The sequence below is a fragment of the Diadema antillarum genome, unplaced genomic scaffold, assembly GCF_040938485.1.
Source record: "Diadema antillarum isolate AM-2024a unplaced genomic scaffold, OU_Dant_1.0 scf00000049, whole genome shotgun sequence".
Classification (NCBI taxonomy): domain Eukaryota; kingdom Metazoa; phylum Echinodermata; class Echinoidea; order Diadematoida; family Diadematidae; genus Diadema; species Diadema antillarum.
The window spans coordinates 1,347,569-1,419,657 of NW_027270938.1; the positions used below are offsets into that span (position 1 = coordinate 1,347,569).

At 37.3% G+C, this 72,089-nt stretch overlaps 2 long non-coding RNA genes across 8 annotated transcripts; both read right to left on the reverse strand.

Moving 5' to 3' along the window:
- Nucleotides 1-1,545: 1,545 nt before the first annotated feature.
- LOC139715519 (uncharacterized) lies at nucleotides 1,546-18,065 on the reverse strand. Of its 3 annotated transcripts, none has more exons than XR_011709831.1 (5): nucleotides 17,840-18,065; nucleotides 17,056-17,186; nucleotides 15,957-16,021; nucleotides 6,455-6,510; nucleotides 1,546-5,731 (listed from the first exon to the last, which is right to left on the reverse strand). It is a non-coding gene; the product is annotated as an uncharacterized lncRNA (long non-coding RNA). The 3 variants fall into 3 exon arrangements; XR_011709830.1 differs by having other exon boundaries at nucleotides 17,834-18,065; XR_011709832.1 differs by having other exon boundaries at nucleotides 15,949-16,021; nucleotides 17,834-18,065.
- A 28-nt stretch (nucleotides 18,066-18,093) lies between these two features.
- Nucleotides 18,094-28,700, reverse strand: LOC139715520 (uncharacterized). 5 transcript variants are annotated; one of them, XR_011709837.1, is made up of 4 exons: nucleotides 28,248-28,700; nucleotides 25,848-25,937; nucleotides 24,294-24,372; nucleotides 18,094-20,491 (listed from the first exon to the last, which is right to left on the reverse strand). It is a non-coding gene; the product is annotated as an uncharacterized lncRNA (long non-coding RNA). The 5 variants fall into 5 exon arrangements; XR_011709836.1 differs by having other exon boundaries at nucleotides 25,861-25,937; nucleotides 28,248-28,697; XR_011709834.1 differs by having other exon boundaries at nucleotides 24,307-24,372; nucleotides 28,248-28,694.
- Between the last annotated feature and the right edge of the window lie 43,389 nt (nucleotides 28,701-72,089).

Consider the following 72,089-nt stretch of genomic DNA (forward strand, 5'->3'; position numbering starts at 1 on the left):
CGCTATCGATGTTGTTCCCCTTGTTTTTTCATACGATGTGTGGATCACGTTAAAAAAAACTTGGTTGAAATTAAAGCTTATCTTCGATGTATTGCGATATTTCTTTCTTTGTGCAACTTTCTTTGCAATAACTTAAGAAAAACAGCTCCTATCACCCCCATATTTTTCAGATGTTAAGTTCATGTCACGTACATTATTTCATAAAATAATACTTGATCGGACACCATCTTGTTATGTAAATTTGGGTCAGAGGTCATAAATGTTTTATTTTGTATCTTGGTGAATACCTGTCCTATCTTTCCCATATTTTGCACACGTATAGACGATGTTGCAAGAATCATTTAACAAGATAACCACTTTTTCCTCAGATGTCATCTTGGGAGTGTAAATGTGGGTCAAAGGTCATATGTACTTCTTTCTTTATCTTCGTTATAGTGTATATGGAAATTGGTACCAAAGATGGCAGATATGACTCCCTTTTCTAAATGATAATCCAAACAACACATAGCTAAAGTCTCTAAACACAGATGAAACCTGGATGGTCATGCCTATCGCGATCAGGACCCGAATGAATTTTTACATTCATGTCTAAGGGACTTTCAATCAGTGAACCCTTTAAAGGGATCATATAGTTTTGGTTGAGACCTAATTTCAAGTTTCTAACATTTTTTGGTGAGATAATGAAAAACCTCTTATAAAATATGAAAGAGCATGCAATTCTATGAGGAATTCAACGTTTATTTGATGAAAATTGGTTTTGAAATGGCTGAGATATCCAAAAAAGAGCGATTCTAATAAAGTGTGGGACCCACACTTTATTACCACCGCTTTGTTTTCCTTTGGTTTTGGATGTTTCAGTCATTCCAAACTCAATTTTCATCAAATAAACTTTGAATTCCTCTTAAAATGGTATGCTCTGTACTATATCATGTGTTCTCTTGGTATCTCGCAAAAAGTTTAAAGCCCAATTCTCATCTCCACCAATACTGTACTACATGTATCCCTTTAACATCAGTAACAACTTAATTCGTAGATTTTTTTCCCCCAGTATATTTCATTCTGAGCAAGTTCACTTTTGTAATTCGGTCTTATTCAAAATAACGTTTAGCTGTGGATGGTTCATGGAACACACACACACACACAGACACACACACACACACAAACTGTTTGAAAAACATAATATTATGCTTTATCCACAAGTATAAAATCCTTCATACTGGTGTTTTGTGTTTTTTTCATTGTTCTTCGTCTCATGTGTTGACATTGGTAAAGTAAGAGCTGACGTGTGCAGCATATCAATGTCAGAATGCATTCTATTCACTGCACACAGAACCTCAATTATGATAAGAGACTGCTTCTTACTCCTACTCATTTGGTGTGAACAAACAAAGCAAAGAGGCTGTACATGTATAGCAATGTGTTCCATTTGCCTGTCTTTTGAGTATATTTTGTAATAAAGGTTCACCTCTTTGTGTAGCCATCATGTGATAATCATTAGGTATTGTACATGTACTTGCTGTCACAAAAATGAGGCAAAAGCAGTCATTTGTTTCAGGTCACTGGTTACACAGAATTTATTCCTCTTTCTTTAGATACATACAAATTTGAAGACCTCTGGTCTTAGGGTGCACACTAACAGCAGGGGCGGATCCAGGAATTCCATAAAAGGGGGGCCTGTTTCGAAAATTAAATGGGGAATGTTCAATTTTTTTTTTTTTTTTTATCAACAAGAAATAACCTTCCCTTGAGACTTGATATAACACAGACAACTAAACATCTGTAATGAAAAGTAAAAACAAAGCATATCTGCAAAGTATGACACAAAAATTGCACGTCATGTTGCTTATGTGGTTCTGCGATGGCAGCCTCTAAGCGTTATACTACATTTAGAGTATTGTATAAACCATATAAAGTCATATTCAACAGAAATATGGGCACTTAACTCATCTGGTTGCTGTGAATACCCCCATGGTACAAAGTTTTCTTCTACGGAGGTAACGTCATGACCATACAACAGAAATTACGTGAAAGACTATAACAAATTATCACACACAAAAAAATCTGTACAAACTGCATACTGCCAAGGCATATACATAATAGCAATACATTCTGAATACCTATGACATTTATATAGTACACACATTAACTAACTTGTCGTTGTGTTGAAATCTACTTCAAAGCCTTGACATTGTCAAGAGTAATAGCCGACGCCTTGTAACGCTAATAATGAAATTATGTTTTCTTAAATAACGATACCACATAATGTGCCGGAAATCTGAAGGGTTGCCCCAATCTCGTTGGTTGGACCGCTGGATCCAACTTCGCAGCGGGCGGAGTCGCTATTTCAAACTAACGGGGTATGTGCTCCTACACACTCCCCCGTACGCCTCCCCCCCTTCTGGACCTGCCACTGAACAGGTGTCTGACACAATCTATGGTATTTGCACAAGCACACATGTCATTTTTTTTAAACAATATAAGTCACTGTTAAAACAATACCCCTGCATTTTTTTTTTCATCAAAGCACAAAGAATTACAGCTCAAGGCCTCACTTGTCACACTGAACCAAGTGTCTTAACTATCTCTGAGGTTCAATGAGGGCAGTCAATATCTACCATACTCTTGGTATCCTTCATACATTTTACATGATATTGTTAAGTTAATGTAACTCCTTTAATATTTTATATAAAACATGATATACACATGTGTGTATCTCTTATGGCTATTCAAACCTTTCTTTGCTTGATTCAGTTCACAGTATACACAGCACCTCTATTATAAATATATCAAACTACAGATGAGTACAACTCTTATGAGCAAACTAACCCTTTCCTGTTATTCAACTCACTCTGATAAAACCAGCAAACTACCATGTATTATGCTCTTTTATGTATGCCTTTATAATCATCAAATATTTCTTAGAACTGTGCATACACTTAGTGCCCATTCTCAGATTTTCCATATATCCAAAAAGGTATGTCATGTTCAGGCAAAACAAGACAAAAAAAAACAAAAAAAAAAAAACAACAACAAAAAAACAAACAATACAGACTCCATACACATGATAATCTTACTGCATGTTGCATGTAAACCTAGCAAATATTTGTCTGCATATACATGTGATAGTATGTGTAATTTAGCAATATGAGAATTTTCACTAAAATCCTCCATATAGACAAACCATTTTACTTTCTACACATCTACTAATGTCACAAACAGTTCATCATTCATTACCCTTTAGAAACATAATTCTTCGTTCTGCAATACTTCTCAGATCACAACATGGCTGTTGGTAGTAACATCTACATCACCAGTCCTTGTACCAGAATTCAGTTTAGCAGTCCAAGTTGTGATTAATAAGCTACATACCAAATATCCAGGTCAAGACTATTGTTTTCAGGGAAACATCATGTTTTTGTTGTTAACCATTTCAAGTTTGACAATGGAATATCATTGAGTGAGTGTTATGTGTTTACGACATTCTAGTACAATGTATTGATGATGATTACGAGCTTAAAAGCATGGCATAGTTTTGATTGAGGTAGTGATTCAGGTTGTAACTTTTTTGCAAGATAATTAAAATAAAAACTGATGTAAAACACTAAAGAGCATGGAATTATAGGATGAATTAAAAATCTATTAGATGAAAATCGGTTTTCATGGCTGAGATATCCAAAAATAAAGAGGTCTTAATAAAAGGTGTGACCCATCTTCCATTAGATCCATTGTTTTGCCTTGTTTATGAATTATCTGAGTAATTTCACAACTGGTTCAGTCAAATAAACTTTTAGTTCCTATTAAATTGTATTATCTTCAACATTTCATTTCTGTGGTTTCTAACTATCTCACAAAAACATGAAATCTTTATCTTAATCCAAAGTATACCATCCTTTTATAGTAACCTACACTGTACCACAACTATATTCAGCATAATATAGTTATTGACCTTCTACATAGCACTTCACATTTCAAAAACATAGATGTAGCAGAGTTATGTTTTCCACTGTAAAGAACAATACAGCTGCATCAATGATGAAGCATATTATCATATAGAAACACAACATGAATCTATAATGATTATTATACTGACAGGGCTGCACAGTAACCTATTTTTCCACTGAGCCGACCTTTCTATCGGAACAGTATTACCACAAATTTAAGAACATGCATGTGAAAACATCACCATGCACCAGGGCAATAGTGCACTCCCTATAGTATCAATATCAATTCATGAAAACATTATCTAGCCGAAATGTCTGTGATCTTCTAATTTGAGAATATCTATACAAGAAAACATGGCCTATTGATTACATGAAAATATTAGCTTATTTCTAAGGTATTAGACGGATAGGCAAATTTCACCTGTAATAAAAATTGCCACAATTGCTTATTTGCAAGTTGTTGACGCAAAGTTGACATAAATTCTAGGGATGCAAATATTTTCCTGTAGTACATGAATTCTAAATCATACTATCAGTAATGTTAATGTTCACTAAACATCTCAAATTTGACTGTGACAAACATGACCATCTTTTCCAATATAGCCATCAGTATTTTTGAAAATCATGTTAATCCAGCCACATTTCACAGAAAAAAAATCTGAAACTCTGTACTCAGTTTAACTAATCTATAGTTGTTCAAATGTAAAAGTCTGAAAATCATCCGGAGGTCCCCTTTAATACCCTGCTCCAAAACCTCAGACTCCTATGAAAAAAAAAACAAAAACACGTAAAGATTTTCATACACACCCAATCTGACCTTAATAGCTTAAAGGGATGGTACAGTATTGGTGGAGATGAGAATTGGGCTTTTAACCTTTTGCGAGATACCAAAAACACATTTATGAAATAGCACAGGGTATACCATTTTTAAAGAGGAATTAAAAGTTTATTTGATGAAAATCGGGTTTGGAATGACTGAAACATCCAAAAACAAAGTAAAACAAACGATTGAAATAAAAGGTGGGTTGCACACTTTATCAGAATCGCTCTGTTTTTTATATCACAGCCATATCAAAAAACCAATTTTTATCAAATAAACATTGAATTCCTCGTGGAATTACATGCTCTTTCATATTTCATTAAAGGTTTCTCGTTATCCCACCAAAAAATGTCAGAAACCTGAAATTAGGTCTCAACCAAAACTATACAATCCCTTTAAATGTTTCAGTTTGATAGGAAAAAAAAAATGTGTGTTACCATGGCAATGCTCTTACCTGATAGTAACACAAGGATGTCTTGTCTATTCGTATAGATCGTACATACGTGTACTAAATTTGACCTTAACTGCTTGAATGCTGTGGAGGTAATACGATTCACAAGGTTTTGACAAAACTATACTGTATGTTTATCATGGCAACACTTCGTCTCCTGGACACAAAAACCAGGTCTCATATCTATACTTTAATGCAATATCAGCTGAAGCGCAGACAAGGGCGAAGGCGGTGGAGCAAAGAGTGGTAAAATCGGCTCCCCAGTTATGGCCGCATAGTCTGCGTACAAGGCACACTCTAGCAGATGCTTTCCCAGCTACATTCAGGGCATGGTGACGGAAGGCGAGTGAGAGTGTCTTGCATGCTATGCACTTTGATGTAGGGTTATCTACACAGTAGAGATAAATGTGATCCACAGATGGTCTGATTCATTTGGGCCTTCAATTAGTAGACTCCTAGTCCCTGTATCACATCGAGAGAATACTGCAAAGCTGGCATGTCCTGTCTATTGAGCAAGGCCTGGCAGAAAAAAAAAAAAAACATGAAAGACTTACTGTTACCAATGCTGAAAATTCCTCCTTCATTATCGTTCAAATATTAGCATAAATATGATATTTGGTGTGTACTGCGAGAAAAGTAAACATATATCACTGTGATAACTGTTAATGATATGAACTTTTAACTTCAAAAGGCTTTCTTGTGTATATTTCAGACACATTGGCCCAAATTCACGAAGGTGGTGCAATTAACATCATGCTTTAAACCATGGACAATTTGTATGGAGCGCCAAGTGCCACATGGTCTACCGTTATGCGAAAAAAGAGGAATGTTCTTATGCATATTAATTTCACGAATTTTAGTTTTTATTTACAGTGTATGAATTGAATGCCACTGGCAATTAGCGAAAATTTCATTCCCAAAAAAATGCCATCAGCCCCAATTCGTGAAAATTTTGCACCGCGAATATGTCATGTTTTACAGTATTTTGTTACAAATTAGGCTATGTGACACTTGATGCTCCATATAAATTGTTTATGGTTTAAAGCATGGTTTCAGCCAAGTTTGGTGAAAATTAGACATGGTATTTTCAGAAAGATGAAAATGTAAAAACTTTATGCATGACGCACAATGGACAATGAACGACAAATGTCAGATGAAGAGTGATCGCAATAGCTCACTTGAGCCTTTGTTTGCCTCGAGTGTGATGAAAAGCAGAGGACTTGGGAACAGAAAAAAACTTACCTCAATACTTGGATGAAAGGATGGAGATGTCACGCACAAACACAGGCCAGTTCAACCTTCAACAGGCAAAAGAAAAGCCATTGGATATTGATCATATGGATATAATCCATGACTGATGTGTTATTTCGCCAGTTCTTTGCTTGCACAATGTCTGCCAAACACTAATAAATGATAGCAATCAATCAATACGAACTGTTGAGGAAACAGAGGTTTGAGCACGAGTTAAACTGATTTGTGTGAAAGGATTCAAAACTTGTGGTATATACCACATACATGACTGAGTCGAATCTTGTGTTAAAAACATGATGAGTCACAGTCGTCACTCTGTGTTTTATTCTGAAGTATTCATGTTATTATGAAGTATTCATTGATATGAATTACAACACATGAATGTACATTAGAATCTTGCATACACATACAACTCTTACTTTGTTCAGGGTCATTTAAACATTTTCATTACCTGCTTTCCCTTGATTTTCTTCTTCTGATCAGAGGCAGACCAGAAATTACAAATAGGGGGCACGAGCCTTGTGCCCCCCTGTCTGGCTTTGCTACTGCTCTTGACACTTATCACATGATCAAAAAACTTCTCCTTAGCATTCAACTTTCTGCATTAATATACAGTACATTTCCTCAAATCATCAATTTGCAAAATCTAGTTCCTATAGTAAACACAATAATCTTCTAGGCTATGTTATATTGCTGTTCTATGTCTGTCTCATGTCTGTTCTTTGTTTCACTTCAATTCTATATCTATTCTCTTTCATTTTAATTCTGTTCTACATTGTATTGACTGTATACTGCAATGATCACATTTCTGAGCTTTAAAGAAACTGCCATTAGCAATTACTTTGAAACAAAACTGGTAAATCTCATCTCGTATCTACATCAACTGCCACTTAATATCTTATTAATAGCACTGTAGCCAAAATACACTTACAGCCGGGATTAGTTTCTCACTAATTAATTTCTGAATGATACAATACTCATCTTTTCGTTTCGCAATGTCATGCATCACAATATTTCTTTCAACAAACTGTCAAAGATCATTACTTTTGTCATATGTTTTTGTCTATTCCGATGTCTTAATATTACAGACGTCTTGTCACTTTTTGTCTTGGAATGTCAGTTTTTTCTGTAGTAATCTTACTTTTATTGAAATCTTGTTTCATATTCATAAGCATGATCTTTTCAGTGGATCCCTCCATGCTTTGTATGTTTTGCTCATTGCATTTTTTTTTTTACTTCAATCACTTCGGTATTAACTATAATGTATCACTACTACTAAGCATCTTTTTTTATTGTCGTATACTCTCTCCTACATTTGTAATGACACAATTCTGTTTACCTAATTCTGTATTATAAAAGGAAATATGACAAATGAAAATAAATGTTAATTGATTTGAGAATATAGCACATTACTTTGCATAAACTAATAATGGCACTCATCAAAACTGTATTCTAATAGCTTCATGATAACTGTAATAAAGGGGAATAACTTCAGCATGAAGTGTATCGATACCTGCGCTATATACATGATCAATCAATGTATCACCTTCTGTTGTAGCATCAAGTACATGTTGCTGATATCCATAAGAACACATCAATTTATGCACACATGAATCACTTGAATGTTGTCTGAGATTTTCATTGAAGTCACCAATAACTATGCATTTTGTACTTCTTTGCTGCAATTCTATAAGTAACCTCTTAAGTTTCGTACAAAATTGTTTCTTGTCATATCTAGGAGGTCTATATATCACTGAAATGAGACATGAAGGACAAGTTACTGCAAATGTAATATATTCTAGATTATTGACATGTAAATCCAGCCTACTAATAGATTTGATTTTACTATACACTGCAACTCCACCATGTGCTTGATTTTTCAGTACAGAAAATAAGGGACTTTCATCAGAATAAGACTTTGACCGAGGCTGATTGTACATTTTGAACTGATCTAAATTCACATCAAAAATGTCATCATTAAGCCAAGTTTCAGTTAAACAAATAATATCAGATTTTTTTAATAGGAAATTTGATTGGATATCTTTGAAATGTGCTTTAAGACCTTGAATGTTATGTAACATGATATTCATAGTTGCAATGGAGACATCATTGTCAATGTGCATTTCATCAACAAATGTTGGCATGTTCTCTAAACTTTCTTTAACAGCTGGATTGCAATACACAACTTTTGGATCAAAATCTTCAATTGTTAGTCCACATAATGATGTAACACGGCTCAGAGCCACATATGCTTGCCCAGGCAAAAATATATTTTTCAGAGAAACAACAGCTTTTTCCACTGTCATGCCTTGTACTTTATGTATTGTGCATGCATATGCTAATTTCAAGGGAAATTGTTTCCTAGTATATTTTTTTCCAATTGATTCCTGTTGCATTTCTATTGACCGAGTTCCTACTTTTTCATTGTCAAATTTTACCACCACACTTGTAGGTCTTGCATTTTCATTTACTCTTACTATGTCAGTTACAGTGCCAATGCAGCCATTTGATAAGCCTTTCGTCACATTCACATTTTTGATAAGCATTACTCTAGAATTTTCAGCAATCCAAAGATATGCTGGCAAGGAAGCTTTAGTACATCTGCGTGGTTTGTCACACGTTTTGTTTTTACCCTTATTATCGAGTTCAGAATCTTCTGCATCAATACATATGATATTTGTGCATTTCTTGTGAAGCATTATTTTATTCCAGTCATTTACTTGTTTGTTTGAAGAATATATATGCAATGCATCCTCACATTCTTCTCCAGTTTGGCATGATTGAAGAACTGCTGCATCATCACCAGATAATTCATCTGTCTTTCCTTTTATCCTTAATTTGTTCAAAAGAACAGCAAACTTTATATCATCCTTTTGTCTCATTATTTCATCTAAGTTAATTATAGAGAAGTTGTCTGTCCATAAAGAACTTTGCAGTGTATCTTTATACAAAGGAGTACCTTTTACTGGGGGTAACTGATAGAAATCTCCAACTGCAATAACTGAAACCTTTCCAAATGGAGCATCATCACGTGTCTGCTTTATTTGCCTTAAACGTCCATGTATATACCACAACAGCTTCTGATCAACCATTGATATTTCATCAATTATTAGTATCTGTAGTTGACCCAGCTGATTACGTAAATGACTTATCTTTTCTTCTCCCAGGGGTTGGTAAGGTAGTGTAGCAGAAATGGGTATGGACAGAGAATTATGAATAGTACTACCACCAATGTTGTGAGCTGCAATTCCGGTTGGAGCTACTTTCATAATTGAAATATCATCTGGATTATGCATCATTCTGCTAAGAATTCTTGTCCCTTCATTAAATATGCATTTCACTAGATGACTTTTTCCTGTTCCAGCACCACCTGTCACAAATATCTGAAATGTTGTAAGTTCTTTTCCGTTAACTCTGTCAAGACACCATTGACGTATCTTGTAGAACACCTTTTGCTGCTTGCTATTTAAAGTTCTTAATAAGACATTACTGTCTTCTCTTGAAATACTACATGATCGAAATTCTATGCCATATGACTCTTTTTCCTGAGATTTGGACTCAAGATCTGGGATTCTAAATTCATTGTCAGCATCTTCAACTTCTTCATGGATTTTAGCGGTTTCATGTCTTTCAATTTCTGTTTCTGGACAGAGTAATCCCCATGCATCCTCTTGTGGACCAAATTTCTCAAGATATTCTTGTGCTTGATCAATCATATCAGCATTTTTTTCAAACTGCCTGAGATTTTCATTGACAATACTTTTGACACTTTCCAGGTTCTTATTATACATTCGTACAGATCCGGTTTGGTAAAATTCCTGATATGTCAAAAATTGATTAGGTTTTAACTGTTTATCAGTGCGGAATGGCAAATACAGTTGCAATATACTCTGATAATATTTTTCTGGGGTTACAGTCGGTGAAAAACGAGGAAATCTCACTACAGCATCATTGGTTCTTGATCGTTTTTGTACATAGCCCAGCTGATCTCTCAATTTGAACACATTCTGTTTCTGTTTCTTACCCTTCATATCAGATTCACTGAGTAGTCTATACTTTGAACAAAATGTGGCTAAACACATATTTTCAAATTCAAAACCATCGGGTCGGGCTTTATATTTATCAATTCTGTTTGGCATCCATGGACTCCTATCATCATCGTCTCGTCTGCTTTGAATAACACTCAATGGTAAACTCATCCTCACAGGGTTTGGTCCAACAGGTATAAACTCTACTTTTCTTGAGCACTCTTTCAATCTCAGGCTACAAACACGATACACACTTTCTTGTGCTGAAACTTCACGGTTTTGCATATACACATGTCCTATTTCTTTCATACTTTTCCGAGCATCTTCATTGCCCTCTTTCATTTCACTTTCTGCATTTTTCAAGAGCAAACCCATCTCTCTTTCTGCTTTTGACATGTATGACACAACATAAACAATGCAGGCATACTCATTTGTTATATACTGCAAATCCATATTGGCATTCCAAGCTCTGAGTAAGAATGGATTGTATTGATTCACCCATATATCTTTTGGATCTCTTCTCATGACAATATCTTCTTTTGTAGCTACAGCATTATAGGCATCTTCAAATTCCTTTTGACACATCCCAAGAACTTCAAAGAGCTGTCTAGCATTATCATATGTCCGTTCCATACATGATGAATTCTTTACTGTAGACAGAATATCTTGAGCTTCATCTGTAACTTCCAAATTATCATCAGGCTTCACAACAAATGTTTTCTCACAAGGTGGTCTTGGAAAATTAAATCTACAGGTAGTTCCCTTTTTCTTGCATGATTTTGAATGTTTCTTTGAATGAAGCTGAACATTCTTCACTATTTCATATAGTTCCTCATCTTCATCCTCACATGGAATGTTGCATGAAATGTACTTATCAACAAAATCTATGACATTTACATCTTTGTCGATACCCAAGTTAGGTGCGTTTTCAACCCAAAATAAACAGTGTGTGTGTGGAGATCCTCTCTGTTGAAATTCAATTCTGTAGAAGTAGTCAATTATCTTGCCAATAGGTTCTGCCGGAGAAAGAATCACTTTGTTCAAAAATGCATGAAAGCGTTTGTCAAACATACGAGCTACTGTCACTGGATTTGACCTTAATAAATTACACTTATCTGTCCAATCCAGATCATTTGCTTTTCTTCTATCACCTTGTTGATTTAGCAATGTAGTAATAACTTCAGGCCATCTCATTTCAGCTGATGAAAATGATGCAAACCATGTGGGCTTTCCAAGTTGTCTAACCATTGCTAATACATCTTTCTGCGTAGATTGCCAGTATGGAGGTGTTCCCCGTATTTGTTTCAGAAATTTGTATCCTCTATTCGAATCCAGTATCTCACGAAGTTTTCTTGTATCTTTTAGATCTGAACATTGTATCGATATGGGATTATCTATTTCCTCTGAGCTTTTTCTGAGAGCTATAGAAACATTAGAAAGTATTTGTTGCAGTTCATAAATACATTGAGCATAAAAGATATATTCTGTATTTTTTGCAAATCTGTTGTCTACATGCATCAGGCGATTATGTAAATAACGACCAAGTGTTACTTCAGTGTACCTGGTATCATGAAATGTTGGCTGGCCTGTTGGAAATAGAGCAGGAAAACATTTTGCCTCATTACCCTTATCCATCAACAACGATACAGGACTATTCTTTTCACAAGGTGCACAACATATAATATCTTCGAAAAACTGATCAAGCACTTCTTGCCTCATATCAACCTTCTGTAAACAGGTGTCCAACTGAATGCCTTGTAATTGTCCATCTTGATCATCCTCTATATCATCATCATCATCATTAGTTTCACTTGAATCCAATGGTTTTACACAAGCTGCTTGACTATTTTCCTCTGATAAATCAGAGCTCCATTCATTATCTATAGCAATATCAGAATACCACTTATTATTTTTCTTCAAATATTTCAATGCAGCTAGCACATTCTTCTTCTTGACAAATTGATATTCATAATATCCTTTATATGACAGTTTCCTCTTCAGTTTCACACGAATAAATTGATCATCAGTCTCTGGTCGAGGTAATATCTTTACAGTTTCATCTGTGCGTGAAGGTACACAAACTGTTGGGCCATGTACTCCATATTGTCCTCCTTTAGGCAGGTTCAAAATTTTCATAAATGGAATGTTTAGAGCAATCAAATGCGTTTCCAACTGATTCAGATTTCCAAGTTCCGCAGGAATAGCATGTAATTCTAAATTATTTTTGCTAGCTTCACCAGGCATATTACCAGCTAATAATTTCCTGTGACAAGTGTAACAAATCCATAAACATTTTCTTGGTGACTTTACTATTTGACAGTCAATATCACAGTCATCACTGCATGTATGCAAGTACTCCTCTTTTACGCATTTCGTATCATTATATTTTGCTTTTGTGCACTTCAATACTTGATTTTTGAATAATAATTTCAAACATACACAACATACATATTCAGGGCCATGTGAAACAATTTCCTTAAACTTTTTCAAAACATGATCACAATTTCTCATATCAACTTTCTCTTGCTTTTTTCGTTTCACATTTCTCATTGCAACTTGCTGTCTGTACACAGAATTTGTCTTGTACTTAATGCTAGCAACTTTTCTCATAATTTTCTTATATCTTTCCCTGAATATAGTATTGTTTTGATAATTAGCTCTCTTTATTTTGTTTAGCCTCTCTCTCAATAAAGCATTCGTTTGATATCTACCTTTCCTCAGTTTCATAAGCCTTTCTCTGAATAAAGCATTACTGTGATATCTAGCTTTCCTCAGTTTCTTAAGCCTCTCTCTGAATGAAGCATCGTTTTGATATCTTTCTTTCCTCAGTTTCTTAAGCCTCTCTCTGAATAAAGAATCGTTTTGATATCTAGCTTTCCTCAGTTTCTTAAGCCTCTCTCTGAATAAAGCATCGTTTTGATATCTAGCTTTCCCCAGTTTCTTGAGCCTTTCCCTGAATAAAGCATTGTTTTCATATCTAGCATTCCTCAGTTTCTTGAGCTTTTCTCTAAATAAAGCATTGTTTTGATATCTAGCTTTCCTCAGTTTCTTAAGCCTTTCTCTAAATAAAGCATTATTTTGATATCTAGCTTTCCTCAGTTTCTTAAGCCTCTCTTTATATAGAACATTGGTTTTATAGTAAAATCTTCTCATTTTCTTCAGCCTTTCTCTGAATGAAGCATTGTTTTGATATTTGACTTTCATCTTTGTGCTCATTGCTTTCTTGACATTTTCTCTGTAAGTGGGATCAAAGGAGTACTTGTCTTTTTGTCTCGTCCTCATTTCTTTTCTCTTTTCTAACCTGTAATTCACATCTGTTTGATATTTTACTTTCTTTGCTGCTGCATTTCTAACTTTGCGGAATAGAAAAGGCTGATCATCTGATGAATATTCAATTTTTAACTGCCTTTGCTCATTTTTTCTCTTTTCTCTCTGTGCTCTCATTTGATCTCTATTTTTTCGTCTGGTAACAGTAGCATTCTTTTTTTTTCTTTTTCTCCTTTTTGTAGTTTGCATAGTAGTTTTAACATCTTCAGATTCTTTAGTGTGTCTTCTCATTTTAACTCCAGGTTCCATGTCATCCTCTAATACTTCATTGTTTAATACATTGATTTGACAATCATTGACTTGTTTTGTAAATTTCTTAGTTGTTGTGAGTTTTCTCTTTCTTGTCACAAGTCTTTCCATATCAGTTACATTTTGTGATCTTGACAGCTTTGGACATGAATTCGATGTTTGGATCCTTGGACACACAGATTCTATAATATCATAATGATTGCCATTTGTGTGTTGTAAGTAAATGCCTCTTTGTGATGTAACAATTCCAAACTGCAGTTTGCTTGCACCAAATAATTCCCATTTTGAACAGTTATCTTCATATATATAAATATCAGTATCTAGCAGATTTGATAAGGCCATTATTTCCAATTCTGTAGCCCATGTGCCATTGTTGAATACTCTTTCCTTTGCAATGTATTCTACAATATCTGTGTATCCTGACCTTAAAAGGCTTACATAATCTCCCTTGTTTTGTAAAATATGCTTAACTATTGCTTTTCGAACATCACGGTGTGAATCTTCCTTGCCACATGTGACATATGATATAGCTCTGTAAAAGCAATTTCCATCACCAGTAATTCTATAGATAGTCAATGGTTGTGACAGAATAGTAATATCATTGTTTTCTACCACATCTCTTTGCATATCAGTACTGCTACATTTGTCATTAGCTTTTATACCTAATTTGCAACAAAACTTCTCTCTATCAGATTTATTCACAGGACTGTACATGAGAATAATCTTTTCTATTTCTCCCACTTGTTTCACCTCGGATGCATCAATGTCGGCATTTAATGTCTGTTCACATGTGTTTTGTAATAGAATTTGTGTCTCTTGCAGGTTTGCTACCATTATTTGTTTTGATGTCATTTTCCTCATTCTAACACTGCATTTCTTTACTGTTAGGGTTTTAGTAATCTTAGATGATAAATCATGACTTTCCTTCTTGTTTTCCACACTTGTATCTGAATTCACATGAAATACAGGTAATTTCTCATCCAAAGTACTAGACATAACAGTAGTTACACTTTCCACTACATCAAAATGATTGCCTCCAGTGAACAGAATATATATGCCTCTCTCAGTTGTTACTTTGTTGTAGTATCCAGGTTTCCTTGCAGACAGTATTTGCCAATTTTCTGTTCGATCATCATACACATATATATCACGATCTAGCATATGTGCCATTGAACTAATATCAGTGTGACCAGCCCATGTTCCTAAATCCATCAATTTCTCTTGAAGTACAAACTCCCTGACACTCTGATATTTCATTGTGTCTATTATATTTTTAAATAAATCACCCTTTTCCAGTAAATGTGCCACATTGGATTTCCTGAGCATGAAATGGTTTCTTTCGCTGCCAGTAACTACATGAGCAATACTTCTGTAAAAGCAGTTGCCATCACCCATAACTCTCTTGATATTTACAGGTTTCCCAATATACAAACTTTCATTTCTATCCTCCATTGATTCATTGGCAGTACCACTGTAACTGAAATTCAATTTATTGCACAAAGACCGCTTGTCTACGTACGTAATCGGCACAAATTTGAAATTTCGATCTCTTCTTTCTGTTGTCTTCTCAACTGAAACAAATTCAACTTCATTCTCATTTCCATAGTCATCACTGTTTACATTTACTCTGTTTTTCTTTGTGTCATGTTGAGTCTTACAGCTATCACTGCTAATTCCTTTAACATGATCACAATGTTTTGAAATGTTGCTATTTTGATCATTTGTATTCCTACATGCAGTATTTAGTGAGTTTGATCTCTTGGAGCCACTAGTTGTCAATGCATTTTTCTTAGAATTGGATTCTAATGCCAGACCAGTTAGTTCAAACTGAGTAGTACGTAAATCACATGCCATTGATTTTGCCAAATTCAAACAGTGTACCTGTATACCTTGCCATGATGAAATGCTAAGCAAGACACTGCATCCATCTTGTACCAAGTATCCATCATGACTTCTGGAATGAGAATCAAATACATAATAACCATTGTCATGTGTAATGATTGCAAATGTACTCTCAGCAAAATTCATAAGACATGCATCATATCTGCATAGTTCTTGTTCTAAGGCTTGGCTCAATGACAAAGCACCAAAATTTGACAAATTGTTTTGATTTCCATCCAACACTCCATATTTTGATTCAGCATAGGTTATTTGAAATTTTTCATCCAGAATATGAAGTTCCTTGGGTAATTCATCTATCATTACAAGCTCTTCATTCAGTGGAGAATCCTTCTTTATGTAATAATACAACTCATTCCCAAGTGTCAGAATCTGATCAAGATCACAAGATCTCATTTCGATTCCATTCTTTGTTTGGGTGTAGAGAACTGCCACAAGGGAATTACATGCACATTGTTTGCCAGCACTGTAACCAAATCGTTGATCACCTTGATTAAAATTTCCTTGTGCGATTGTTTTGGTCATAGGATATGACTGCCTTCTACCACATTCAGAACTTGAGAGTGAAACAGGCTTACAGACATGTTCTTCAGTCTCTAAATCACTTGCAGCTGGTTCATCATCTAATACATGTACTATTGATTCCTGTACATCATATGAATTGTGGTGGTCAGTACTTTTCGCAGAATCATCATTCATTACTATGCAGTCAGATGGATTAGTAGTTTTTTCACTTTCAGGCAAGAATATTGATTCATTACAAACTTCAGCACACTGTGTAGCTGAAACAGGTCTCTGACATGGAGAGTGAACACTTACATCTGTACAACAATTCACAGGGAACAATTCCTTCACTGATAATTGTCTGTCACTTTCAACATCTTTTCTTCCACTGTAACATGGGTTTAGTTCATGCACATTGTGCATTCTGTCACATTTCACTTTGGAGATATCATTCGAGCTTGTGTTGTCTCTACTTGTGGAATTACTGTCCTCATGGTCAGATGTTTCATTCTTACACAACTTTTCATTCTTTGCTACATGTTCTCCTTCAGGAATGTCAGGTTTGACCTTTCCATTATTACGCACCTGTGAGTCAGCATTTTTTTCCGGTAGCACACTTTGTCTGTTGATCTTCGTGAAACGACCTTTCTTTCTTGGTTGCCGTGCATTTCCACCTCCATAGAGCCTGTTCACATTCCAAACTTCTTTTTCAATGTCTGTGGAAGGGACAGAGGCACATGTAGTCTGATCACATTTCGGTACACAACATTCATTACTCATATTCGGAGTGCTTTTAGCCACATCAGCCCAACTTCTCTGTGTTTTTGCATAGATTTGCTCAGTGTATTTTGCCATCACACGAGGTGACTGAACACACTTTGAATATACATTCAATACAGATTCAGTATATACCTGCAGACTATCATTTCGTTCTGTGTCCAAGTTTGCATTCACTTTTTGCTTCACGAGTTTACCAGGTTCTTTTTGCTTCGTTTCTGCTTTTGATTTCTTGCCCTTGCTGGTCTTGGCTCTTTTCTGTTTTTCAAGATAGTAGGCTTTCATTGCTTTGCCAATGTAGGTCACACCAGGTTGGAGAGGCACACCATTTACTGATCTCACTGAGCTCTTGTTAAAGGTCTTGGTCTTGGGATTGTCAGTCATTGTTTGGGATGTAGTCACTTTTGTCTTCCTTGATTTCACAGTTATCCAACCATCATCAACTGCAGTTTCTAATGGCTGAAATTGGCTCTTGGTCAGATTTGTCATGAAAGTCGAATCTGATTCATCTCTCTCACAATCTGCTCTTTTCTGCACACTCACATTTGTCATTTCTAGAATTCCATTGTCCTTTCTTTTCACATACCGGTACCTCTTTTTCAGTCTCTTGCTTGGTTTCCTTCTCTGGTTGCTCTTGCATGATGAATGTGAAACATCAGCACCAGAATCTTCATCACCAATGTCTTTGAGAAGCTCGTATCTGTTGAAATGACAGGGAATGCCAATTTTGTCAAAGATGCGATGGGCAATATTATTGCTTCCACATGCTGAACATATCCAAATCAACCTTGCATCACACAGTCTAGCCTCAGAAATAGTTCCTGTACACTTCACATGAAACTGCTTGCCACAATCCTCACATGGTACTCTGCTTTCATTTTCATTGATCACATTACAACATGCATCACATTCACTGACCTCTACATTTCTCAAGTCGCAACTATGGAGGATATCTAGGATATCACCAATAACATTCTTGAATTCACTTGCTTCCATTGTCAAACTACAGGGCTTTGAAAGTAGGTACCTATTACCAAATAAATGTACTGTTCAATCAATATATTCCTTGAATCACTATACTTATATGAATCAGGTCTACCCCTGGTACTCTGTATTGCAATTGACAACAAAATTGTAGAATTGTATTGCCTTGAAAGCTAATATATGATACGTGAACTGTATTACACTGTACAATGTACTTGCAATGAGGCTGTGACACCAGTCCTTATAATGTTTCTACCAACAGGTGGCGCTTCTTATCTACCGAGAAAAATTATTTGTACAAGGTGTGTTGTTTAATTAGTTACTACCAATAGGTGTCGCTTTTTGTCTGCCAAGAAAAATTATTTTGTGCAATGTGTGTATTCTTAATTGTTTCTACCAACAGGTGGCGCTCTTTGTCTATTACCTGCTAGTAATGGCTACTGCGGCAATTTCAGGAATGCGATTATAGCACTCTCACCTTTGCTTATCTTTGTGTACACCTGTCTTGCCACCAGAAGACTTGTATTGTCTACCGCAATAACGTTTACCAGATATAATGCTTTTGTCTTAAGATGGCGCTCTTCAATTCTCTTTTACCGTAAATTCCCCACTCAAGACACCGTTTCTCAAGTGATGCAAGACTATATTTCTATTTTTAAATTTTCAGCAAACTTCTCGCCTCCTGTAAGAGAATTCTCTTTCAATTATGATTCTCTTCAATTCTGATTGCTTTATAGTTTTCACCTCCTTTACGGAATGCACTCTTTATTCAACACTCCTTAAAACTCTTTTGTTAGATTTCGACTCTTTTTCTCCTCAATTCTGACTCTTCCTCTCTTATTACTCTTTCTCTCTTTGATTCTAACTCTTTCTGTCTTTGATTCCGACTCTTTCTGCCTCTGATTCTGAGACTCTCTCTCTCTCTCTGATTCTCTTTGAAATTATTTCAAGTTCTTTCAAGATAGAGTAGGATCAAAGATTCAGGTTTGCTGAAGATTCAAATTCAGTTACAGCAGATAGAGTTTTATCTTTGTAATCACAGTCTTCTATTTGTGCAACTTTAAATATCCCAGGTTGGTTCCCTTTTTTTTTACAAATTTGACTATTTCTAAAGCATGTAATAGCAATTTTATAAGATTGTATTTACTCTAATCAAGCCCGTTTTTTCTCTATCACAATTTATATCCCAAGACAAATTCTCAAATGACAATGTTTTTTAGTACTCGTACTTTCAGATCTCTGTTTATCCCTAATATCACTCTTTCCTCTTTTTAGTGTAATATCACTCTTTGTATTTAATCTCCAATACTACTCTTAACACTTATTCTGCAATTCCACCCCTTCTACTTATTCAGTTAAATCACTGGTTGCACTTTTTGTGTACTATCACTCTTTGCATTTATTTATCATTATGACTCTCTGCACTTCTGTTCCAGTTTATATACAGGGGTTTCACTCGTTTCTTGTTTTCTTGATTGTATGTATACTTTCCAATTTTCTTGTTATATACAGGGGTTTCACCTGTTCTCCGGTTTTCTTGTTATACACAGGGGTTTCACCTGTTCTCTGGTTTTCTTGTTTTTTCAGGGGTTTCACCTGTTCTCCTGTTTTCTCGTTTATATACTTTCCAATTTTCTTGTTATATACAGGGGTTTCACCTGTTCTCTGGTTTTCTTGTTATATATACTTTCCAATTTTCTTGTTATATACTTTCCAATTTTCTTGTTATATACAGGGGTTTCACCTGTTCTCCGGTTTTCTTGTTAGGGGATACAGGGGTCTCACCTGTTCTCCGGTTTTCTTGTTATATACAGGGGTTTCACCTGTTCTCCGGTTTTCTTGTTATATACAGGGGTCTCACCTGTTCTCCGGTTTTCTTGTTATATACAGGGGTCTCACCTGTTCTCCGGTTTTCTTGTTATATACAGGGGTCTCACCTGTTCTCCGGTTTTCTTGTTATATACAGGGGTCTCACCTGTTCTCCGGTTTTCTTGTTATATACAGGGGTTTCACCTGTTCTCCGGTTTTCTCGTTTTTTTCAGGGGTTTCACCTGTTCACCTGTTTTCTCGTTTGTCAGGGGTTTCACCTGTTCACCTGTTTTCTCGTTTGTCAGGGGTTTCACCTGTTCACCTGTTTTCTCGTTTGTCAGGGATTTCACCTGTTCACCGGTTTTGTTTTACAGGGGTTTCACCTGTATCCTGTTTCGCTTTACAGGGGTTTCACCTGTATCCTGTTTTCTTATCCAGGGGTTTCACAGACCTGTAAAGAAAGAAAACAAAAAGAACATTAGCTTTGTTGAAATTATATTGTGGTTTCTGATCCTGCCTCCCAAAGTCAGGGGAAAATTATGCTGCCCTACGATCTAAAACTCTGAAATTTTCAAGTTTGACTGCACTCTTACTAAGAGGTCACTATGGGTAACGAAATTATGGTGGCAAAATCAAACTGATGATATCTGCTCTTCATTTTTTTTTTTTTTATAATATAACCGGGAGGGGTAGCCATTATATTAGAGCGGAAAAACTAATATCATTTTCTTCATTCACTCAAAGTTAGCTTTCGAAGTTACTTCCTTTTGTGACCTGAGGGAAGCATAATTTTCCAAGACTTTCTTACGCAATAACACTTGCTGTCTTCCAATATAATGTTTTGTCTTCTAGATCTTCTTTGACAATATATTCCTCATCAATATACATGTAGTATTACCAAAAGATGCATAAAGTTTTGACATATATCTGATGCAAAAATAAAAAAATAGATAAATTTGACTTCTGACTGGCAGGACACTAAATGTGGACTTCATCACTCTCATCAATTGTGAACAAAATTGACATAGCAATAAACAAATAATTGGGAACACATGACCTCAACATGACTTTTTTTATGGCAAAGAGAAGCTTTCATTATTTTTGTTGGAAATGCCAGCAAAAATTATTTGTTATATAAAATTGCAAAATCTAACCCCGTAAACACATTTTTGTTTTTCATCCCCCTCACAGTTGTTTAACATATAAACATTCAAATAATATATGAATAGACTGGAATGGTGACATGCTACCTTGATGGAATTTATGAATACTAAGGACAGGCCTTAAACAAAGTGCCAATTTCATGACAAATTCAAAGTACTTTTTTATGCAAAATGATAAAGTAAAAATAAGGTCCTTTTGTCACAATCTTAACAATTCAATCAAAGTTTTTGGTACCAATGGCAAAGGTATTGGTATCAACGACAAAGGTAATTGGTATCAATTTAATGGCAGAGGTTACTGGTATCAATTCAATGGCAAAGGTAATTCGTATCAATGGCAAAGGTAATTGGTCTCAATGGAAAAGGTATTGGTATAATGGCAAAGGCAAGTATATTCCATCTTACAATGCATCTATTGTGAGTGCTACAGTAGTCTTCACGGATCTGAACAATCCAAAGTGACACACAGCAAACTAGGAAGCAGTGTGCGGATACATTTGGATTGTACTACTCATATCAGCAGGAATGTGAACAAACTCTTGGCATATTTCTGAATTGTGCTTACACACACCTTTTTACTAATTAATATGACATAATTTTTAATTAGCCAAATGGTTTTAGAGCTACACAAGTCTCCCACTTCACCCTTTGTCCCACTTAACCCCAGTCTTCCCTATTCCTTTACAGCAATACTAACCCTATAAACAAGGGATTTTGTAATCTCAAGTCAGTACACATTGCCAGTAATTTGAATCAACCATACAACAGTAGTGTAGTTTGGCAGTAGGCTATAAAAAATTGATGAAAACAAGCACAACTGGTGTAGGGCCTACACACAACACAGTGTACATCACTTAACCCTAACTAGGCCGGGCTATTTAGGTAGTTGATAGAGCCGGGGGGGGGGGCCTCCCAGGCCCCCCCTCCAGATCTCGGCCGTCGACCGCGCGATCGCGACGAAAATTAGCACACACATCGCCTATGATGTAATCCAAAATGCCATGAAGTTAATTTTTCAAAAAATCATCATTTATGCTAAATTATGCTAATTTATGCATGATGATGCATAAAATCAGACTATTTGGTATAAATCACACAAAAAAAGCTCAAAACAGGCACATTTTTTGTGTAAATATTCTTTTTAGTGTCCTTAGCAAATGTAGTTAAAAAAAATTGTGATATCAGAAAAAATTCCTAAGAATTTTATTGTTTTTTTGAATTTCTTATGTATTTCATTGTTTTTTCGACTTTATGTTTTTCATTGTTTTTTTGATGAAATTTGTCCGCGACATCGCTCCGAACAAGAAAATATGTTATTCAGTGATTTTAATCAATAAAACACCAAAATAATCATGCTTTTATGAAATTTGCCAGTAAGCACAGTTTGCATTGAAATTGTACACGAATTAACGTTTTTGAGCAATTTTTGGTCTGACATGCATGTACATATTTATGCGTAACTTCGGAACCGCGCGCCCGGGCGTCGCAAATTTGGTGTCAAAAGATGCGGGAGACTCGAAAGAAAAAAGTCATGAAACGTAGCGGCGATAGCTTTTTGCGATTGCGATACATTGCGCGGAACGTCGAGGGGGGGGCCTCGGAGGCCCCCCCCCCGGCCTAGTTAGGGTTAAGTGATGTCAATGTGTGCTATATTCCATTTGTCATCACCCCACTGCAAAACTTGCACTTGTGTCCTTAGAGTACATTAAAACCCTCGTAAACAACTTGAAGAAGGAAACATTTCCTTTATAAACAAGACAATTGCCAAAATGTCTCTTGTCCGTTTGCACAGAATAGAAAAAATTCTAACTCTCAAAGTTTGGTAACCCATGTCTGTGACCTTTAACCTTGTAATGACCTTCAACTCTCCAAGAGATATCTACCAAATAAGATTCGTTCCAAACAGACATGTCCGTCAAGAGCTGTGAGAAATTACCAAAATGCACCCTAAAAAACATGACTTTGGCCCCTAAAAGATCATTGACCCCTGCCTGTGACCTTCGACCTTGTGGTGACCTTCATCTCCCAAGGAAACATTTACCACCTAAGTTTGGTTGCAAACAGACATGTCCATCAAAAGTCATGAGCCATTATCGAAACACGCCATCAAACACTTGACTTCAGCCCTTAAAGTTCATTGACCCCTGCCTGTGACCTTTGACCTTAAGGTGACCTTGCTGTTTAGTAAAATGTGTAACTTTCCATAACCACTCTACCCTCTAAATTTCATTAAAATTGAACCCCTCAGTACAGATATTCCAGTTTCTGTAGCGTTACAGACAGACGACAGACAAGCCGACAATGGACGGTCGGACGCTGCACACAATCCCTTAGTCCCGCCCCTCACCTCCAATGGGCTCAACAAAAACCTACAATAGGCAATCACGTACAACTCAAATGAAGTCGTTCAGTGCCCTGTTCCATCTCTCATGAACCCAAGGTAAAACTGCACGATTAGTCTATTGAAGATACTGGTATCCTCACAATAGACTACACAAGCCTGATTCTTGTCCAAAAAAAAAACTGCAATAACTTATTCTCCTAAAGTGAATAATTGTACATCCTGCATAACCTTTAGTCACTACCAACAATACGCAAGTATTTACTTTAGTGGGATATACTATAGTGCAATGCCAGTTATCATAAACACCAATGGCAGACATATTCCTTCACAGGAATACTACATATTGCGCAGTGTTACGTCACATATTGCCTGTATTTTAAAGCTACCATGTAGACCTTACTGCAGTTTGGCACTAGGATGATGACTGATGAAATAACATCCAACTGCTGCACACAGATCACAATCTGCACCCCTGTGTGGTTTATTCAGTCTTTTAACACCCCAGTGCAAAACTGCACATGTGTCCTTGGTACATTAGCCTGCTAAAGATGAGTCCCAAGTATACTCAATCTGGCGTCTAAGGAAAAAGCATTTTATATCAATATCAGTTCATTTTCTTAAAAGAAATACTGCTATCTCCACAGTAGACTGCTCAATTCCAACTCCTGCCAAAAAATAACATTTGTACCTAAAGTGTTAAGGGTAATCGGCAATGCACAATAATTTAGCCCGCTAAAGTGAATTACCCAAACACTATACCACTTTGCTCTGTCCACGAAAAAAAACCCCCGAATCCTCCACAGATCCAAATGATGATGAGGAATTCTGAAACAAAAAACAAAAATGCTATTATTCAATAAAATATATATCTTTTCTATTAATATAACATGCAAACATAAGTAACATTTGAATATCATAACAATCATGAATAATTAACATTCCAGTATTCTTGGTTTTGACATAGACTGTCTCTAATGTATCGCATGTTGAATGGCCCAAACTTCTACACTGTTTGCTATTGAAACACATGAAGTAATAGTATTGCAACTCATGCCTTTCTGACTTGACAATATACCACCTAAATTTGGATCCAAACAGACATGCCCGTCAGAAGTTATGAGAAATTATCAAAATGCACCCTAAACAACTTTTTGGCTCCTAAGAGTTCATTGACCCCTGCCTGTGACTTCTGACCTTGTGGTTACCTTCATCTCCCAAGGAAACATTTACTACCTAAGATTGGTTGCAAACAGACATATCCATCAAAAGTTATGAGCCATCATCGAAACACGCCATAAAAAAACTTGACTTCCGCCCTTAAAGTTCACTGACCCCTGCCTGTGACCTTTGATCTTAAGGTGACCATGCTGTTTGGTAAAATGTGTAACTTTGCATAACCACAGTACCCTCCAAATTTGATTAAAATTGAAGCCCTCAGTACAGATATTCCAGTTTTTGTAGCGTTACAGACAGACGACAGACGAGCGGATAAAGGAGGGACAGACACTGCACACAATCCCTTAGTCCCGCCCCTCACCTCCAATGGGCTCGACAAAAACCTACAATAGGCAATCACGTACAACTCAAATGAAGTCATTCAGTGCTCTGTTCCATCTCTCATGAACCCAAGGTAAAACTGCACTATTAGTCTATTGAAGATACTGGTATCCTCACAATAGACCACACAAGCCCGATTCGTGTCCAAAAAAAAAAAAAAACTGCAATAACTTACCCTCCTAAAGTGAATAATTGTATAACCTTTAGTCACTACCAACAATACGCAGGTATGGTGGGATATACTAAGTACTATAGTGCAATGCCAGTTATCATAAACACCAATGGCAGACATATTCCCTCACAGGAATACTACATATTGTACAGTGTTACATCACATTATATTGCCTGTATTTTAAAGCTACCATGTAGACCTTACTGCAGTTTGGCACTAGGATGATGACTGATGAAATAACATCCAACTGCTGCACACAGATCGAAATCTGTACCCCTAATATGATGTCACTGTGTGCTTTATTCAGTCTTTTAACACGTGTACCCCAGTCCAAAACTGCACTTGTGTCCTTCATACATTAGCCTCTTGAAGATGAGTCCCAAGTATACACAATCTGGGGTCTAAGGAAAAAGCATTTCACATCAAAATCAGATCATCATCTAAAAAAAAAATACTGCTATCTCCACAGCAGACTACCAAATCCCAACTCTTTCCAAAAAACAACATTTGTACCTGAAGTGTTAAAGATAATTGGCATTGCACAGTAATTTAGCCCGCTAAAGTGAATTACCCAAACACTATACCAGGAAAATGACCTCTTTGCTCCGTCCACAAAAAGAAAAACCAAATCCTCCACAGATCCAAATGATGATTAGGAATTCTGAAACAAAAAACAAAAATGTTATTATGCAATAAAATATATACCTTTTCTAATACTGTATAACATGCAAACATAAGTAATCTTTGAATATCATAACAATCATAAATAATTAACATTCCAGCATATTTGGTTTTGACAGACTGTCTCTAATGTATCGCATGATGAATGGCCCAAACTTCTACAATGTTTGCTACTGAAACACATGAAGTAACAGTATTGCAACTCATGCCTTTCTGACTTGACAATATTCGCATGAAACAATGAAAAATTACCTGAAAATTTGTGCAGTTTTGATAGGATACCTAACAAAAATACTAGTCCAAAACTCTTTGAATAATGTCAAACATTTTGAAGGATATTAGGACAGAAACAGAAAAGAATAAAACCTTGTTTCATGATTATTAATAATATTTAAATACTGTAAAACATGATATATTCGCGGCACGAATTTTTCGCGAATTTGAACCGACAGCCTTTTTCGTGGCATGAAATTTTCGCGAAGTGCCACTGGCGTTCAATGCATGTAGTGTAAACAAGGACTTTCGCGTGCATTTTAATTTCGCGATTCTTGGCGCTCGCGAAATTAAAGTGCACGCAAAAATTTGTTTTACAGTAAGAAAATTCGGGCAAATGATATCTATTTTCGGGCAAGTGTTTTGCAAGTATCAAAATTACCTAGCCTAATCAGGCAATTGCCCCCCCCCCAAAAAAAAAAAAAAAAAACAAGAAATTGTGTACCACCCTGAAACTGCCCTAATTATCCATTATCATTAAAGGGGAAGTTCAAGACTGGAACGGAGTTTGCAAATTTCCTAAAGAATCTTAGGTACGGTAATTATCCAAATTCCAATAAAGATACATTTCTGACAATTAAGAACTCGTACCTAAGTACAATGTAGTCTCTTCCCCTGTATGCCCCCTAAAAAAAAGGAAAAATGAAAGGGAGAAATGTTGTTTTTCGTATTTTATTACCACTTTTCAATCATTCTGATTATCTGCGCCACGTCATCCTCTAACCCTAAGGAGTCCATGAAAGAGTCTATGACTGAGCTCATCATATTAGGTTGATCACGTCACGCTTACTCTGTTCTAGGTTTCTGCTTACGTGCCTACCTCTGTCAAGCAGAGCTACCAAGTCTCACGCATGCTGCGCAAGACTCTAGAATTTAGGGGCCATCTCACAATCTCATGCATGACACCCATTTTTCTCACGCAACTTGGACCTATAATAATGAGCATAGCTCAAAAGATTTAAGTGATAGTTGCAATTGAGGGTATATTTCCCTTTTGTCTGTCAAAATAAGAAAAAAAATAATCACTGAAGTGTGCACCTGACCGCACCATTAAGAGCAAAAAATTGAAAAAGCTCCCTACCGTGGGAGGCCACAGGAAGGAAAAACCCTCCCACACCCTCACTCGCGCGCACATTCGCACGCCGAGATACCAAGTCATGAAAATCTCACTCATAAAAATTGTTTGAACTTGGCATCCCTTGTCAAGTGGCAGTGTACAAGATAAATTTCCCTCCACCATAATGGTGTGTGTGCAGTGCATCTATGTACAGAGCATCTATTCACAGGGATGCCAAGTTCAATTTTTAGCTCTTAATACTATAGACCTAGTCTTAATGGCACGATCAGGTGCATAATAAAGTGACTATCTTTTCTTTTACTTATTTTGAAAGACAAAAGGAAAATATAGGCCTAGACCTTATGTCTACCTTCAATTGTCAATTGTAACTATCACTTTAATCCTTTGAACCATGCTCCTTATTATGGGCCCTAATTCCAGACTTTGCCCCATACGTGAGAAAAATGGGTGCCATGCGTGAGATCGTGAGACGACCCCTAAATGCTCGAGTCTCACTCACAATGCGTGAGACTTGGTAGCTCTGTATTCATATCATGCACAGAAATCACTGCTATTACACCACATAAATACGCCCTCTATCGATCTGTTAGCTAAGAAATGGCGTCCGTATTTCGCCCATGAACCTACTGACGTTCTACTTCTACCCCTAAATCACTATCTCTTTGGAATTGAATGGAACTTAGGCTTCCTACAAATCTCACCTTGCCCATAGATTCAGGTAACATGGTCTAACATTAAATTCTACGTAACTACGTTAGAAACCTTGCTTGCGACCAACAGCCTCATACCCACTACAACGTACATTCAGGGAGGTATCTCCCTTGATTTTACTTAGCTGCGGCCCGGGGGCCTGCATGTGGTGCATACGGTGGGGCCAGGCCAGATACCAAGAATCGAGTAAGGGGGACAGTCTGTGTTTAGACATGCCTGTGCACCTACCTGGTATGGTACTCGAGCTGAAAACTCAGTGTCAAACAAAGGTCGTGTCTTAGGCTAGGAAGAAATTAGACGTAGAGTAGTCGTAGAAAGTTTACAGTTATCATCACACCATAGCTTTACGTACGTCGTGATTGCATACAAAGTACAGTACTCAGCACATCGTACCACTGTAAACACGCGTACTGTACACGTACACGGTATAGATAGGGATCGGAGAACATGTGTGTACGTGTATAGAGCGCACGCAGTTTGGTAGGCCTAGGTACATACGCGGAAGCACAGAACATCAGTCTTACAAAGAGTTCTGTGGGCTGAAGACGTTGTCACGCACAAACGCTCAAACTATGGCAAGCCGAGTGTATTTCCTAACCATTAACTACAGTTCAAATTTACGATCAGCTCGATATTCCGAAAGTTCGTTATTCCGAGGGCTCTTTATTAGGTGATCCGAGTATCCTCTCGGATCACCTATTGTATCTGTACGGATTCTTTCTTCTTCTTCTTCTTCTTCTTCTTTCTTTATTTCTCCCCAAAAGTTGTGCAGAGGTTAGCTCAGAAAGTACTATGCCTATCAAGTTCAAACTTATACCATGTATGTATCGTGTCCCAAAGACGGCAATCGAACTAAAATCAAAGTGATCAGTCGACCGTGACGTCACTATGACGTCATTGTATGAAAACACATTCTCAATCATATCTCATTAATGGAATGAAGTTTTTCAATGAAATTCACGTCACATTTATTTCAAGTTATGCGCATTCTACTCATATTCTCAAAATTCACATTTTCTCTTGGTACGTGCGCGTACGCGCGCGTTGAAATATTTGTATGCTCAAATCGAGCTCAAATTTTTTTTGCACACGTTTCAGACCATTTAGAGCATTTTTTGAAAAATTGAAAAAATCGGACGGACGCGTACGCGCGCGCGCATATACGCACGCACAGCTCATATGCAATAGAAATTTTCAGTTTTTTCACACGGATCGGATGTCCACAATGTCAAGAAATATTTCTATCAAGTTTCAAGTCGATCCGACTTAATATGACATCATACGGGCCCGTCAAATTCAAAATTCCGCGCGTGCGTCAATGGGGATACACTGTGCAACTATGCCAAAAAACCGCCAAATTTAAATCGGATTTTACTCGTCAGGATGGACGATGACCCCCCATTTTCTTGACATATTCTAAAAGCTGATGAGTTGTACATGTCATTTCATGGGTTGGCGATACTGAAAAAATGATTAAAAGATATCAAATTTCTTAATAAAGTAAACAAAGTAAATTTTCCAAATGACGTCATCAAATTTCAAATTCACTCGAGCGTATCTCACTTAAATTTCGCCAATTTTCACCCAGATTTCAGTATGTTGTAGCTTATGAAATGTTCTTTCATCAATGTGATAACAACATTTTGATTGGATAACGTCATCACCTCGTAAAAATGGATTGAAAGTATCCTTGTAAAATTTCACCAGTTTACGTGTTATCTCTATGGGAGTGCAGTTTTTCTGGCAGTGAAAATTGACATGACTCTCTTTTTCGAGCACTAGCTCACTTATGCTTCGGTGAATTTCTCCCAGATTTTAGTATGTTGTAGCTGAGACTTTGGGCTATCGTAATGTGCCCTCCATTTTTTCATACAACGTTGGTATCACATCGAAAAACTTGGTTGAAAAATTGCATGTGGCTTCGATGCAGCGTCATTTTGCTTAATACACAGGGCCTATGGAGCATGAAATAGGTCATTGCATAGCGCATCCGACTCGTAATCCTAAGGTCCCTGGTTCGATGCTCACCCCTGCCAGTTTTGTTTTTTTTTTAAACACTTTTTTTCCTTTTTTTTTCTTTAGTTAGTCTTAATCTCCTTTCCTAACTTTATCTTTTTCTGATTTTTTCATGCTTCTCCTTCAAATTTCTATAAAAATAACATAATTTTTTATTTATTTTTCTTTCTTTCTACTACTTTCTGTGCAATAGATGAACAACAACAATGGCTATTAATCCCATATTTTGCACATGTTTTGTTCATGTCACGTACATTATTTCATAAAATAACAATTACTTGATCGGACACCATCTTGGGTATGTAAATTAGGGTCAAAGGTCATAAATGTTTTATCCTGTATCTTGGTGAATACATGTCCTATCTCTCCCATATTTTGCACACACAAAGACCATGTTACAAGAATCATTTCACAAAATAACCACTTTTTGCTCAGATGCCATCATGTCTGTGCAAAGTGGGGTCAAAGGTCATATATTCTTTCTGTATCTTCATTATGACGTGTTATCTCTATGGGAGTGCAGTTTTTCTGCGAATGAAGCTATGACAATCTTTTTCGAGCAATAGCTCACTTATGCTTCGGTGAATTTCTCCCAGATCTTAATATGTTGTAGCTGAGACTTTGGGCTATTGTATTTTACCCTTCGTTTTTTTCATACGATGTCGGGATCACGTTAAAAAACGTGGTTGAATTTAAAGCTTATCTTCAATGTATTGAGATGTTTCTTTTCTTTCTGCAACTTTCTTTGCAATAACTCAAGAAAAACAGCATCTATCACCCTCAAATTTTGCACATGTTTAGTTCATGTCACGTACATTATTTCATAAAATAACAACTTCTTGATCAGACACAATCTTGGGTATGTAAATTAGGGTCAAAGGTCATAAATGTTTCATTCTGTATCTTAGTGAATACATGTCCTGTCTCTTCCATATTTTGCACACGCAAAGACCATGTTACAAGAATCATTTTACAAAATAACCACATTTTGCTTAGATGCCATCCTGGCTGTGCAAAGTGAGGTCAGTGGTCAAATATACTTCATTCTGTCTCTTTATTATGACGTGTTATACGGAATATGGTACCAAAGATGGCAGACCTGACTCGCTTTTCTAAATGAGATTCCGAATATCACACGGCGAATGTCCCTAAACACAGATGAAACCTGTATGGTCATGCCTAAATGATATATTTGTTGCTGTATCTTCGTTATCTAGTGTATACAGAATTTGGAACCAAAGATGACAGATTTGACTCCCTTTTCTAAATGAGAATCCAAACATCACACAACCAATGTCTCTAAACACAGATGAAACCTGTATGGTGTTGCCTATTGCGATCAGACCTCGAATCATTGATTAAAAAAAAATCGGATCACCTTAATTTGTCAGTGATGACAAATTACAATCTCTAGTTTGATTTTGTTTGTTTGTTTGTTTGTTTGTTTGGTTGGTTGTCTTTTTTTTGTGGGGGGGGGGGGGGAGGGGGGCTTTCATCCGAAATTGTGGTTAAAGAAATTTAATGAAATGGTGCTATCGAACGTATTTATCAATGAAAACATCCAATCAAAGTTCTCACAAGGTCGCACCCCGTGTTCAAATATGGCTGAAAAAGGTATCGGAAGGAAGCAAATCGTGGCATCCAAATCTTTCCAATAATAGTCTGCAAGAGAATTTCCCTGCAAACTAGATTAATTTTAGGTATGCATAAACCTTCGGGACAAACTTTAAAGGACATCGAATCAACAGTGACTCTGAAAGGGCTGATGGAATCCTTCTTACTCATTTACTTTTATCCATTACTTTCTTGCATCATTTCGAGAGAAATTCTTTTCCATCGGAGGCTGTGTTTTCCTAGAAATAGTGCTACCGGTTTTGTTTCTTCCTGAGGAAAACGTAGGGTGAGATAATCTAATCCCGAGAGGAAATATTTTCTTTGGGCGTTACTCTGCTTTTGAGGTTTGAGGTAAATAGGTAAAGTTCTTGTCTCCCAGTCCCAAGAAATTGTATGCCAGTAGTAATATGTGCACGCAAATGAGAAATTAGATTGAAATGACATTTAAAACAATCTCTTAAGGATGCAGATATTCTATTTGAAATGAAACTTTAACACCTTGTTGCATGACAAACAAAACAGCCAAACAGACAAACGTTTACTGAATAACATTATCTCTGATTTCTCTCAAATTTTCATTCATGTAATCTTTTTACATGAGAATCTTTTGCATACGACGTCGCTGGTAGACATTCTCGTTACTTAAACTGTGCAGGGTCACGATTAGAAGAGTAATGTTGCCAGTACCTGCTCAAATCTCCCAATCATAGTTTTGTAAGTGCATCGGAATGCAGCTCTTCCTTATTTTACTAATACTCAATGAGGGTATCAACAAGTAATACCTGTTTTAATTCTTAGTTGCACCATCCGATGTCTCATCACACAACTCCTCCAGTCAAATAAACCACCATAGATCAATTAACCAGCTTATTGAGCCTGATTATAAAGCACAATAAGTTAACATGAAAAAATAAATTCACACATGTCTGTTAAATTGTGGCTCATAACTTCGTTCGATTCTAAGAACGCATGATTTCTCACATCATATTTGGCATGAACTTTTGCTCTTTTACTTGGTAAATGCTAACTTCATGTAGGCAGCTATTAAATAGGCCACTTGCTGATGGGTTTACCGCTATGTTTTTCTTTTGCTTCAATCACAGAGAGACACCATGGCAACGTTTCATCAAATCAGCAGTCAGAATTTGGAGTGTCCCATCTGTCTGACACTTTTCAACCAACCTAGATCACTGACGTGTTCTCACATCTTCTGCAAAGACTGTCTGCAACGCATCTTTCAAGCTCAGCCCACCAAACAAAGTATAACATGCCCTATATGCAGGAAAGAAACGCCCCTACCCAGTGGAGATGTGAATAAGCTACAGACAAACGTACCCTTGAGTTCTATGGTGGACGAAGTGAAAACCAAGAGTCCGACATGCACAACTTGTGAGATGGACGAAAAGCCGCCCGCTGTGTCCTACTGTCAGGACTGTGGGAAGTATATGTGCAAATCGTGTGAGACAGACCACTCTTCTTGGAAACCGTTCTCCAACCACAAAAAGGTGCCCATGAGCGAGGTGCTCTCGGGAAAAGTTCCACTTAAAAGGAGACGGAAATGTAAGACACATCCTAACGACGATGAGGAGTGTTTCTGTACCGGATGTCGGGAATACGTCTGCTTAAGATGCGGGATGCTAGGACACTTACAGGCAGGGCATCAGATCGAAGAGGCAGCTATCCATGAGGAGAAATTAATGAATAACATCAGGGAGTTACAAGAAAGGGCAAAATCAAAGAAAACAAATATTGAAAATCATATCCATTTCATAGAGACACAGCGCAGTGAAATAGCAAACAGGCTGAAAAAGCTCAATGATGACATCGACGAGACGTACGACGAATACATACAGCAGTTGTCAGCCAGAAGAGAAGCCCTGAAATGCCAAGTACAAAGTTGGTCTGAAAAGTTCGAGAAGAAATTACAAGTCATGGAAGAAGATAGTCGCCAAACAATTCGTCATATGAACGCTATGGAAGAGCTGGTGAGTAATGGCGTGAAGGTACCACTAGAGAAAGACGCCTTGTTGGCACACGACACGCTGTGTGAGAATTTGGAAAGCATTCTTGGACGAGATGATCCAGACGACCAATCACCGAGAGGTGTGGCAGAACAAGCTCAGAAAATTTCATTTCGCAAACAGGTGAAGGTCAAGGAACTTCGACTTGGAGAACTGAAAGGTTACACGTGGGATGTCAAAGCAGACGTAGAGCTCCCCGGCAAAGACAGCATGAATTGCATCACTCTTGCACCAGACGGTAAGATGGCGGTGGGATCCCGTTTCTGCGGAATCTATCTCTACTCCCCTGATGGAGATTTACAGCAGACGGAGTTGGAGGACGTCAGTGTCAGTAAAATTGGATTTTTGTCCGATGGCCGAAGTGTTGTTTATGATACAAAAAACAGGATGTCACTATACACTCTACAGTGGGAAAAGTTCAATATCACGTTCGAGACGATGAGCTTCGATGAAGGAGGTTTTGGTGGTCTCACTGTGGATAGAAACGATGATATCTACGTGGGTTACAGAAAACCCATGAAAATCCAGGTGTTTACCCCACAAGGTGGTAAGGCAGTCAGGGAAATAACATGTAATGGATATACGCCTAGGCAATTATTCTTTTTTCATACAATAGAGAGCCTGATACTGACAGATGCAACAACTGTCTTGTGTCTTGATGGTACGGGAAAGACGGAGAATGTCTTAAAGAAGGAGGGCATGTTTGCCTGGTCAGTCGTTTGTCGAGATGATTCGGTCATCATAGCCTGGGTGAAGCACGAGAAAGGTCTCGTAAGTATCGATCGATACACGAGAGATTTGAACCATGTGTGCAATCTCATCACTGATTTCAAAATACAAAGACCAGAAAGAGTTTGGTACTATCTCCAAGAGTTCGAGAGTGGTGAGATAGCTTTCTCCACTACAGATAGATTCTACATATTTGATGCAATTTAATGTGATCTGTCATACTCGACATTATTGTGTTTTGCAGCAACAAAGCAGAAAAAAAGTGGATTCTTTGGTGGAATAATCTAAAGTGCTGGGCATGACTCTATTGAATGTTCTTTTAAAAAGTACTATAGATTATATTGTCGATCCACTTGTGCCTGTCTTTAATTTGTCCATAAGTAATGGTGTTGTCCCTGAGGTTACGAAAGTTTCCAACGTAATTCCTGTCCTCAAAAAACGGGTGAACGGGAAGATGTTTCCAACTATAGACCAATATCTTTGCTAACTTCTGTCTCGAAATTTTGAAGTTTTTAGATACAAAATTATTTCTGATTATCAATTTGGTTTTCGGCAAAAACATAGCACATCTCATGCAATCTTTACCTAATTGATAAAGTCTCAAAAGCTATTGATAAATTTCATTTTGATATTGGTGTCTTCCTGGACCTCTCCAAGCCCTTTGATACTATCGACCAAAACGTACTTCTTCATGAATTATCGTGTGTTTATATATGATTCTGATCCTGAGAGATTAATTGATACTTGAAATATTGAATAAATGAAATTACTGCAACGGATTACAGCAAACAAACTGTCCGTCTACCCACAAAAAAGCAACAAATATAGTTTTATATTTTTCAGTATTGCCTGGAAAATTTACCGAGAAATATCTCCCTTGAAGACACGACCATAGAAGAAGTGTCTTCTATCAAATTTCTTGGTTTGATTCTTGACAACAACCTCACCTTTAATTTACACATTGATTCTATATGTCGCATTTTTTTCTCAGGAATATAGGCGTCATAAACAAAATTAGATTTTTTCTCCACAAAAAAAGAATCCTTTGATGTTTTACCCTACGTTGTTACTACCTTACTTAAATTATGGGATACTCGCATGAGGAAACACATTTTCTACTTATAGAAAGAAAATTATTATTGCAGAAAAAAAAACCTCTTCTTAACATTTGTAACGAATCTCGGAGAAGTCATGCTGATGATTTATTTCATGAAAATGATATTTTGTAAACCCATGATTTATACCGTTTGTAACTATAACAATTAGTGAACAAACTCACCAGTCATTCTTTCCCCTCTGTATTTCATTCCATGCTTATAAAAAACCCGAAACTGTTCATGCATATCCGACTCGCCAATCCCAAGAATATCATTTGCCGTTGACCAGGACGGTTCTTGCAAAATCTTTATTTTCTTCTTCTGGAACAAAATTCTGAAATTCTCTTGATAATAGTATAATAGAAGCCGTAAGATTTAATCCTTTTTCTTCAAAGGTAAAGAACTTTTAACGAAATTTTTACACAACTCAATACATTCTCTTGTCAGTTTTGACTTTCAAAATTGTTGATGCTGTCTATAATCTTATAACTCTCTCAGCGAGCCGAAGCTTCTGTGCCTCACGTGCCCTGGTTATGACCCACCACCTCTTTCCCTTCTCCCTTTTCTTGTCCACTTCAGTATCTTGAAGCTATACCTTCTTCACTAATATTTTTATTTGATTATTATTTTTTCTTCCTTTACAATATTAGAGAGCTGCCTGGTGATTGTTAATGTGCGTCTGTGTGTGTGTGTGTGTGTGTGTGTGTGTGTGTGCATATATGTGTGTATTACTCAGTCTTTTATTTTATCTGTAAGGTAAATTGCCAAGTCCGTTTTTAGGCTTTGTATTTTCTTTTTTTTTAATGAGGGGACTGCTTACTACAAGCTCTGCTTTTTAGCAGTCCCCTCCATTCCCAACAACTTTGTTTCGGAGTTTTCCAGAAAGATATAGCATTTATTTCTATCTCTGTTGACCAAAAACTATGTGTTTATTACATGTTATTATGTTCATTGTTACATTGTAATCTCAATTTGTTGGAAATGATGTATAACAACTTGAGCTAAGTGAACAGGGAAACAAGATAAATGGAATTTACATGCAATAATGGGATACACGTGTGCGGTGCCTACACATATGTGTATTCCTATACACTTATGAAATATTCTTTGGGCGATTGATCATTCAAGAAGTAAAACAAAGTCATTTGAAACAATTGATTTGCGATATCAGTGCTCTCAATGATATGACATTATTTTTGGGAAATATCAGCTGAAAGCCATTGAAAGCTAATATTCAATTTTCGATTTCAATATTTTGCAAACTTATTCACTTCTTTTATTATACATTGTGATGCAATTTATGCATTCAACTTCTATAAGATATTTATATGTTTCTGCAGGAAATGGAAAATGAATGAATGAATGAATGAATGAATAAATGAAATAGCTAATCTTCATCACAGGTACCAATGAGGAAATCACCGTAATGACGCACATACCTTCCTCCTGAAATGGGTAACTGATCCTATCTTAAGTGTATGGTTTTATTTTCCACATACAAAACTCATCTCATATATCACTGATTGACAATACCAATAGTGATGATCCATATATCATACTAGATATATATTTTTAAATGTTATCATTTTTTTTTATATTAAAATAGCGACTAGATGTGGTACTTCCTTTCGTTTATCTATTTATGATGCATGATTTATGCGTTACTATGCCGTGATGACTTATAGATACGAATTATAAAATGTATATCACAGAGGCGACACGACATGACTTGGAAGGCGTCCATCACAAAAGCCAGTTCGTAATCTATAGCTCACGAGCGCGTTTAATACACGAGTAACATTTATACCTCTTTCCCTGTGGTGTCTGTCTGTCTGTCTGTCTGTCTGTCTCTCACTCTCTCCCTCTGTCATCTGTATTTTCATACTCGTATCACTTGTAATGTTCCTTTCTTTTTAATGGGTGTAAAATTCTTCCCACCGTGGTAAATTTGGAGTAAAAAAATGGCGTATTAAACCACTGACGTCATCCAATTTGTTGCAGCGGAGGTCCGGTGTTTATGGTAATGAGTCTTTGGTAGTGTGGTGTGTATATGGTACGCTATATGCCCAATAATTCCGATAAACTGAGTTTCTCGACCGATAAACTCAGTTTATAGCCGAAAAAATCAGTTTTTTTCGAGGGAAACTCTGCTTATCGAGTGAAAAAAAAATCATCACGACAAACAGAGTTTTTCGATAAACCTAGTTATTGCTTGATAAACCAAGTTTTTCACTTGATAAGGTATTATAAACAACACCAAGAGAATTAAAGTTCACTGAAATACCACGTTATAGATATTCCTAGCAGAGAATCCAAATATGTTTGATTGCTGAACATGATTGAATAATCAAATCGGCCTTGTAGGACTCCAACACCAATTTCACCCATTCACTTAGTAGACATAGCGTGAAAAATGTAAATGACTTCAAACATTGTATCTTTATCATATGTGAAACGTAAAAATGTAAATGCATCTAAATATTTTTTTTTGATATCTGGGTCATGTCATCATACTTTATGTTACACACAATATGATTGTATAGTCATTCACAGCACGTTAAAATGCGCTTTGTTCAAAATAATAATTTATAGGCATTCTTGTATAATCCCATACCTGTGTACTACACGCTTTGCTGATGATATCAGCGTATCGGCAACTACAAATTGGTAAAACGAGAACTTCTGTGTACCGGTACTGTATTTCCATTGAAATCAATGATGACATAATTTACATTTGCAGCGCTTCTTTATTTTTGTTTGTTTCTTTGTTTGTATACTTATAGTAACCAGAAGTTTAATCTTTGTAGAATTCTGTTCATCCATCTACAGGGGTTGCTTTAAATACCATGGAATAGTTTAGCTCCATGGATAATCATACTATCATAATGTAGTCTTCTTTGCCCTCTAAGATTATATATATATATATATATATATCTTCTCTGTGGAAACAGTTCAGGGTTCAGTATTTCACCGGATGTAAATCTAATCAATTATAAGCATATACTTAAATAACTTGAAGTATCGGTCCTTTTAGACTCCTCTTTGGTTCTTCTGCATGCAGTACCAGCCCTCTGAAGCACATTCTCAATCGCCCCCTGTTCCATTTCCCTAGTTCAGTGTGTAGGCATTCTCTTATTCTCTTTCTCTTTTTTTTTTTTTTTTTTTGCTTTCTCTCTCCCCATTCTTTCCGTCTTTTTTGTCAAGTCGTGTCATGTCTTTTGTATTTCTCCTGTCTTGTTCCGTTCTGTTAAATTATATCTGTGATAAGTATTTGTAAATAAGTACACGTAATTCATAAGTTTGTTCATTTTTTAAGTGGTTCACAACATACAAGCTTGTTTTTAGTGTACCTCTCAGTTCTTTTTTTTTTCTCAACTGAAGCATAACTTTGTACTTTTTGGCAGTATCCATTCTTTTGTTTATTTGTATTATTTATCTTTTACAAAGTCGAATGTTTATGTTTATGATGTAATTCCAAATATATTATGCGTTATGTTTTGTTGGAAAAAGAAGAATGAAAAATAAATGAATTGAATTGAATTGAATTGAACAATTTGCGTGTTTATCATTGTTTAATGCTTGCAATCGTTTGACAGCTTTCTTCTTCCCTGCGTTGCTTGTTGATGTGTGCTGGCAGTCTTTGCACTCTTTAAAGCTAAGTCATCATGCAACCGGGATGAGAAAAGAATTTCTAAAGAACTTATTTTCCCCTTTTATTCTCCATACAAATCATTCCTTATCAACGGCAATCATTGTAATGGCTACGATTTCTTGAACATTATTACAGAGAAGTTTGACGATTCCCCTCCATCTGAGGATGTATGGCTGGCTTAAATACAACTGTCTTTGTGATGCATCCTGGTTCACGTTTTGACACGCCCTGGACCGCATAAGGAGGTAGAGACTCTTGAGGGGATCGAGTTTCGTGTGACGGTTGGTGGGAGATTGGTCTATTCAAGCCCACTTTTATGATTGTATTGTAATCAGTACGGTTTTTAGTTATTCTCTTCGACATTCAGTAAGTAGGAAGGATAACTGGAACCATGATAATGATTGATTGCCGGTGATTTTTATTTTCAAAGAATAATATCAGTTATTAAAGATAATCTAAGTGGAAAATTTGCTTAGTTTTTGTATAAATATAGACATAATGGATGTCTCTTTGGGACAAATTTTCAACAAGAAATCCAAGTATGTCGCACTTATTACCAAGTCTTCATTTCAACAGCAACGTCGTTACTAATGGGTGTCATTTCTGGGCCCTCTTGCATAAAACCCTTACCGCTGGACTTACCACTCCTTTCTAGCGGTAAGTCTTCAAATTAGCGGTAAATTTTACAATCCTTGATGCTGATTGACTGTGATGCCTAATTTTGACGGTAGTTACCATTGAAATTCAATGGTAAGTTTTATGCAACGGGCCCCTGTTTTCTTTTTTTTTTTTTTTCATCGCAAAGAAAAAAAAACACATTGTGGAACCTGTCTTGTTAAAAAAAAAGAAGGTCAGACCACTTCAATTTAAAGAGAAGGAGTTGGATAAATGAATGAGAGGTTTTAATTATAATGCCGGTAGCTATTAATTACTACACCGGGATTGTTATTACTGTTAATCATACACACATCCTTTCGCTCTTTACTCACTCCTTCTCACAGGCTTATGCATATACACAGACGTTCACACAAAACAGTACACGAGGCCCGAATTCACGGAGGTAGTACAAATGAAACTATGGTTTAAACCAAGGAAAAAAAACATGGAGCGCCAAGTGTCGCATGGAATATTTCGTTACGAAATCAGTCATTTCGTAGATGAAATCATAATTTTATAACGAAATGACAACATTTTGTAACTAAATGATCATTTCGTCCACGAAATGAAAATTTCTTTAACGAAATGGTAATTTTGTCGACGAAATATTCCGCGCGACACACGTGCTCCATGGTTTTTGTCCATGGTTTAAACCATGGTTTCATTTGTACCGGGCCAATGAGTTCAGTTGATTTCTTATTCATTTTCGTTACGCATCAGTGACCACATATGTATTAACCTCAAAACACAGCTGCTACCGGCTAAATTAGATATATATATATTCTTCTAGGGAGATGTATATACAATGTACCTGGTAAATTGTATTGGACAGAAATAATTGCAGGGATATCTGAAATGTACTCTGGACCATAAAGGTAAGTTAAAGTTAAGATATCCGGAAAGTTTGTAAAAAGGTTCAGAGGATTTCATTTGACATTGTCTCAATTTGGATATACGAAGAGGGCGAAATATATCATAGAGTATTGGGTCTCAATCAGGTTTACCTCTTCATTTTCACCCACTACTCGTTAACACGGCTCGATCTCAAATATTTCTACACTTTTATCTGCTTGCAATGATGCATGAACTAGGCGTATCTTGAGACATGTCCAATTTATTATTCTCCACTATATATCGTCCCCGCATCCCCCGTCACACAGAACGTTAGTGTTCCCGTTCACACCATATACGATATTGAGTGAAATGACACAATTATATGTGTATAAACAAAAGTAACAGTAATAAGGTTTAGTTTTCTCCATAGCATCATCATTCTTGTGATAATTCTATAACAGCAAACAAACTTTACTCTGAATACTGTACAAGAAAACTGACATCATTTAAGAAATATTGACCTAGTCATCTATAATTTCCCTCAGACTATCGTTGAAGTGCCCCATTAACATGAAAACATTATAATTTTGTTGATATCATTTTTTGAGAGAGAATAATTATCATCTGAGCTCAATGTTGCACGAAACAACTCGCCGTACGCGGCTTAATTTCATTTTACGCTGTGATATTCATGTAGACACAAGATGTGGGGAAAACCCGCTTCTACAGAACTATAAATGTGTCAAAGTCAAAAGGTCACGAAGAATACAGACATTCGCCTGATATACGTGTACATTCATGGATCGCCCGGCCATTTTGTTAGGGCTACATAGTGCATCTCACTGTCTGTAAACAAATTCTTGATATAGTTTGTTGGGATCTTAAAAATTAGACTACGTTCAGTCTAATAGGTGTTCGCACCTTCCTACACTGACTGAATAGAAATCGAGATTGTGAACCTATTCCTGGATGTACTTTGGAACCAGACAGAAATCAGTAATATTGAACCCGGAAGTACAGCACACTTGGTAAGCGATAGCAGTGTATAGGAAACTATATCCACACATGCATGTTAATTGTGCCTATAATGAAAGATTCCTATGAAAATACTGTACTTTTATTTGATTCTCCATTTTTCTCTGGTTTATGTTTCTGCTATGATTTTGCTGGTTAGGCTATCATGTTTACCAATAGAGGTAAGCTGCAGTGTATAACATAGCCTGTTTATATGATAATGCTGTTTCAATCATTGTCTCGGAGGGAAATTATATTCACGTTTATAGCGATTTCATCACACATTGTTGAAAAGAGATAAGAGGTAGGGAGATTAGGAGACATGAGTAGAACTTGGCACAGGCCAGACTTCTTTCTAGTACTTCCCTTTTTAAGGGTGACCTGATCAATCAGTTCCTTTTCATAACTTTACATGAAAAATTAAATTCACACAATTCTGCTAAATTGTGGTTTATTAGTATATAAAAATGTATAAATTCTGACACCATATTTTGCATGAACTGTTAATCTTTTACTTGGTAAATGCAATCTATGCAGCTATTACGTAGGTCACTTGTTGATGGGTTTACCGCTATATTTTTCTTTTGCTTCAGTCACAGAGAGACACCATGGCAACGTTTCATCAAATCAGCAGTCAGAATTTGGAGTGTCCTATCTGTTTGACACTTTTCAACCAACCTAGATCACTGACGTGTTCTCATATCTTCTGCAAAGACTGTCTGCAACGTATCTCTCGAGCTCATCCCGCCAAACAAACTATAACATGCCCTATTTGCAGGAAAGAAACGCCCCTGCCCAGTGGAGATGTGAGTAAGTTACAGACAAACGTACTCGTAAGTTCTATGGTAGATGAAGTGAAAATCAAGAGTCCAACATGCACAGCTTGTGAGATGGACGAAAAGCCGCCCGCTGTGTCCTACTGTCAAGACTGTGGCAAATATATGTGCAAATCGTGTGAGACAGTACACTCTTCTTGGAAACCGTTCTCTAACCACGAAAAGGTGCCCATGAGCGAGGTGCTCTCGGGAAAAGTTCCTCTTAAAAGGAGACGGAAATGTAAGAAACATCCTAACGATGATGAGGTGTGTTTCTGTACCGGGTGTCGGGAGTACGTCTGCTTAAGATGCGGTATGTTAAGACACTTGCAAGCAGGGCATCAGATCGAAGAGGCAGCTATCCATGAGGAGAAATTGATGAAAAACATCAAGCAGTTACAAGAATGGGCAAAATCAAAGAAAACAAATATTGAAAATCATATCCATTTCATAGAGACACAGCGCAGTAAAATAGCAAACATGCTGGGAAAGCTCAATGATGACATCGACAAGACGTACGACGAATACATGCAGCTATTGTCAGCCAGAAGAGAAGCGCTGAAACGGCAAGCAAAAAGTTGGTCAGAAAAGTTCGAGAAGGAATTACAAGTCATGGAAGAAGAGAGTCGCCAAACAATTCGACATATGAACGCTATGGAGGAGCTTGTAAGTAACGGCGTTAAGGTACCGCTGGAGAAAGACGCCCTGTTTGCACACGACACGCTGTGTGAGAACTTAAAGAGCTTCCTTGGACGAGATGATCCTGACGGCCAATCACCGAAAGGTGTGACAGAACGAGCTCAAAAGATTTCGTTTAGTAAACACTTGAAAGTCAGTGAACTTTGTCTTGGAGAGCTGAAAGGTTATACTTGGGATGTAAAAGCAGATGTAGAGCTCCCTAGCAAAACCATTAGGACCTGTATGACCCGTGCACCAGACGGTAAGATGGCGGTGGGATCCTGTTTCGACGGAATCTGTGTGTACTCCCTGATGGAGAGTTACAGAAGGCGAAACTAAAGGGTGTCTGTGTCATTAAAATTGGATTTCTTTCCGATGGTCGAAGTGTTGTACGTGATATAAACAACTGGATGTCTCTCTACACTTCAGAGTGGAAGAAGCTCGACGTTACGTTCGAGACGATGAGTTTCGATGACGGATGCTATGGTGGTCTCACTGTGGATAGAGACGACAATATTTACATGGGTTACACGAAACCCAAGAAGATCCAGGTGTTTACCCCACATGGCGGTAAGGCTGTCGGGGAAAGAATATTTGATGGATATACGCCTCTGCATTTATTCTCCTTTCACACCACGGGAGGCCTGATACTGACAGATTCATCAGCTCTCCTGTGCTTTGATGGTACTGGGAAGAAGGAGCATGTCTTGAAGAAGGAGGGTATGTCTTCCTGGCCAGCTGTTTGTCAAGATGATTCGATCATTGCAGCCTGGTTGAAGGATGAGGACGGTCTCGTCAGTATCGATCGATACACGAGAGATTTTGAGCACGTGTGCAATCTCATCATTGATTTCAAACTACAAAAATCAGAAAAAATACATCGCTTCTATCTCCAAGAATTTGAGAGTGGTGAGATAGCTTTCTGCACTCAAAATAGACTCTACTTTGATTTGTATAGCAGCTTATTGGAATGTATATATATATATTCTTTGGAGGGATATTCTAAGTGAAGGGAATACTGTATGAATAAAGGTCACATGTAATAATGGGATACACATGTGCCGGTGGATGCACACATGGATATTCATAAGAATAGTTAACATATTTGTATGGACGATTGACCATTCAAAATGCAAAAACAAAGTCATTTGCTATATATATATATATTTTTGCGATATCAGTGCTCTAAATGATACGACTATACAGTGCGTATAAAAAAGTAACAAGATTTAATTTCAAATTTATGAATATTGTGTTAACTTTACACCAAAGTGAGTAGCAACATCTTAAAGTCACATATCTCCTCTTTCCAATGATATCTTATTTATTCTTACACGGTCATGTATGGCTAAGTAATCATTCTTTTTGCACAATGGGTCAAATTGGACTTTGGACCAAGTTTCAGTTAGTAAGACCAGCATAAATCCTTTTCCATTTTCCTTTTTTTTTTCTTTTGGAAAGCTGAATGTCCGGACTGGGCTTTGTGGAAACGGTTTGCTCCTAGGGCCCTTCTTCTTTGAAAACATCATGAACGGAAATGGATACTTACAAATTTTAAATGAACATGTGATTCCTGAATTAATGGAAAATTTTCCTGTGCAATAAAAGGGTGTGTTCAGCCGCCTATGGTGGGCACAGGATGGCGCGACCAGCCCATCGACTAGTTGCAGTAAGAAACAGATTGGCTGAGGTATTTGGAAATCGGGTGATTGCCTTGATACATGATGTGGAGTGGCCACCACGATCTCCGGATCTGACTTGTTGTGACTTTTTTCTTTGGGGTTATCTCAAGAGCAAAGTGTTCATTACCCCTCCACCTGACATTGCATTAAAGAATTACTGATGAGTTCGAAGCTCTACGCCACCAAGCCCCAATGACTCGTAGGGCTGTGTGTGAAATGGAGAAAAGAGCTAATGTCTATGTGGAAAGGAATGGTGGCCATAATGAGGGGAATGGGATGTAATGTTAAAAAGAGATTTAAAAAAAGAAGACAATGGTAAGTTGCGATGATTAATTTCATTATTCCATTTGTTAAGTTAATTTCTAATAACGTCATTGATTCGTGCAGTGTCTAAACTAGGTCCCAAGTCCAATTTGACCCATTGTCCAAAAAGAATGATTACTCAGCCATCCATGACAGTGTATGAATAAATAAGATATCATTGGAAAGAGAAGTTATGTGGTTTTAAGATGTTGCTACTCACTTTGATGTAAAGTTAACACAATCTTCACAAATTTGAAATCAAATCTTGTTGCGTTTCTTTTTTATACGCACTGTATAAGGAAACATTCAGCTGAAATCAGCTAAAAGCTAATATTCGAATGTCGATTTAAATGTTTTGCAACCTTAAACATTTCTTTTATTTTATGCATTGCGATGTAATTTACGTTAGATGAATGAATGAATGAATGAATGGATGAATGAAAAATATAATATTCACTGCAGGTATCAAAGAGGTTTGAGGGAATCACTATGATGACACGCATATATTACCCCTTAAGCGCAGGCCTACATGTTAACGGAAACAAGCTGCGATTATCAGCCAGGGAACAGTGACCATGATAATTCTCCGTTTTAAAAGACAGTTTTTGTTGTTGTGATTTGGGAAAAATGAAGTTAATGTTTTGCTTTGCAGAAAAAAAAATGTGTGTGACTAAAAACTACGTATGTTAATGTGCAATAGTTGTTGATTGTGCACATTGGCGTGTCAGGGCATCAGTGAAAGGAAGCAGATTTTAGCTGTGTGTGTGTGGGGGAGGGGGTGCGAGCAATTATGTGCAATATGTGTTATAATTTATGGATTATGATGTAGGGTAGTCTGTATAAAGTGAGGTGTTTTAGAATTTGTGGTTATATATATCTTTTGCCTCAGTCGATTCTTCCATAGTTTTCTGTGTATGTACATGTACATGTACATGTACATATATATGTATATATATATATATATATATATATATATATATATATATATATATGAAGAGTTTGTTCGCAAAAACCGATAATTCCATTTTTGAAGATTTTAAAGTACGGTCTCTGTCACAAAGTACAAAATAATACCTTTTAAATGAAATATTGGTCACTACATACAAAGGTACGTTTTTGAAGTTATGGTCAAAAGAAGCAAAAATTTTCCTATTATTCTCTTTATTTTTGATGACCTTTAATCGCAAATATCTCCATTTGGCAAATATGGGCTTATCAGTTTTTGCAAACAAAGTCTTCATATATATATATCAATTTTCCCCTCTTTGCACGTTCACCACATGATGATAATTTGTGTTTTGATGTATGTTTAGTTCCCTGTATTTCTTTTGAGTATTCATTTGATGTTATATGTAATGTAATTTGTTTTCTGTTGCCAATATGTGTTTATGAATGTGTGACAACACCAATTTTCCATGCCATGTTTTTATACATAATTTGGACAAATAAAGAAATGAATGAAATGAAAGAACACGAAAAAACACACCAAAAAACAAGCGAACCTCTGCTTTGCTTGATGTATGTGTGTGTGTGTGTGTGTGTGTGTGTGTGTTAGTGTGTTAGTGTGTGTGTTAGTGTGTGTGTGTGTTAGTGTGTGTGTGATCTTGTCTCATTGCTTTACTAAGTCTTGTACCTTATCCTCTCTATCTCCTCTAAATCGGAATGCCCATTCGTCTATTTGTATATTTTGTACGCACCATTGCAAAGACTTTTCCGTTTCTCTTTTTTTTTTTAATCAGGGAACTAGCTTATTGTACAAGCTCTGCTTTTGCAAGTTCCCCCTATATTCCCTACTATCTAGTGCTTTTTCAATTCCCAGTGATTTCATGAAGATCAAATTATTTGTACATTACGTGTATTCATAAGTGCATGTAAAATCAGGTGGGTATGTATTTTACTTTTGTTGTACTATTGTTTCTATTTGTATTTGTATTCGCTTCATGAAACTTCATCTTCTTGTCCAAATTGTCGGTGCTATTTGCGTTAATTTTGTATTATCTGGATATCGAAAATAAAATAGAATAGATGAAATGACGTGAAATCAAAAGGTTGATTTGGACGAGTCTACCAGATTTTAGGCAATGATCGCAGAGGAGATTTTCCAAACAAAATCAATTTGAGCCTCATCCTTCCTTTTCCGTTGTCATTCCCCCTCCCTTCGATGTCTGTCTGTCTGTCTCTCCATCTGTGATCTTTATTTTCTATTTTATTTTCATCATCAAATCGATTTGATGATGTTCCTTTCTTATCGATGTGGGTAATAGCTCATCTCACTTTTGTTAATTTGGAATAAAATAGTATAAAACAGTATAAAACCAATAAAGTCCATTTCTTGTAACGAAACAGCTTACTGCGTCTTATAGGCTGAGCGAGAAGGTATTATGAACAACACCAACAGAATTAAAGTAAACTGAAATACCACGATAAAGATGTTTCAGGCGTAACATCAAAATATGCTTGATTGATGTCTATGACTGAATAACCAAATCGGCCTGGTAGGACTGCAAGACCAATTTCACCCATACACTGCGTTGGCATAGTTTAGAAATGTAAAGGACTTTAAATACATCATATCGCAATATTTTGTAAAACGTTTTGGTTCAACTTATACTTTATACTACACACAACATAATATTGTATCGTTTTCACAACACGTTAAAAATCGTTGACTTTGATCAAACGCATAATGGGCATCCTTGTATTGTCCTGTACTACACGCTTTACGTGATGACATCGATGTATCCGTCAATACATAATGGTAAAACGAGAACTTCTATGTACCGGTACTGTACTTCCACTGAAAATCAATAATGACATGATTTACATTTGCAGCGCATCTTAATTCTTGTTTATTTGTTTGTATAACCAGAAGTTCAGTGTTTGTAGAATTCTGTTCATCCATCTACCGTGTTGCTTTAAATACCATGGAATAGTTTAGCTCCATGCATGATCATACTATCATAATGTACTCTTCTTTGCCCTCTCAGATTGTCTCTCTCTCTCTCTTCTCTGTGGAAACAGTTGAGGTTTCAGCATTTCACCGGATATAAATCTAGTCAAATGATAAGCATGCATACTCAAATAACTTGAAGTATCGGTCATTTAAGACTCCTCTTTGGTTCTTCTCTGCATATTATAATTTGCATGTTTATCATCGTTTTATGCCTGCAATCGTTTGACAGCTTTCTTCTTCCCTGCGTTGCTTTTTGATATGTGGTGGCAGAACTGTATTATGTTACTAATACAGTTTGAGGACTTTGTTTCCATGTCTCGGTGTGTGTGTGTGTGTGTGTGTGTGTGTGAGTGTGCGAAAAATATTATTCATTACTTTTTATGTTCCAAACTTGCATGTGTTCAGATTGGGTAGGATTTTGTGTGAGATTTTGAAATCTATTTTGAAGTATGAAAGAGAGGAAAAGGGAAAGAGAGATACCAAATATCTCTAAATTGTCTTGTCTTTATATCCTTTTCTGGTGAAAAGCCAAACTAAATGGTGATTATTTTTTGTGGTAATACTGGTCCTTTATTGTGTTGAACAGAAGAAAAAAAACCCACAATGTTATCATGAAAGGTTGTTCTGAACTGACGAAGGCTGACAATTTTGGGTGTTATAGTTTGACAATAAAAAGTGTGCAAACCTTACATTTAGCAATGTAATGATAATAGTAAAAAAATGGAAAAAAAATTGTCACCCACACATATACGTAAATCAAACTGTCCTTCGCAAACACACTAAGAAGACATGCTTGTGCTTTAGCTGCTCTCAATACTTGTGCATCGCTTAGTTGCACATCACATTTTTATATATATAAAAATGTACTCGATGTTCTTGCGCTGACTTAAAGTGCGGTTTGTTAATGGTGACGATGATTATGATAAGATCAATAAAAGCAACAAGAAATAATCTGAACCGACCTCAAATCAAATCGAATTGAATCAAATTAGGTACGAAGTCAAATCAAGCCCATTGAAATAGTATCACAATATATTCAATTCAATCTTCAATCTAACTACATTATATTTGACTTACCATCCACTGAATTACACACACACACACACACACACACACACACACACACACACATACACACACACACACACACACACACTAATCCTCATTTCTAGTTGAGTGGGGAGAACGACTCCTTGGACAATCGCATCACATGCGCGCACGCGTATAATACAACCAGGACAAGTGAAATAACTCCCCTGTCGATTTGTTCGAGTTCGAAGTAGAGAAGTGAATGGGAGAGCTACCGCTTATGTTCATGGTTTGTATGGCCCGCCATAACCTCCATTCTTGGAGTGGATTGTTAACGCTGTTCTCTAACACGGTGACCTGGATACAAGTCTCTAAATGGACACAACCCTTTAACTTGCTTTAATTTTAGTTATCAATTATGGTGTAGGGGTACAGGCAAGAGCAATATAGGCCTACATGCATGTGTGATGATTCGATCTAATATTTCGACTTGCTTGAGGCAGTATGTGCGATGAAAATGAGGGGAAAAGGGGTAATTAAAGCAATCAGGCAAAGTCACTTCTTCTCCGCACTCTTCAAAGCAACCATGCAACTGGGATCAGAGAAAACACTACCGGATTTCTACAGAACTTATCTTTCCCTTTTATTCTTGATGCAAATCATTCCTTATCAACGGCGATCATTATAATCGCTACGCTTTCTTGAACAGTAGAGAAAGTTTGACGTTTCTCCGTCCATCTGAGGATGTATGGCCGTCTTAAATCTAAATGTCCACGTGATGCATCCTGGTTCACGTTTTGACACGCCCTGGACCGCTTAAAGAGGGGATCGAATTTGAAGGTGGGTGGGAGATTTAATAATTTAATGATTGTATTTTACTCATGACTTTTTTTTAGTAATTCTGTTTGACGTAATAATAGAAATTCAGTAAGAAGGAAGGATAACTGGAATAATGATAATGATGATTGCCAATGATTTTTACTTGCAAAGAATAATATCATCAGTTATAATAGGTAATCCAAGTGCAAAATTGGGTTAGTTTTTGTAAATGGCATGTTACTTTCAAGATAGCAGATAATTATAGACATAATGGATTTCTCTTTGGGACAAATTTTCCCCAAGAAATCCAAGCATGTCGCACTTATAACTAAGTCTTTATTTCAACAGCAATGTCGTCATCAATAGATGTGATTTTTTTTTCTTAATTCATTTACCCGCAAAGAAAAAAAAATCCATAGTGGGACCTGTCTTTTTTTCCCTAAACAAGTCAGACCACCTTAATTTAAAGAGAAGGACTTGGATAAATGAATGGGAGGTTTTAATTATCATACCGGTAACTATCCGTAACGACACCGGGGCTATTATTACTGTTAATCATACACACACCCTTTGCTCTTGTCACTTTCACCCACTCTTTCGCACAGGCTTATGCACACACACGTTCACACAAAATTGGTACACCATCTGATTAAGTTCAGTTGAGTTCTTATTTATTTTCGCTGCGCACCAGTGATCACAAACGTACGCAATATCCTTAAAACACAGCTGCTACCTGCGAATGAGATTCTTCGAGGGAGATATACACAATGTACCTGGTAATTGTATTTTACAGAAATAATTGCAGGGATATCAAAAATGTACTCTGGACAGTTAAGATTGAAGGTAAGTTAAGGTTAAGGTATCAGGAAAGATTGTGGAGAGGTTCAGGTGATTTCATATGAAAATGTGTCACGTTGGATATACCTGTTTCCAAGATGGTGAAATCTATCGTGGAGTAACGGTTTAAAATTTTATCTATTCATTTTGACCCACAATCCCTTTACACGGCTCGATCTGAAATACTTCTACACTTTTATCTGGCTACAAAGATTTCCCCTCCCATCACACAGAACGTTCAGATGTCCCCGTTCACATCATTACGATATTGAGTGTAATGAAACAATCATATGCCTACAACAGAAGTAACAATAGTGAGGTTTAGTTTTCTGCATAGCATCTACTTTATGATAATTCCATAACAACAAACAAACTTTGCTATTACTACACAAGAAAAGGATACTAGTACATGACGCTATTTTAGAAATATTTACCTAGTCATCTAAAATTTTCCTCAGACTATCGTTGAAGTGACTCATTAACATATAACAACATTATAATTTTGTTGATATCTTTCTCTTTTGAGAGAATAATTTATATCTGAGCTCAATGTTGCACGAACAACTCTCTGTACACGGCTAAATTTCATTGTGGCGCTGTGATTTTAAGGTAGACGCAAAATGTGGGGAAAACCCGCTTCTATATGGAATTATAAATGTGTCAAAGTCAAAAGGTCATGAAGAATGCTGACATTCGCATGATATACGTGTACATTCTGGATCGCCCCGCCATTTTGATAGGGCTACATAGTGCAGCTACTAGTATCTGTCTGTAAACAAACTCTTGATAGTTTGTTGGGATCTTAAAAGTTAGACCACATTCAGTCTAATAGGTGTTCGCACCTTCCTACTGGCTGAGCAGAAATAGAGATTGTGAATCTATTCCTGGATGTACTTTGGAGCCAGGCAGAAATCAGCAATATTGAACCCGGAAGTACAGCACACTTGCAATGGTAAGCATATAGCAGTGTATAGTGTATAGGAAACGATATCCACACATGCATGTTATTTGTACCTATAAAAGATTCCCATAGAAATGATGTACTTGTATTTGATTCTCCATATTTCTCTGGTTTACATTTCTGCTATGATTTTGCTGGTTTGGCTATCATGTTTACCAATACGCGAAACAGGTAAGCTGCAGTGTATAACATAGCCTGTTATGATAATGCTGTTTCAATCATTGTCTCGGAGGGAATTTTATTCACGTCTGGCGATTTTATCACACATTAGTGAAAAGAGATAAGAGGTAGGGAGATTAGAAGACATGAGTATTGAACTCGTCACGGGTCAGCCTTCTTTATGGTACTTTCCCTTTTTAAGGGTGACCTGATCAATCAGTTCCTTTTCATAACTTTACATGAAAAATTAAATTCACACAATTCTGCTAAATTGTGGTTCATTAGTATGTTCAAATATAAAAATGTATAAATTCTGACACCATATTTTGCATGAACTGTTAATCTTTTACTTGGTAAATGCAATCTATGCAGCTATTACGTAGGTCACCTGTTGATGGGTTTACCGCTATATTTTTCTTTTGCTTCAGTCACAGAGCGACACCATGGCAACGTTTCATCAAATCAGCAGTCAGAATTTGGAGTGTCCTATCTGTTTGACACTTTTCAACCAGCCTAGATCACTGACGTGTTCTCACATCTTCTGCAAAGACTGTCTGGAACGTATCTCTCAAGCTCAGCCAGCCAAACAAAGTATAACATGTCCTATATGCAGGAAAAAAACGCCCCTGCCCAGTGGAGATGTGAGTAAGTTACAGACAAACGTACCGCTGAGTTCTCTCGTGGACGAAGTGAAAACCAAGAGTCCAACATGCACAGCTTGTGAGATGGACGAAAAGTCACCAGCCGTGTCCTACTGTCAGGACTGTGGGAAATATATGTGCAAATCGTGTGAGAAGGACCACTCTTCTTGGAAACCGTTCTCCAACCACAAAAAGGTGCCCATGAGCGAGGTGCTCTCTGGAAAAGTTCCAATAAAGAGGAGACGGAAATGCAAGAAACATCCTAACGATGATGAGGAGTGTTTCTGTACCGGATGTCGGGAGTACGTCTGTTTAAGATGCGGGATGTTAGGGCACTTACAAGCAGGGCATCAGATAGAAGAGGCAGCTATCCATGAGGAGAAATTAATGAAAAACATCACGGAGTTACAAGAAAGGGCAAAACAAAAGAAAACAAACATTCAAAATCATACCGATTTCATAGAGACACAGCGCATTGAAATAACAAAAATACTGAGAAAGCTCAATGATGACATCGAAAAGATATACGAAGAATACATAGAACTGTTGTCAGCCAGAAGAGAAGCCCTGAGATGCCAAGTGCAACGATTGTCGGCAAATTTCGAGAAGGAATTACAAGTCATGGAGGAAGAGAGTCGACAAACGATCCGTTACATGAACACTATGGAAGAGCTGGTAACAAACGGTATGAAGGTACCGCTGGAGAAAGACGCCTTGTTTGCACACGACACGCTGTGTGAGAACTTAAAGAGCTTTCTTGGACGAGATGATCCCGACGCCCAATCACCGAGAGGTGTGACAGAACGAGCTCAGAACATTTCATTCAGTAAACACATGAAGGTCAATGTACTCCGACTTGGAGAGCTGAAAGGTTGCACGTGGGATGTCAAAGCAGACGTAGAGCTCCCTAGCAAAAACAGCATGAACTGTATGACCCGTGCACAAGGTGGTAAGATGGCGGTGGGATCCCGTTTCGGTGGAATCTATCTCTACTCTCCTGATGGAGACTTACAGCAGACCTTACTGAATGATGTCGGTGTCGAGGAAATTGGATTCCTGTCTGATGGTCGAAGTATTGTATGTAATACAAAAAACAATGTCTCTCTACACTCCACAGTGGAAGAAGCTCGACATTATTTTCGAGAAAATGAGTTTAAATGAAGGAGAGTTGAGTGGTCTTACTGTGGATAGAGATGATAATATCTACTTGGGTTGCTGGAATCACGAAAAGATCCAGGTGTTTACCCCACACGATGGTAAGGCAGTCAGGGAAATAATATGCAATGAATATACGCCCAGGCAATTATTCTTTTTTCATGCCATAGGGAGCTTGATGCTGACATCAGATGCAACAATTGTCTTGTGTCTTGATGGTACGGGAAAGACGGAGAATGTCTTGAGGAAGGAGGGTATGCTTGCCTGGCCAGCTGTTTGTCGAGATAATTCGGTCATCATAGCCTGGTTGAAGCACAGCAAGAGTCTCGTCAGTATCGATCGATACACGAGAGATCTGGAGCACGTGTGCAATCTCATCACTGATTTCAAAATACAAAGACCAGAAAGAGTTTGGTACTATCTCCAAGAGTTTGAGAACGGTGAGATAGCTTTCTGCACTCCAGATAGACTGTACATATTTGATGCAATTTAATGTGAGATGTCATACTCGACATTGTTTTGTTCTGTAGCAACCATGTAGAAAAAAAGTGGATTCTTTGGTGGGATGTCCTACCAAGAAATATCTTCCTGGAAGGCACGACCATAGAAGAAGTCTCTTTTGTTAAATGTCCAGGTTTGATTCTTGACAACACACTGACCTTTAATTGACACATTGATTTTATATGTCGCATTATGGGATATTTGCATGGAACAACACATTTTCTACTAATAGAAAGAATATTACTATTACAGAAAAAAAAAACCTCTGCGTGTCATTTGTAACGAATCGTGGAGAAGTCATACTGATGATATGTTTCACGAAAATAATATTTTGAAAATTCATGATTTGTACTGTTTGCAATTATAACAATGAACAAACTCACCAACCATTCTCTCCCCTCTGTATTTCATTCCATGCATATAGAAGACGAAACTGTTCATGCATATCCGACCCGTCAATCCATGAATATCATTTGCCTTTGACTAGGAGAGTTCTTGCAAACTTTTTATTCTCTGCTTCTGAACCAAAATTCTGAAATTCTCTTGATAATAGTATAAAAATATCCATAAATTTTGATCCTTTTACTTTAAAGTTAAAGAATTTTTAAAGAAATTCTTACACAACACAATAAGTTCTTCTCTTCTCAGTTTTGACTTTCAAAATTGTTGTTGATGCTGTTTAATCTGATAGCTCTGTATTTAGCATTTATTTATATCTCTGTTAACTACAACTTTGTCTTTATTACATGCTTTTATGTTTATAACACCGTTGTACTGATTTCATGATATGTTGTATCCCCTAATATTTGATTGTATTCTTAATTTGTTGGAGATGAAATGTAACAACTTGAGCTAAGTGGATAGAAAGCAATATAAATGAAATTTATATGCAATATAAGTGAAATTTATATGCAATAATGGGCTGCACGTGAGCAGTGCATTTGTACAAATGGATATTCCTACACCGGTGTATAATATTCTGTGGACGATTGACCATTCAAAATGTAACAAAAAATGCATTTGCAACAATTGCTTTGCGATATCAGTGCTCTAGATGATATATCATTTTCGAGAAAAATCAGCTGAAGTCACATGAAAACTAATATTTGATTTTCGATTTCAATATTTTGCAGACTTATACATTTATTTCATTATACATTTTATGCATTCAACTTTAGTAAGATATTTCCATGTTTCTGCTGGAAATGGGAAGTGAATGAATAAATGAATTGAAAATTTGATATTCATTCCAGGTACCAAAGCGGTTTAAGGGAATCACTGTAATGACGGGTATACTTTCCCCATAAAATGGGTAACCAATCCTATTTTAAGTATAATGTATTTTATTTTCCACACATTTCCCTTAGATATCACTGATTGACAATATCAACAGTGATGATTGACCCATATATCATAGTTTTTAAATCTTATTTAATCGTTTTCATATTTAAGTATTTTAAATGTGGTACGTCCATTCGTTTATCTATTTAACGTGAATGATTTATACGCTACTTTGCCGTGATCACTTATAGATACGAATTATAAAGTGTATGGTATATTACAGAGGTGACTCGACATGACTTGGAAGGCGTCCATCACATAGAGCGTGTTTCTACTGAGCGACGAAAATTCGAGGTGATGCCAGCCGATGTGTGGTGATACCGGCCGATGCCGGCCGATACCGGCCGATGCGTGGTGACACCTCGAATTTTTCCTCAGTAGAAACAGATCTGGTAGTGGCCGATGCCAGCTGATGCGAGGTGCTCCGTCGTCCATCTATTGAGGTGGTCGATGCGTGGTGACGCGAAGGACGATTCTCAGTAGAAACACACCGGGTAGCGAAATTCGTGGTGTATCGGACGTCTAGAATTTCTCCCCGCGCTTTTCAATCGGTTCATCGCACACATGTGTACAAAATACGTGTGTACACACAGCGACCGTGTTCGCATCATGCTTTGTTGGTACCAACTCGCTTGTGTATGTGTTATAGGCCCTATACGTTACGTTACATGTGAATTGTGGCATTCATCGCCTATTGTTCGAGTGATTAACAGCCTAACTTATTGCATTATTAAACCCTCATCACTTACTTGATTTTACACCGCGTTATTTCATTTTATATTGTCTCGAATCGCGAGAGTACCACATACATTAGTATGTCGCAGCCTTGAGAAAATCTCAACTGGACCCTCGATCTCCAAAGATTTCTCATCAGTCAGTGGCAGGATACCAGTATGTTAGTTCGGGGTATATTGGATGGGAAGACGAAGAGAAATGGCTAATCAAAAAATAGCCGACGCAGTTGTAGCAAAGCAGGCAGGGTTCGGATCGTATTAACAGGCAGTGCGCGCGTGACCCAAATCTGTGACTTAAAAATACCTGACTTCCGGAATCGCCGCATTTGCACGTCACCTTTGCATCACCTCGTATTTTATCGCTCAGTAGAAACAGCTCGAGTGGTCATAAAATACGAGGTGCTGCGTTGGACAAAATTCGTGGTGATGCAAGGGATGTGAGGTGCTCTCAGTAGAAACACGCTCATAAACCAGTTCGTAATCTGTAGCTGATGTGCGTGTTTAATACACGAATGACATTTGTACCTCCCTCTCTCTGGTGTCAGTGTGTCTGTCTCTCTCTCTCACTCTCTTCTTCTGTTATCTGTATTTCATCCTCGTATTGATTCGTTGTTCCTTTCTCTCTAATGGGTGTAAAAATTCTTCTCACTCTGATTAATTTGGAGTAAATAAGTGGTGTATTAAACCACAGACGTCATCCAATTTATTGCAACGGAGGTTCGGTGTTTACGGTACCGAGTCTTTGGAGTGTGGTGTGTACATGACGCGCTATATGCCCAATAATTCCTATAAACTAGCCGAAAAACCCCGTTGTTAATCAGCCGATAAACTCAGTTTTTGAAGAGAAACTCTGCTTATTGAGTGAAAAACCAAGTTTAGCACGAAAACATAGTTTATCGATAAACTGATTTTTTCGCTCGATGAACTGAGTTTATGTATATAAACCTTGCTTTTCGCTTGATAAACTAAGTTTGTCACTTGGTAAGGTATTATGAACAACACCAAGAGAAATAAAGTTCACTGCAATACCATGTTATAGATATTCCTAGCAGACTTGAGTCAAAATATGTTTGATTAATGACCATGGTTGAATAACCAAATCGGCCTGATCGGAATTCCATCACCAGTTTCACGCATTTACTCGATAGACATAGCTTAAAAAATGTAAACGGCTTCAAAATCGTATCTCAATCATATGTAAAATGTAAAATGTGAATGTATCTCATTTTTGTTTCCATTTTTATGCCTCCGCCACGAAGTGGTGCCGGAGGCATTATGTTTTCGGGTTGTCCGTCCGTCCGTACGTCCGTACGTCCGTCCGCATTCGTTTACGCGATAACTTGAGTAATATTGACTGGAATTTTACTAAACTTGGTCCAAGATGACGGGGCAATGACTTGATTAGATTTTGGGTGAAATCGGCCAAAGGTCAAAGGTCAAAGGTCAAGGTCAAATCATGAAATTGTATCTGTTTACGCGATAACTCAAGACTGGATCAAGCAAATTTCACCAAACTTTCTCCAAGGATGACGTATGGTGGGACAATTACTTGATTAATTTTTGAGTGAAATCGGACAGAGGTCAAAGGTCAAAGATCAAGGTCAAATCCTAAAATTTATCTTTTTACGTGATAACTCAAAACTGGACGAAGCAGCTTTCACCAAACTTGGTCCAAGGATGATATATGATATGGCATTTAGTTGAGTAGATTTTAGTGACACTGGCAAGAGGTCAAAGGTCAAATGGTCAAGGTCAAATGCTAAAAATGTTGCTATTTCCCCATATCCATGCAATGCCCAGAGGTATTTTCTTGAAACTTAGTGCAGACATATACTACTGCATAGAGATTCTCAAGAGAGAGTTTCATGTCATAAGGTCAATGGTCAAAAGGTCAAAGATTAGGTGAAAATGTGACAATTTCACTTTTCTCACAAATGGTTCAATGTATCTTCATGGGACTTGGTACATACAAATGTACTGACTGGCAGGGATTATCTAGGGAATTTAGGGGTCATGGGTCAATAGTCAGGGGGTCAAAGGTCAAGGTCAACTCATCAAAATTTTACTATTTCCCTTATATACTAGTACATGCAATGCTTGCATTATTATTTTTAAAACTTAATATACATGTATAACCTGATGGAGATTCTCTTGGAAATTTCCTGCCAGAAGGTCAAAGGTCAAAGGTTAAGGGTCAAGGCCAGGTTTAAATGTAAAAAAAAATCTATTTTATACTGTAATTACACTCATTCTTTATACCTTGAAAATTACTCAATGCATAAACTTATAAAAGGGTTAGTCAGAAGTCAAGTAAAAATCCTCAATTCCCCAAATATGTGTACCTGCACTCTTTAATAGACAATTATAGCAAATGTAGTTCAAGGAAAGTGAACATTCAAGATATGTCTGACAAACCTGTCATTTCAATACTTTGCCATTTATGTGAAACTATTATCTCACATTGTGAAGACATTATACTATACACCTGTTGGGAGAATCATGCATTATGGCGGAGGCATCAGTCGCCATAGCGACATTTCTAGTTTGTCATGTCATCATACTATTATGTTACACACAATATGATATTGTATTGTCATTCACAGCACGTTAAAAAGCGTTGACTTTGAGCAAAATCATATGGGCATCATTGTACATGTATTGTTCTATGCGTCACGCTTTTCATGATGATATTAGTGTATACGTCAATACATAATGGTGAAAGAAGAACTTCTCTGTACCGGTTTACTTCCATTGAAAATCAGTAATGACACTGTTTACATCTGCAGCGCATTAATATTCTTGATTGTGTGTGTGTGTGTGTGTGTTTGCATAGCCAGATGTTCAATATTTGTAGAATTGTGTTCATCCATCTCACGTGTTGATTTAAATACTTATGGAATAGTTTAGCCCCATGCATGATCATACTATCGTAATGTAGTCTTTTTTGCCCTCTAAGATTCTCTCTCTCTCTCTCTCTCTTCTCTGTGGAAACAGTTGAGGGTTCAGCATTTCGCCGGACGTAAATCTAATCAAATGATAAGCATGTGTACTCAAATAACTTGAAGTATTGCAGTGGCGGATCCAAAGGGGGCGCAAACTTGATTTCATATTTTGGATAGGATTTTGTGTGAGATTTTTAAATCTACTTTGAAGTATGAAAGAGATAGAAACGGAAAGAGAAATATCATATATCTCTAGAATGTCTAGACTTTATATCATTTTCTGCGGAAAAGCCAAACTAAATGGTGAATTTTTGCAATACTGGTCCCGTATTGTGTTGAACAGAAGAAAAAAAAAACACTCAATGTTATAATGAAAGGCTGTCCTGAACTGACGAAGGCTGACAATTTTGCTTGTTGTAGTTTAACAATAAAAGTGTGCCATTAAATTTAGCAATGTGATAATAATAGCTAAAAATATTTAAAAAATATCCGTCACCCGCACATATATGTAAATCAAACTGTCCTTCGCAAACACACCTAAAAGACATGCTTGTGCTTTGCCTGCTCTCAATACTTGTGCATCACTTAGTTGCACATCGTATTTCTATACAAATGAAAAATGTACTCGATGTACTTGCGATCACTTAAATTGCGGTTTACGGAAGATGATGATGATTACGATAAGATCAATAAAGGAGCAAGAAATAATCCGAACCGACCTCAAGTCAAATCGAACTAAATCAAATCAAATACGAAGTCAAATCAAGCCCAATGAAAAAGTATCACAATATATTCAGTTCAATCTGATTAAATCATATTCGACTTAAGATCCACCGAATTACACACGCACGCACGCACACACACACACACACACATGCTCATTTCTAGTTGAGTGGGGAGAACGACTCATTTGACAATCGCATCACATGCGCGCACACGTAAAGTATAATCAGGACAGGTGACATAACTCCCCTGCCGATTTGATTTGATCGAAGTAGAGAAGTGAATGGGAAGACTACCTCTCATGTTAATGATTTGTATGGCCCGCCATAAACTCCATCCTTGGAGTGGATTGTGAACGCTGATCTCTAAAACAGTGACCTGGAGACAAGTCTCTACATGGACACAACCCTTTATGTTGATTTAATTTTAGTTACCAATTATGGTGTAGGGGTACAGGTTAGCGCAATATTCATGCATGAGTGCATGATTCGATCTAATACATCGATATGCTTGAGGCAGTATGTGCGATCAAAATGAGAAGGAAGTGGGGAAATAAAACACCCAGGCAAAGTAACTTTTTCTTCGTCGTTACACTTTTCAATGTGTTTTCAATCATGCAACCGGGGTCAGAGAAGAGCACTGCAGAATTTCTACAGAATTATCTTTCTCTTTTGTTCTTCATGCTAATCATTCCTTATCAACGGCGGTCATTGTAATCGCTACGCATTCTTGAACATTAGAGGAAGTTTGACATGTCACCTCCCATCTTAGGATGTATGGCCGGCTTAAATTCAAATGTCCTCGTGATGCAGCCTGGTTCACGTTTTGACACGCCCTGGACCGCATGGGGAGGTGGAGAGGGGATCGAGTTTCGTGTGAAGGTGGATGGGAGATTGGTCGATTCAAGCCCACTTTTCTGATTGTATTGTACTCATTACTATTTTTTAGTAATTGTTTTTAACATAATAATAGAAATTCAGTGAGTAGGAATGATAACTGGACGGATGATATTGATTATTGCCAATGATTGTTACTTGCAAAGAGTAATATCGGTTATTTTAGATAATCTCAATAGGAATTTGGCGCAGTTTTTTTTTTTGTAAATGGCATATTACGTCCATAATAGCAGATGAATATAATTATAGACATAATGGATTTCTGTTTGGGACAAATTTTCCCCAAGATATCCAAGCATGTCGCATTATAATTACCAAGTCTTCATTTTAACAGCAACGTCGTTGTTAATGGCTGTCATTTCTTTTCTTTTCTTAAATACATTTCAGCGCAAAAAAAAAAAAAATCAATTGTGGGACCTGCCTTCTTTTTTTTTCAAAACAAGTCAGACCACTTCGAATTAAAGAGAAGGAGTTTGATAAATGAATGAGAGGTTTGAATTATGAAGCCGTTTGCGGTAGCTATCAATTACTACACCCGGGTTATTATTACTGTTAATCATGTACACATCCTTTCGCTCTTTGTCACTTGAACTCACTCTTTCGCACTGGCTCAAAAGCAATGCACACACACGTTCACACAAAATAGGTACACCATCTGATTATTAAAGTTCAGTTGATTTCTTATCTATTTTCGCTACGCATCAGTGATCACAAACGTACGCATTAGCCTCAAACAAAGCTGCTACTGGCTATTGGGATTCCTTTAGGGATATTTATACATAATTTACCTGGTAAATTGTATTCGACCGAAATAATTGCAGGGATATCAAAAATGTACTCTGGACAGTTACGGTAAAAGGTAAGTTAAAGTTAAGGTATTATAGAAAAGTTTGTGGAGAGGTTCAGAGGATTTCATACGACACTGTCTCAAGTTGGATATATTATGGATTTATTTTATATAACTATGCAAATGTTGTTTTGTATACTTTTGTCGGAAATGAAATAAAGTGAAATGAAAACAGAAATGCAGATATATAATGAAGTACAGGTCTAAATCCAGTCTAGCTTTTTTCCTTTCAACCCACAATCCTTTAACACGGCTCAATCTGAAATACTTCTACACTTTTAGCAATCATGATAGCAATGGTGTATGAAACGGGGTCATCCCATTAGACAGACACCCACGAGTCATACAGCTCACTATTCATACAACCCATGAGTTCGACACTCGACAAATAAAGCCTATGAGCTCGACACAAGGTAAAAACAGCCCACGAGTTCGACATACACAACACGGGGATTTATATTTCGGTGTCGTCGGCCTTGTTAGCTTAGTGTCGAAATAATGGGCTGTTTAACACGTGAGCTGCATAACTCATGGGCTGTATGACTTGTGAGCTGTATGACTCGTGGGCTGTATGATTCGTGGGTGTCGGTCTTGTGACATGCACCCCATGAAACAGGCCGGAGATAATTATGCCTGCCTTAATACTGTAACGGTTTTATAACTATACATTATATGATTAAGTATGGCGTTCAGTACTCTGTTGTGTTGTTGTTGTTATGTAAGCTAGGTAATATGCTCTGTGTGTTTCTGTTGTGTAAGCTAGGTAAACTGCCAGCTCAGCGTCTTCTCTGTCTCTTCTCTTCTCTTCGCCTTAATTAGCTCGTCCATTGTCTCTTATGTTGTTCTTTGTCTCTCGCCTCGTCTCCCTCTCTCCCTCGCTTATGTTGTTCTTTGTTCTCGTCCAGTCTCTCTCTCTTCCCCTCTCCTATGTTGTTCTTTGTTTGTAATCCGGTCCTCCTCTCTTCCCCTCTCCTATGTTGTTCTTTATTCCCGTCTAGTCTCTCTCTCTCCCCTCTTCTCCCTTCTTGTTCTTTGTTTCTTGTTTACGCTGGGCCTGGTGTGTCTAATTTGACCGTCTGCTTTGTAAACGTGATTGACAGCTAGCCACACTGACGGTCACTGCCATGTCCACTATAAATAGGGCAGGGTTTCTCTTTGTTAGGCAGATTACACCGAGATTGAGACTGAGACTGGGATAAGATTGAGCTAGACACTGGGATAGGATTAGAATACGATTACTCTGGGATAAGTGTCAGACTTCGGCAGATCATAAGAATGGCAATGTTATACCGTGTACATGTATTGAACGTCATGTGGAGAAGGCGAGTGTCATGTCGCCTTAATAAAGTCATTGTGAACCGGAATCTTGAGTCTTAGTGCAGTCTGTCATGCTTCAACATCCATTCTACAGTCCGTGAGGCCCGCTACCAACCTCATCTATCACGGAATCTCAAAGGAACAATACATGTCTTCTCACACTTCTCCGACCCAGTACATCACACTCACAATCTCCTAATAACTATGCCACATACGACTATGTTCCGAAGAGAGACCGACCGTGACAATACCTTAACCAATATTATCTACTAAATATTGTCATCCGCATCCGCCTTCATCACACAGAACGTTCAGAAGTCCCCGTTCACATCATACGGTAATGAGTGGAATTAAATGCCCATAAACACACATTATAGTTTCCTCCATATCATCAAAATAATATCTTAATTCCAGAAGAGCACACATACTTTACTCCTTAAACAACAAAAGGATATAAAATAACAACAATAATGATAATTACGATATCTTAAAAATAGTTGCCTTGTCATTTGTTATTTTCCTCGGATTATGGTTGAAGCGACCCTTTAACCCCTAATGAGGACATTTTTTTATATGTTTCTCTTTTGAGAGAATAATTTCTATCTGAGCTCAATGCTGTACGAACAACTCACTGTAAAAGGCTAAATTTTACCGTGCGCTGCGAGTTTCAGTTAGACGCAAAATGTGGGGAAAACCCGCTTCTATATGGAATAAATGTGTCAAAGTTAAAAGGTCACGAAGAATGCAGACATTCGCGTGATATACGTGTACATTCCTGAATCGCCCGGCCATTTTGTTAGGGCTACATAGTGCATCTCACTGTCTGTAAACAAATTCTTGATAGTTTCTTGGGATGTTAAAAGTTAGACCACGTTCAGTCTAATAGGTTTCGCACCTTCCTTCTGGCTGAACAGAAAAAGAGATTGTGAATCTATTCCTGGATGTACTTTGGAACCGGACAGAAATCAGCAATATTGAATCCGGAAGTACAGCACACTTGGTAAGCATATAGCAGCATATGGTGTATAGGAAACGATATCCACACATGCATGTTATTTGTACCTATAAAAGATTCCCATAGAAATGATGTACTTGTATTTGATTCTCCATATTTCTCTGGTTTACATTTCTGCTATGATTTTGCTGGTTTGGCTATCATGTTTACCAATACGCGAAACAGGTAAGCTGCAGTGTATAACATAGCCTGTTACGATAATGCTGTTTCAATCATTGTCTCAAAGGGAATTTTATTCACGTCTAGCACTTTTATCACACAGTAGTGAAAAGAGATAAGAGGTAGGGAGATTAGGAGACATGAGTATTGAACTCGTCACGGGTCAGCCTTCTTTATGGTACTTTCCCTTTTATTGTATTGAGGGTGGCCTGTTTAAATATTTCCATTCATAATTTAAAAAAATGAAATACACGAGAGAGGTCCTATAATATTTGGAACTCGATCATACAGTGTCTGTAGATGAAAGACAGAATTGCTCATATAGAGCTCGCGTTATGATGCAGCTAATTGGTCCACATAGAAGCTGTATAGACACATTTAATCCCTTCCCTCAATTGAACTTTGACGCAATACAGCCTCTCATAGGACGGCTAGATCGACTTTCAGATTGTATGACTTAAAAACGAAAATTTAGCATTCGCTTTAATCGAAAGATCAGGAAGGAGGGTTGTTAATGAAAGAAGGCGCCGGGGTGTTAGATGCTCTGTCACAGTTGTTTCTCTTATTTTTTTCATTGTTTATTTGATTTTGTTTGTTTGTTTGTTTGTTTGTTTGGTTGGTTGTCTTTTTTGTGGGGGGGGGGGGGAGGGGGGCTTTCATCCGAAATTGTGGTTAAAGAAATTTAATGAAATGGTGCTATCGAACGTATTTATCAATGAAAACATCCAATCAAAGTTCTCACAAGGTCGCACCCCGTGTTCAAATATGGCTGAAAAAGGTATCGGAAGGAAGCAAATCGTGGCATCCAAATCTTTCCAATAATAGTCTGCAAGAGAATTTCCCTGCCAACTAGATTAATTTTAGGTATGCATAAACCTTCGGGACAAACTTTAAAGGACATCGAATCAACAGTGACTCTGAAAGGGCTGATGGAATCCTTCTTTACTCATTTACTTTTATCCATTACTTTCTTGCATCATTTCGAGAGAAATTCTTTTCCATCGGAGGCTGTGTTTTCCTAGAAATAGTGCTACCGGTTTTGTTTCTTCCTGAGGAAAACGTAGGGTGAGATAATCTAATCCCGAGAGGAAATATTTTCTTTGGGCGTTACTCTGCTTTTGAGGTTTGAGGTAAATAGGTAAAGTTCTTGTCTCCCAGTCCCAAGAAATTGTATGCCAGTAGTAATATGTGCACGCAAATGAGAAATTAGATTGAAATGACATTTAAAACAATCTCTTAAGGATGCAGATATTCTATTTGAAATGAAACTTTAACACCTTGTTGCATGACAAACAAAACAGCCAAACAGACAAACGTTTACTGAATAACATTATCTCTGATTTCTCTCAAATTTTCATTCATGTAATCTTTTTACATGAGAATATCTTTTGCATACGACGTCGCTGGTAGACATTCTCGTTACTAAAACTGTGCAGGGTCACGATTAGAAGAGTAATGTTGCCAGTACCTGCTCAAATCTCCCAATCATAGTTTTGTAAGTGCATCGGAATGCAGCTCTTCCTTATTTTACTAATACTCAATGAGGGTATCAACAAGTAATACCTGTTTTAATTCTTAGTTGCACCATCCGATGTCTCATCACACAACTCCTCCAGTCAAATAAACCACCATAGATCAATTAACCAGCTTATTGAGCCTGATTATAAAGCACAATAAGTTAACATAAAAAAATAAATTCACACATGTCTGTTAAATTGTGGCTCATAACTTCGTTCGATTCTAAGAACGCATGATTTCTCACATCATATTTGGCATGAACTTTTGCTCTTTTACTTGGTAAATGCTAACTTCATGTAGGCAGCTATTAAATAGGCCACTTGCTGATGGGTTTACCGCTATGTTTTTCTTTTGCTTCAGTCACAGAGAGACACCATGGCAACGTTTCATCAAATCAGCAGTCAGAATTTGGAGTGTCCCAATCTGTCTGACACTTTTCAACCAACCTAGATCACTGACGTGTTCTCACATCTTCTGCAAAGACTGTCTGCAACGCATCTTTCAAGCTCAGCCCACCAAACAAAGTATAACATGCCCTATATGCAGGAAAGAAACGCCCCTACCCAGTGGAGATGTGAGTAAGTTACAGACAAACGTACCCCTGAGTTCTATGGTGGACGAAGTGAAAACCAAGAGTCTAACATGCACAGCTTGTGAGATGGACGAAAAGTCACCAGCCGTCTCCTACTGTCAGGACTGTGCGAAATATATGTGCAAATCGTGTGAGACAGTCCACACTTCTTGGAAACCGTTCTCCAACCACGAAAAGGTTCCCATGAGTGAGGTGCTCTCGGGAAAAGTTCCACTTAAAAGGAGACGGAAATGTAAGAAACATCCTAACGACGATGAGGAGTGTTTTTGTACCGGATGTCGGGAATACGTCTGCTTAAGATGCGGGACGCTAGGGCACTTACAGGCAGGGCATCAGATCGAAGAGGCAGCTATCCATGAGGAGAAATTGATGAAAAACATCAAGAAGTTACAAGAAAGGGCACAAATAAAGAAAACAACAATTCAAAATCATATCGATTTCATAGAGACACAGCGCAATGAAATAACCAAAATGCTGAAAAAGCTCAACGATGACATCGACAAGACGTACGAGGAATGCATAGAACTGTTGTCGGCTAGAAGAGAAGCCCTGAAATGCGAAGTACAACGATTGTCGGCAAAATTCGGGAAGGAATTACAAGTCATGCAAGAAGAGAGTCGCCAAACAATTCGTCATATGAACGCTATGGAAGAGCTTGTAAGTAATGGCGTAAAGGTACCACTAGAGAAAGACGCCTTGTTTGCACATGACACGTTGTGTGACAACTTAGAAAGCATTCTTGGACGAGATGATCCTGACAACCAATCACCGAGAGGTGTGACAGAACGAGCTCAGAACATTTCATTCAGTAAACACATGAAGGTCAATGAGCTTCGACTTGGAGAGCTGAAAGGTTACACGTGGAATGTCAAAGCAGACGTAGAGCTCCCTTGCATAAACAGTATGAACTGTATGACCCTTGCACCAGACGGTAAGATGGCGGTGGGATCCAGTTTGGATGGAATTTGTTTCTACTCCCCTGACGGAGAATTACAGGAGACGCAGCTGAAACGCGTCGCTGTCCATGACATTGGATATCTGTCTGATGGTCGAAGTGTTGTTTATAATACCAGCAACGGGATTTCACTCTACACTCATCAATGGGAGAAGCTCGACGTCACTTTCGAGACGATGAGTTTCGATAGATCAGGTCATGGTGGCCTCACTGTGGATAAAGATGATAATATCTATAAGGGTTATAGGAAGCCCAAAAAGATCGAAGTATTTACCCCACAGGGTGGTAAGGCAGTCAGGGAAATATGTCATGGATATACACCTTGGCAGTTTTTCTTCTTTCACACCACGGGGAACCTGATACTGACAGATTTAACAGCTATCCTGTGCTTTGATGGAATGGGGAAGAAAAAGCATTTCTTGAAGAAGGAGGGTATGTCTGCCTACCCGGCTGCTTGTCGAGATGATTCGGTCATTGTAGCCTGGGTGAAGCATGATGAGCGTCTCGTGGGTATCGATCGATACGCGAGTGATTTGAAGTACGTGTGCAATCTCATCACTGATTTCAAAATACAAAAGTCAGAAAGAGGTTGGTACTATCTCCAAGAGTTTGAAAACGGTGAGATAGCTTTCTGCACTGCAGACAGACTGTACATATTTGATGCAATTTAATGTGAACTGTCATAGAAGACATCCTATTGCTCTGCAGCAGCATATTGAAAAAAGATGGAATATTCTAAGTGAAAATAATACAGTATAAATTAAGTTACCATGAAATGATGGGCTACACATGTGCCTTCTCAGATGCATATTCGCACACTTACTTAAGGACCTTGGAGTTATCATGTCTAAAGTATTGTAAAGATGAATGACCGTTCCAAAAGTAAAAGAAGGTCAGTTACAACATTTCATTTGCGATATCAGTGTTCTAAATGATGGGAAATTACTCTTCAGAAGAAATCAGTTCAAAGCTATGATTCACTTGTTAATGTACCAAAGCGGTTTGGGGGAGTCATTGTCATGACGCGCATTCGTAGCCCTTGGCGGGCTACGAAGGGATATCCAAGCCATTGAAGTGTATATTGTGTGTAATTTTCCATATATAAAACTTTGTTCTCTGACATTTGCTCCTGCGACAATTGTTGCCATGAAATATCTGCACGCTATTACAAAGCCAAACATAAATTCTACCAACAAACATAAACCAAATCCTTATCTCAACCATCAAACATCAAACTAAACTCAAAACCCCAACCCTAGCCCTATAAGCCCTTGGAGAAAATAATAAGACCGGAGCAACTGTCGCCGCAGCGAATGTCGTTGCCACCATGAAACTCATGTTATAAACAATTATTGATTGACAATGCCAATAGTATTATGATCCATGAATCATGGATATTGTAGGTGTTATTGGTTATTACATTAAAGCATGCTGACTTGCGAACGTTTAAAAAAATCTATCGAAAGTGGCAATTACATGATCGTTACTATGCTGTGATGACTTTTAAATACAAATTATGAAGTGTGGTTTTTACAGCGATGAGTTGACACTACTCAGAAGGCGTCCATCAGATGAGCCAGTTGGAAATCAGCTCATCTGCACGTTTGGACAAATGATTTTATTTCCACGTTTGGTTAGGCATTTTACTCGTTGTCAAAGCGACATAACACATAATCTTGCTCGACGTAATACTTTATGGAATTCATGTTCAAACAAAGAATGAACCTGCGTAGACACAGGTGACTAAACTGACCTGTCAATTTACGCTTAGGAAGTATTTATTTCATTGTTTTGCATTGAATGTATGAACAAATCTTTTTCATTACTTTGTCAAAAGCTAGGCTGTATAAAGAACACTTTGTTGCTGTCAGGTGGACTTGCTGGTATGCACCATTTATAAGGATTACGGTATAAAATTATTACACCAATCACTAATGCTTTTCTCAGTGAATTTAAAGACCACCACTCCTGTAATCACAATGAGCTTTTGCTGCTCATGCGCAAAGTGAACTACGAACTGGCTTATTGAACTATGAACTGAGTCTGTAAATTTCTACTCTGTAACAAAAGAAGAGTGAAAATGTTCACTCTTGAAGGAGTGAATAAGAAAAGAGTGAGTTTCGAGTGAAATTTGGGTAAATTTTGAGTGAAAATGTTCATTTTCACTAATTTTGGAGTGACCTCAGGGATAACTCCAAAATCTTCGAGTGATCCTGCTGAGGTCACTCCAAAATTAGGGAAGATGAACATTTTGCTCACGCAAATCCTTTTTACCCGCAGCTATGTTTAGGTCCTGTCACATCTTTCCGGGCAAGCTACGCGGGATTGTTGCGTGTGGGGATTTGGGCGACTTTTGCACGTGTCTTACTTGCTAGACGCTTGCTACACGCGTTGTACTTAAATTCTACTTACTGTGTGACCTACGTGTCAGGCGCGAAGGAATTCCTCTGAAGGAATATTTATTTGGTCCCAGAGACTGTCATAATCCTGGCCGCAGCCGACTCTCAACTAAGAAGCAGAAAGGCAGTAACTGACCCTCAACATGCATGCGGGTTAACTGCCTGTGACTTGCGGCAGTTACGGGCCTCCTACTGGTGTTCTGCGTAGACCTCCAGAAAATGTTTTGAGCATGCTCAAAACTTGGCTGCGGGTAAATCAGACTTGCGTGCGCAACTACGGGCGGCTACGTGCTAGGTACTGTCACTGTGCAGGCCGTCTGCAGGGACCTCCGGGTAGCAAGAATTTTTTCCCCGCAAGTCAAAAGCTAGGCTTGCGCGGAAAGGTGTGACGGGCCCTTGAGCATGCTTAAACTTGTTCAAGGTGAGTCGCGGGGATTGTCCGCAGATGTCCACGCATATCACCAGTAGAAGGGCCGTAGCGGCATCACTTCGCAAGCAACTCCCACGCAACTAGCCCGCAAATAGAAAGAGAGTAGAACGTTAGTAGCACAAGTACAGCAGGTGAGACGCACGCCGGCGGGAAACTTACCCAAATCCTTGTCAGCCCGCAGAAAATTGCCCTGCGTGCTGAAAAATCCATACACGCAACAAGCCGGCGTAGCTTGCCCGGAAAGGCGTGATAGGGCCTAAAGTCCTAGCAATTGAAGATTTTGTATCCATTGCAATATTGGTAATAAATCTGTTCTCTATTTTATTCAGTGCAACCTCTTAAATAAACAACGAACGAAATACTTAAAGAGATATCAGTGGATATATGACAACACTCTGTAAGATTGATCAATATTGTGAAAAAGAAGACAGTGCTTTTTAACCTTTCTATAACATTTGTGGTTTCATAGTGACACATATTAGATTATCTATTTTGTCATTTTGTTAGATACTAAATGTGCCCTTTTACTTTCTGTGCCTTGTTTATGGTAAACTAGAAATTTGCTTGTTTTTCTCACTCTCCCCTCTTCTCCTCCATTTCTCCTCTTACAGCTTCTCTAACTCTCGTCCCATTTTCCTTCCTTCTTTGTTCACTTTTCGTATATATATATATATATATATATATATATATATTTATTTATTTATACTTTTGCGATTTGTTACATTTTTCTTTTCCGCAATCATATGTCACTTAATATTTCTTTGATGATTTATAAATTTGTGACTAAAGATTTTGCAATCGATTTTGTCCCTCTTTCTCACTTTTCCCTCTTCCCTTCTATTTCTCCTCTCTTCATTTTCCCACTTTACCGTTTGTGTAGATTTCCGTGTATTTTTCTCGTTTCTTCCTCTTTGTCAATCGAATTTTATTGATGTTTACTTTTACTGTGGTTATTTTTTTTTTCTGGAGGCGCAGACACACAATAAGTAATCAATAATTGTATCGTACTGTATCGCATGTACTGTTTTTCTTCTTCTTTTGTGATGGTAATTTTTGTTTGGCATTGTCCTAAATGTTATTTTGTTTTTAGTCTTTTTGTGCGCTTAGAAACACCAGTATAAAGCGCCATATAAATGCAATTATCATCATTACTATTATGTACATTGAATTTTTGTAAAGCAATTCGCAACTCCGTTTGTAATCTGGAATTGCTAATGTAAAATTTGCTTCAAAATCTTTACATTGACCTCTGATATCGATTGTTGAGTATAATAAACCTTCCAAACTTTTAATAAAAAAGTAAGCGCTGATGAGGTATTAGATCGAGTAGACTCTGAGACACAGTGGAAAGACTTCTTAATCACTCAGAAATAGGGGCGATTTTCAGCATGCGAGTATCGAAGGATATGAGCTTCTTCGTGGAGGTCTGCGCTATTCGACTGCTTTTCTTTTTTGAAAAAGTTTTGGCCATGTTCTGTCACTGTCATATTGGACACAATATGATATTACCATTCAAACACGTTTCATTGCATTTACTTTGTTTATATGCATATTTCAACATTTTGTCATCCTTGTACAGTCATTAACTACGCGCCTTACATGGTGATAAGATTGTCATGTGTATTAGTGACGACAAAGTAAGAACTGTAGTGTGTACCGGTACTTTGATTGAACAATAAAAAATGACATGGTTGACATTTACAATGTACTTATATCTTTGTGTTCGTACAGCCGGAATTTGAATGATTTGTTGCAAATTATTGATTTCCCCTGTTCGTAGTAATCAAAATGTTAATCCATCTTACGCGGTGTTACATAATAACAATTATTCATGTACTATTCTCCTTGGCCATCTCTGTGTAGGAACTGAATTTGATGAGAGTTCAGCAATTCATGGTAAGAAATTTGAATAAAAGTAAGCATTTGTACTCAAATGACTTATGATATTAGTCTGTTCAGACTACACTACTACTGCTCTTTCGTTCTTAATTCTGCATATCATAATTTGCATGTTTATTGTCGTTTTGTGCATGCA